Below are 60948 nucleotides of genomic sequence, written 5' to 3'. Positions count from 1 at the left end.
TGAGAACCTGTGTCATACGGCCTCTCAGCACCAGAAGTGCTGCTCTGTCAGCCCTCTGCCTGCCCATGACCAGGAACTGAAAACCACACAACAGTTAGAAAATGAGCCATCCTCCTGATGGATGCAGAAAAGCCATGGGAAGTTCACCCTGATTTCAACAGTGCATCAAGTACAATGATACAAACTTATCTTTTGACCAAGAAGATACCAATTGTTGAACTGTTGCTATATTCTGCCCTCAGATCTAGCTTAAAGGCCAAAGCCTACTATTCTTCAGAGCTTCTTGCAACTGAAAAATATAATGCTTCACAGAATTTGGCAACAGCTTGTTCATGATTAGCATTTATTTGACTTTAATACAAAATACTGTTAAAAACAAAGTAAAATTAAAAAATAGGTTTACACTACATCTTCTCATAAGTTAATTCATGGCCACATACAGTGCATGTCTTTTTATAAGTATCTTCATCAATGTTTTCTTCTGGTCCGTATTCATGTTCGTGGACACTGGCTTGTTTCTTCCACAAACTACTCCTCACAGCACGGCGGAGTTCTGGTAAAAAATACAAGAAAATGTTAAGATTTTAATAAATCTTAAACAGTGTTCAATTAAACTCAAGCTAACGAGCTTCCTGAGGCCTAGATATGACAATATGCTTGCCGCCCATCTTCCACAAGGTCTGAGAAAGAATCTGCTCTTGCAAGAACAAGCTCTGACTTGCCTTGCAATCCTCACCTTGTTTGCATATTTTAAAGGCCAAGAACTACACTGTCATAGGATCTCATAGGCAAAGATTTTCTATCTGGACTAAAGACGTGTTCCTTGCTGCCTTTTCACACAAAGCCATTCAAAGATATCCAAAAGGGGTCGGTGGAACGTAAAGGAAAAGTTTTTATAGAACACCTCATTTATATTACATGACCAAGAAAGAGTCATTTTCATTCAGGTCACAGTAAGCCTCCCAAATGACTTGGCATTCTCTAAGCTTTATGCCCAATAGCATGAGTTGCCTCTGCAGCATCCGCAGTGAAATCTGCGGGTTCTCTAGAGCGCACAAGCTGGCAGCAGGGCCCAAGATATTATCCGGATGTTGCAAGCGGGTGGCAAGAATACTGAACAGCAAAATGTGGTCACATTTTGAGCCAAGCCATTCAGGCTGCAAACTTTGTCACGTTAAGGCCTGTACTTGCACTGAACTCTGGCATCCTGGCTGCAGTCTGCTGCCAGTCCTTCTGTGCGCAAAACATCAATGGCCCAGACAGGGTTATTTGTGCAATCCCTAGTTCTGCCTCCTTCAGACAGCCCCAGTACAGCCAGCTTGAGCTGTCTGCCCTTGTAAACACCACCCCAAAGCAAAGCATGGATGCTATAGGAGGTACAAAAGGTTCCACCCATCAAATACTCCTCTAAATACTAACTTATCAGAGAAAAATATCTGTAGAGCAACTTGCAGTAAAGACAGCCGCTAGGAATACTGTGAACAATAGGAAAACTCATTTTCATTACAGTTGTTCCACCTGAAGGCTATCACAGAATTATAACACACTGCTACAAAAATCCCTGTCTTCCAGTAGTCTAAAGTATCAGAAGCAATCCACGGCACACTCTGCGTCATATCCAAAAATTTGAAAAACACTATAATGAACCATTGTAATTGATTTCTGTCACATCATGTCCACAGGGTAACAGGGGAATTCAAGTTGCAAGAGACCTCAAGCCCTGCAGTCCAATACTGCCCAAAATAGTCATCTGTGAGGTCACACCAGACTGCTCCAGGCTCACCCCCAGTCCTGAAAACCTCCATTTTACCACACTGAGTATTTTCTCAGCAATTTATTCAGATGCAGACACAGGTTTAAACAGAACTGTACTTCCCTTCAGGTACTGAAATATGTAATTTTAATGCTTTACCTTTAACTTTCTTGTCAAACTTCTTCTGTTTCATCTTCTCTCTGCTATCACGGCGGAGCTCCTTTGCTTCTTGTAATGCTTCTTCGCTACCCCAGACTTCAAGTGAACGCTTGATTACCTACAGGATGGACATAAATGCCTTTTTTTTTTTCCCTGAAACGATAAAAGTAAACTATTCTAACTTGCAAATTTAATTTTTCCCTACACACACACATAAACCAACCAATCTTGCTCTGCTTCCCACCTGTCTCTGCTCTTGACTCACAAAAGACTGCACCCCTTCCACAGGAAGAGACAACACTGGTCTTTAGTATCAGCTGGATGTAACTTAAGAAAACTTAAACCCAGCTCTAATTTTGCCCATATTTTACTGAAGCAGTATGATGCCTATGAAGTACCAAACAAGAAATGACAAGAGCCCTGGGAAATCCACTTGCCTTTCCTGCTGCCTCTGCAGGCAAAGCTGAGAACACAGCTACAAAGGGCCACACACAGCTGCAGCTGCCCCATGCACTCTAGAGTAAAACTGAAGGGCCATGTGCTTTGTGATTTGTAATTGTGCAACCCACTAAAGCTCTGCTCAACGAACATCTTTAAAATGCTCTCAAAACCAGACATTTTCACAACTTGGGACTGCAACCATTTAACTGTAACAAGCTACACATAACACACTTAACTTTAACAAAACCATTCAGGTACCAAGTGACAACCAAAGCTGTATGGTTAAAAAATATCTGAAACATAGTATGTTTCTGTACCTGTAGTTTTAAATAAAGTTTCATTTCACCCCATCGAGAATTATGAGGGTTTTTCTTCACAATGAATCTGAGCACTGGTTCCCTCTTGTCTAAGTCACAGTCTTTAAGCAGATACTCTTCTTTTGCTTCTGTCCTTGTTATGAGCTTATGTTTATCTTCAACATCTCTGCAACATGTAAAATAATGATGAGAAAGCTACACCCTAAAACCACAGGTTATTAACATCTAAGTCCCCATCCCTTCTAACATTCCTGAAATACAGGTAGCCCTAATACCCTCAGTTTTTTATGCATGCAAATAACTTTGGATTCCAACAGCCTAGCTAAACTCCAGACTTGATTTACTGAAATTAAGTGTTTAAAAATTCCCCCCATTTCAGCAAACAGAGTGAGAAGTCTGCTCTTCAAGAAAGACTTTTCTTCTATTTTCTTACAAGAGGAAATAACTGAAAATTAATATGAATAATTTCAGGTATTCACCTAACTCAGATGCAATCCAAGAGGACAGAAGCATGAGCTTCGCATGGTCAAGACAGAAAGAATGTGTAATGTGAGACAGGTCAGATCACCTGAGAATATACACACTCCATATGCTTCTAGATCTCAGAAACTGATTAGCACACAGAGCACTTCTTTCTATAATGCAAGACAGTAGGCAGGGAAGCCATAAAATAAAGGCTCTTTAAAGACTGTAGCCTTTACCAGATAGATAATGAAAAACTCTGTAACCACAGCAGCATTTATGAGTTAATGGAAAAAATTACATTTACGCAATCCTGACTGAAGTACAACTTGAATCGCTTGAGCCAAACAATCTGCCAAACACTAAGTGCTAACAACGGTCATCAAGGAAGTACTGCTGTAAATGTAGGTTTACTAGAATTCAAAGTTCACAGTTACAGCTAATGCACCAAGGACACTCCAGCCATCAGCTACAAGAGCTCAGATCCAAGGCTCCAGAGGCTCCAAGTCCTCTCCTAACATCCTTTTCCTACCCACTGCAACTTCTGAAACAGAACTTTGCCTCCAATATGACTGCGAATTGCCTACACCACGTGCACACCCCTAACCACTCCCTGCAGTAAATGGGCAGGCTCCCAGAATTCCTGCTTTTTTCATTCACCCAATTCATTCTTGCACACATGGGCAGCCGGCTGCTGCAGTTGGTTTCATTGCCCTGGTTATCTTGATGGCTTTTGGAGCGTTTTCTGTGTTAAAAGATAAGAGCTTGCTCTCCTCTCAAGGTCAAACTCCTGCTTACCTCGCAGGCCAACCAGTAACCTCCCATGGGGGCTCTGCCCTTTGGCTGCTGTGCTTCCAGCACGCCCATGCTGACCAAAGTACCAACTTCACCCGAGTTAAAACATTGGGACTGCAAACACTCTCCTAATCCCTGCTCCACTCCAGAGTGGATATTTGTGTTGCAGCAGGTTTTCAAGTGGCTCTAGTCTGCAGCCAGACATAAATTTTCACACTGACAAACACACCAACTGCTCTCATGACATCCCATTTCCATAATGTTGTATGAAAATCCACCGATGTCCCCTATCCTAAGGCAGGCTTATGAGACAATCTGTGATTCAATTCCATAACGGAACTTGCACAGGGTATCAGTCAAATTTCACTTACATTTTTTTCAAGTTACTGAAATATGTCTCTCTTGCTGACAGTCTCTTTAAATGACTAACTCATTGACTTATAGCCAGCAATCTTTATGCAAAATAGTGTTTCTCCTGATTATTTGTAATACCTGCAATTATCACATGTTGCCCAATCAAAGTGCTGCATAAGGTAGGAGTCCATGAATTCTTTGCCACAGTCTCCACAGATGAGATAGTCAAATTCTAGTACGGGTGCTAATGGAAAGAAATATTTTTAAAGGGACCACAATGATAAAAACAAGCATCTAGAATTGGTATTACAGGCAACTTTACTAGAATTCAGTAAGCATATTACAAACTAGTTTCACTCTAAGTTTTTCAGAACAATACAGTACAAATTCAAACCCATTACCACACAATTCCACGTCTGTTGGAATGTCTTCTCGTTGTAATACCAGCATTAAGTACTTAATTTTAACATTTAAATGAATATTTAACTTAGCCATTGTTAAAAAAATTTCTCCACACTTCTCCCACAAAGTGCTTCAAATCCTCTCCTGCCACTTCCTCTGTTCTGACCCTCCCAAAATATGCCCTGATTTAGAGGACATGCGGGCAGAAACGAGAGGAAGCAGAGAAGGGATTCACTTTGAAGAGGGTGGCTGGAGCAGGAAACTACAGGAGCTGCGCTGGCATCATAGTTCTCTCAGCTCTGCTCCAGTTTTTTCCCTAGCTCAGCCACACCTGCCTCTCCCTAAACGAGCTCAGTGGAAGCCCGGGGCAGTTGGCAAGGTTCTTGTCCGTTCCAGCTGGCAGACACGGAGGTGGATGGCCAGAGAGCTGCTAGGAGTGGAATGGGGATGGAGCTCCACTACAATCCTCTCCCCAAGCCCTCTCAGCACTGCTCCAAGCCCAGACTCATCTCAGCGCCAGCCACTGCTTCTGGCCGCATCCTCAACGGGCGGATCACCTCCAGCGTCATCACCATCTGCTTTTATGTTCCACAGGACACCAAGAAACACCGATCGGGGAATAACAGCTATAAGGAACATCCTTCAACACTAACATTGGAATTCTATCAGAAAATTAACATTTCTATACAGTTTTGAAATCTGAAAGCGAGGCAGTGCTGTGAAATTTTAGCAACACCTGAAGCAGAAGATAAATGGTTAACATGCAGCACCATATATTTTAATTGCGTTTGCATTTATAGCAGATCCGATCCAGCAAAGACGACATTTTATGTAAATTCAGTCCGACTAGCGACAGCCGGATGCTCAGTACTTCACAGTCATTTCATACTCTTACATCACATTCCATCATTTAAGGCAGCGCTCCCGAACACGAAGACATTTTATTAAGACAATGACGTTATGAATTACACAGCAAAAAAACCGCCCAGTGTAAAGGCATCCCAGATCTACTTTAATTTATTGTTAAACATTAGCCCATCAAAAGAAGCAGGGCTGCTAATTGTTTACACTGTTAATGAAATCTGCTGCTGATTTCTAACAAAGAGATACACTGCACCAACAGCCCCGCAGCTGATTCAAGCAGAACAAAGCAAGACAAAGACAATCCCAGAGAAGAAAGTCGATCTATTTTGGGACCCTTACTTCTCCATTTGCTTTTTTTGGGGGGAAGAATATCGCAAGGCAATGTGCTGAAATCCTCCACCAAACGATCAGTAACTTGGCGCCAGCACGTTTTATAACGATAAAAGCTGGCACTGCAGCAGCGCTCCGGTCTTGGCACAAACCACATAAATCCCAAAATTCCCACAACCGACGAAGCCGCGAAAATTTACCCTCATGTCGGTCTTAAAATTCAAATTCCCCGAAAGAAATAATGGAAATAACGTTTATGGGGGAGAAAAAAAAAATTAAAATGTGCTATACCCAAGGGCACAGGCTGTGTCCCACTTCCGCGGCTTAAAATTCTTCATTTTTAATTACCGCGCATTTGCTATAGCCGATTTAAATCTGAAAAGAATCGGACGCGCCACTAATCGAGCACATCCAGAAAAACGTGTGAAGGAGGAAAAGGGATGGCAGCAATTAAAAAAAAAAGAAAGAAAAAAAAAGAAAAAAAAAAGGGAAAAAAGAAAGAAAGAGACGGTAAGAAAGGAGGGTAAAAAAAGCCCGGGAAAAAAAAAAAGGCGCCCATCCATCCCGCCCCGCTGGCGCGGCCGGAGCCGGCTCACTGTCGCCCCCGCGCCTTCCTGCCCTCCCCCGCCAGCCCCGCGCACGCGGCGCCGCCTCCTCCCGCCGCCTCCCCGCCAAGCCCCCGCCGCTCCCTACAGGCTTTTTTCTTAATTACCGGGTGGGTGCACGATCTTCTCGGCGGCGCCGCGCTTTTCCTTCTCCTCGTCCTCCTCCTCCTCCAGGAAGAATCCCCCTCCCGTGTCCACGACCTTGGGGAGGGCCCGCGCCCGCGCGCCGCCGCCTGCAGGAGCACAAACGAGGCGCGCGCTGCGTTAAAGAAGGCGCCGCCGCCGCCGCCAGTCTTTCCCCTCTCGAAACCTCCCCCCCTAAAAAAGAGAAAAAAAGGGCGCGGGGACTCGCCCGTTCCGCCGCCGCCGCCATCCGACCTGCGGCAGGGTAGGGCCGGGCCGCCAGCCGCGCCTGCCGCAGTGCCAGCGCCCGCTGCCGGTTCCGCTCGATCTTCGCCAGCGCCGCCGCTGAGAGGTGCGGCCGCTCGCCCGCCGCGGCCGAAACCTCCTGTTCGTGGTCTTGCTCGCGGGCCGGGGCCGCGCCCGCCATGGCGGCGGCGGAGCGGCGGAGCCCCGTGGTCCCCCCCGCTCCGGCAGCCGCTCTCGCCCTTCCCCTCGCCGAGCCGCCGCGAGGGCCGGGGGGGGGCGGCGGGGCCGGGAGCGGGGCCGGGGAAGCGGGAGCGGCACCGCCGAGGGGACGGGCTGGGGGAGGGGAGCCGACGATGACCCTGCGCTTTCTGCACCGGCCCCCGCAAGGGGCCTGAGCGGCCCCGTGGAAAAAAAAAAAAAAAAAAAGAAAAAAAAAAAGCCATAAATCCCGCCCCGCCCGGCAGGAATTCCTCAGCAGCGTCACCCAGCAATGCCCCTTTTGTCCGCCCGGGCCGGCCCCGCCACAGCCCTGCGCGAGGCTGTGCTCGGCCGGAAACGGCCCCGGCCACGTTTTCTGCCCTGAAAACTGTGCTGGAGCACTCTCCCCGCTCCCTGCTGCTGCCGTGCCCGGCCCGCCGTGCTCCCTGCCTCGCTCGGGCTAAATCCCGTCCTGCCCTTAAACATTTCGCCTGTTCCATGCAAGGGAGGATAAATGGAGGCTGCAGCCTCCCTTACTGACGAGGGACGCGCAAATGGCTTTGTCATGCAAATGTGGCTCTAAGCCACTTTCATATAAAGCCACTTAATGCCGAGCAGCCAGTGATCCTCGCCCGCCCGTCAGGCAGTGCCTGCCCTGTCCTTGAAGGAACGGAAATGGAGGCACTGGCACAGAGGCGTGCTCCCTGCCTCCATGCTGAAACGGGATGACCTCAGCACAGGGAGAAGCCTTCCTTCCCTCCCATAACCGCCTCCCCCCCCCCAAAAAAAAAAGAAAAAAAAGAAAAGAAAAGCTCGCTCTCTTCCGTGAAACTAAACTAGTTTCCTGCCAACCCCTCCTTGCTGCTCCCAGAGTACGTCCCTTGTTCCTCTCCGTTCAAATGCCCGCGGTAATTACCTGCATGGACTGTGTTTCTCCTGTGTCCTAAAACATTTTATTTCTTTTTAGCTTGTCGTCCTCGCTTGGCATTAACTTTCGACAACAGCCAGCAGAGTGTGCTATGAACGCTGAGAAAAGAACATCCTGCTTCTGGGAAATTTATATATATCTCTCCATATATATATATATACATATATATATGTATACATATGTACAGAAATGCAGATGAAGACATTTTAAGTGGTTCTAATACTTGCATGAGTGGTAGGTAGCTCCTCCCGTCAATTAAAATACTTCTCTTGTCGCAGATCACAGAACCTCTTCCTTAAAAATTAATAACCAAGTCATACTAAACCGTCTGCTTTCAGCGAGATTGCTTTCCAGTCTTTGTATAAAGTTGGAAAAGTGCCACAGTGGAGATGTCCAAATACGTTTCACCGTCAGAGAGAAGGATCTAGAACACAAGGTATTTAATAGATGGAAATGCAAATCGTAACCCCAGCGTACAGGAAGGAGCTTATGCAATTATACAGTATGAGCATACGTTTCTCCAACCTCATTACTCCCTTGTTTGGACTGACTTACTGACAGTGGAGTTCCAAACAGAGTAATAAACCCAGTAAAAGCAAGTGAAATAAAAAAGATAGAGGAAAAATGTTTACTAGATGTCTTGGAAATGGAAATGTTTGCTTGAAAAGCAAACACACGTATGTTTGGATTCCTTATGCTATTTTGGTGTCTCTTCTTCCTTGTTTTGTAGGAGCAGACATTTAGGGAGGAGTGAACTGAGTTGTGCTTGTGGGGTAACAAATAGTTCTGTATCATTCATAAACCAAAACTGCCTTAAAGCAAAGCCAAGTTTGAGACCCTGTGTAAGGGTTTTAAGGGCAAAAGGACATTATTATTATTATGCAACCAAACTGGAATTAGGATTAAAAGGAAATCAGAATGCATAAACAAAAGCAAATTCAGAGGCAAGGCGTTCAAATAAAATTGCCTGTGGGCCGCAACTATCTATGGAAGTGTTAATTATTAAGTAAAACTTAATAATGTTTTAGAAATGTATGTTAGGGTTGTTTGGCTTTTTCTTTTTCTCATGGGGAGTCTGACAGGGCAATCAAAGCAGAATATTCTCCCCAGCTCTGCTTCTGACAAGAATTAATCAAATACAATATTCCTAATTTTCATGGCCAAGAGAAAGTAATAAAATTAATAGTTTTATATTGGCAAGGAGCTACAAATTATCTCATATGCATTGCTCTGGTCATGCAATAATATTTGTGCTTAATATTAAACACATGTGGCTTAATGTGTGGACATGAGATAATTATTATAATGGTATCTGTGTTTTAAACAGTTTTTCAGCTTCTGTATGCCAAGTAGTATCAAGTATTCCTTGGCTGCTGGTAGCCATGTATTAGAAAGTAGGCTGTCATTAATTGTCAAGCACAGATGTGCATTATTTCACTGCCACAGAGACCATCATCAGTGAAGAGTTGAGCGCAAGGAGGCAGCTGAGCAGTGCTTCACAATTCATCACTCCCATGGAGGAAACAGTGAGTGGCAAGATAAGAATGTTTGCTGACTGTGCAAAACCTTTCTAAGTTAGCAGGGGGTGAGGGTCATCTGTAAAGGATTTTGGGTGATTAGGCAGTAAAAAAGTAGATTAAATACAGAGTAGATAAATGCAAGGTGATGTCATAACTTTACGTAAAAGGAATACCTGAATTAGTTGCTGCCACTCAATAGTGAGACTTAATTGTGTATGCCCTACATGAACACCATCTTTATGTTTGGAAAAGCAAGGCTCATTTCAAGGAAAGGGACAGAGAACAAAACCAGGAACGCATTTATGGCACTCCAGAAATCTGTGGTGAATTTGCACCATGAGTACTGTTCCCTGTTGCGTTTCCTGCTTCTTAGAAAGAAAATGCTGGAACTAGAAAAGAATAACAAGGATGCTCGTCTGTCTGACTTTGTGTCCCTTGAAAGAGACAATTGAGGTTTGGAGTTCTCACCAAAGAGTGAGGATGCATGAGGCCTGTCACATCCTATGTAACTTGTAGAGGATGGATGCTAGCTGACTTTCTGAGTACAAACCATCAGATTTGCCCAAGTCTAAATAGGCAAGAGGAGATGGTTCTTCGTTCAGTGCGTTTCTGAATGGCATGCTGAGTACAGGCTGTTTCTCTAGGGTGCAGGGAAGATAGGCCAAGTATTTGGAAGAGGGCTGTGTTGAGAGTTAATGAATGAACACCCCCTCACGCTCAGGAAATTCCCTGAGCTGAAAGCAGTTGGTAGCTGTGGGAGTGTTGCAGAGAAGATATCATATATTTGCCTTGCTTTTCCTCTTCCTTTGACGTTTGCCTGTGGCCTGTGGTGGAAACAGGATGTTGGACTGAATGGGTTCTTCATCCGAGGCAGTACACCTCTTCCTCTGTATTCATGAGGATCACACTGAGTCACATGATAGCAAAAAGCCTGTGCAGTGGGGTCTTTCCAACCAAATTCACTGTTCATCTGCACCAGGAATTACTTACGGAGCAGCTGCTGGGCATGTATTTCTATTTTGCCTCATGATTTTCTTTCTCTGTGTCCTCAAAAATCTTAGTAGCAATGTGCATACAGCTGCATTGCAGTTGCTTACCTACAACCAAACCATCCTTTTGTCCTTCCTCAGTAGAAAATACTTGTTCCATGAGAAACAGACCTAAGTCTTACTCTTTTGATGAGTTTGTCTTTTGAAGGAGCAGCTGTGGACGAAAATCTCTTTACTCCTCTCCCCACCTCTCCCACCTATCCCTCAGCCTCTGTTTGAGGTTCATGTGGTAGCATCAATTTTAGCCACATTCGAATTCAGTAGCCAGAAGCTGGCTGGCCAATACACACGGGCTGTTGGGCTGCTGCCTCTGAGCATGACTAAGGTATTGGATTTTGTCCAGTGATTTCAAATGCTTTTTGAATTGGAGAGAACAGTTCAATTGCATCCTTAGGAATATAGGGCAAAAAATACCAAGCCCTTTGTGATGTTGTTTCCATCCTTTTTAGCTTGATACACCTATTTCTTATGTTACCTTTAATAAATAAATAGAGAAATATTGTTGACTTCTTGGTGAACAAGAAGCACATGACCTGTGAAAAGCAAAGTGAACTTGTTAAAACCAGATAGTGTACCTGCATGGATTTGTATGTTTTCTTTCTGAATTCACCTATGCCATAGCTCTTAGATCAGGGATACACAGGGAATCATCCTGTTGGACAGAATGGGACATGCAGAGTAAATTAGATTTGTCATCTCTCTGAGATTTTCTCCTTTGCTCACTACCTGTAGGAGAGGATTTTCATAGTAATGTGGCCTGTCTTCACGCTCCATTTATTGTACTCCAATTGATGTATGCAATCTTGGTTGAACAGATAGGTAATGGAGTAAACATATAACATGTTGAATGCCTAAGCAACACATCTGAGAGAAACAGGTAGGCAAGAATCAAAGTGCAATGTTTAGAGACAAAAATTGGCATTGTTCTCTGACAGGACATCTTTATGCAAGTTTGTTATCATTTTGTCATTAGAGGAAATGACAGAATTTGAAATTACAATGTAAATATCTTTTATTTGCTAGCATTATACAAGATTTTTCTGTTTTATTCCTGAATAGGCCTTTAATATGTTGGCTTTTAATATCAATAGAAAATGTTCATTTCATATCTCTGAACAGGAGAGTGTTGATGGCCACATGATGAAAAAATGCTGTTTACTGTTTCAGAGATTGCTACAAAGCTGACTGGACACTTTTGCTATTGATTGGCAATCCAGAAAGAGAAATCCTCTTCCAGTATTTTAGCAGAAAAAGCCATCTTTCTCTTTGATGCACATAAAGAGTAGGAAACCGCAGTAAAACAACAAACAAGTTCTGTAACTGTGGTATGGCAGCCTTTGCTGATTTGATATCTTCAATACAAAGGACAAAAAATACTGTAGGAAAACATATATTTTTACTAACTATCCAAGACACTAGGATATTTTTCTTGCCCCACCAGTGGCTGGCAGAGGAGATTTTATAGAAATGGGTTTGAGGACTGGTCTGAGCTGTTCTAAATTTGAGCTATTCAGGATTTCGGGCCTTTTTCCCAAGTGTGCAAGGAATAGTCACATATGATGTAAAAGGGATCTCTGTATTGACAGATTTATTCTCCCTCCTAGTATTTCTATATGGATAGTTATTTAATCCATGCAAGAACCTTTCCTGTAGCAACTTAGAAACGTCAAGAAACTTTGCTGAATGCTTTAGCACATTTTTGTTCTATTAAGAGCATCTTGGGCATTTCTGAGACAGAAAATAGGTACATCATGTACTATAACAGTCTCAAAGACATGAACTTTAGTTGTATTGATGGTGAAAGGCTGAGTGTTCTGGAGAGAAGTTCAAAATTCAGGCCTTGCTGACGTATTTAAGGAGGTGGGGAATGTAAGTATTTAAAATTCTTGAAATTTCCACCTTATATTGTGCAATGTATGACACCTTTTTTTTTTTCCTTTTTTTTTCTTTTCTTTTTTTTTTTTTTCCCAAGCCATTTTTACTATTGCTCCAAGTCAGCCTGACTTGGTCCTGTGTGCAGAGTACCTGGAATGGAAGACCATAACACAGCTGACAAATTCTGCTGTAGCAAGAAAAACATGTCCCAGTTACCAGGGTTTAGGCAAGATGTGTCTCTTCTGGTCCTTGCAAATTTCTGCCAAACATTTTAGTGCCATTGTCCACAGGTTTGATCAGATCTCTCTCTCCAGCTTGTTTTCCCAATGTTAGCTGCAAACACATGATAAGTTCATGTCATGGTGCTGTCCATATGTGCTCCTAGGCCCCAGTCCTGCTTTTCAGGACAGACACCACCAAAAGCTGTGACCATTTCAGCTCATTGAAGCATGAGAGGAGAAGGATAATGTGGAATTGATCTTAGTGACTGTGCGTTCTAGGTTCACACCAATCTACCTGTGAGAGAAATATGGAGCCAACACATAGCTTAAGCCCTCTAGGAGTGCAGGACTGGTGGGAGGGGCTTCTGAGGGACTGTGCCATCTTGAATTTGAATCTTGAACATAATCTGAATGTATCTTCTCAACATGATCAGAAAATACTTTCTCATCAGAGTCTTGCTGCCTGGATTACTTCAGCAGGCTGATTTTGTTGTCTTAGTTTTAATTGCTTTTTTCCTTCCTCAGTGTGAAGACTTGGCTTTGCCTTGCCAGAAAGAAGAGCAGTGACCATAGCAATTTAACACGTGATGATAACTGATTTCTGTCTTGGTACAGGGAAGAATGGATTCCAAAGGTTTTAGTACCTCTGATTAAATTGGAACTGTTTATGAGTGAAAGAATATAAAAAGAATTCATGATGCCACTCGGACCTTTCTTACAGGTTTGGCATATGCTACTTTCCTGTGTTACTTCCACTTCATCCAAGTGTTTCTGGCTAAGCTGTGCAAATCAAACTTTTCTAGAATTTGTTATCTTTGTAGCATAGGTACACTGAGCTTTGCCATTTACTGTAACCCTCTTTTTTATTTTCCTTGAAAGGCCATGATATGCCTAGAGCATTGGAAGTAATTTGTGACGAAAAATAAGAGAGGGGGAACAAAAGAGGTTCTCTCTCTTCCTGACTAGATCTGAAATCTAGTTAAGTTATTTTGGAATGTAGTTAATGATCTAGTGATGTGACACTTCTGTTACCAGAGACTGCACTTTCTTGATTTTTGCTCAGTGAGGGTTTTCTTTACAGCACTGGTGGCAGTTTCCACTTTTCAGCATCCTCTTTGAATTTGGAGGCAATGAAATTCTTCACTGGTGAGTGGAAGCATCCTCACCTGTCTAGGAAAGCATCCTGTCTAGCACCTGACTATTCCCTGACTGAAGACTTGACACACTCAGCTGCCAGCTACTGCAACTGATGTACCACTGGAATAGTCCCATGCCGGGAGGAATGTTACTTGCTCATGAGTCTGCAGGTACTCCAGGTCTCTCTGTGGTATGTCAGCCTGGTTAAACTCAACCAGCTTGGATTTTCATCTGTCAAGGTGTGGATCTTCCACATGTACCATTTTTTAACTTGTTTTACTGGTTTTGGGGTGCATTTTTTCTTCTGAGTGTTGCACGTTTTCTTAGTTTATGTTTGAGATATTTTTATTAGTTTCAACTTTTTTTTTGCTCCTTCACTTTTCTGATAAAGCAAGAAAAGCAGAGTTGATGAAGTCTCAGCAACATTTCACAGATTCATTAACTTTTACCTTGGTGTCTACCAAAATCTGAAAATGCGTGTACTTATCACCCCAGACATCCATGGTCTTGGACTGTTTGTCTGTGATAGCCACCCCATCTCTCCTCTGAGCAATGCAATTTCTCATGGTACATTCAAAAGTATTGGGATGCGCAATCCCAATGCCTTCATTTTCTGAGTGCATGCCTCCTGGTGTCCATAGAAGTGGTCTTCTTGGAAGAAAATGGAACATTTTAGTGCTGCGTAGCACAACCTCTGTTTCTTTTCTAATACACTGATAATTTCAATACTTTGCTTGTTTGTTTCATCATTCCATTAATGACTTAATACTGTGAAACTTGCTTCCTTGCTCTTTCTTACTTTCCCCAAAGTGATTGCTCAGAACTGCACACTGCAGTAATCTCCTATTACAACATGAAATTGTCTTAACTGAGGCAGAATCCTGGTTGCGAATTTCCTGATATGGTACATGAGTTCTCTTGACTCATGTGTTTATGTGGCAAATCCCAGAGGACTCACTCAGTAAATAGCATGCTGTCATGGTAGCAGGTAGCAAGAACTTTAGTTACTAACTGAATCATGCAACATAATGATTAAATGAAGACCAGTATGATACTGATATTGTACAGCAAATTCTTGAGGTGTAGTCCATGTCTAGGGGGTGTGCTTGGAAATTATATGCAGATGAAGCGTGCTTGCTGGCTACTTGGGATTCAAGATACTCTTCCTAATCTGCGTCCGTAAAGACTATTTCCATCTGTCCCTTACCTTTGACAATTTCTTATGCCATAGCTCTCATATAGTCTAACCAAAGCTAACTTGACTGGAGCTGCCATAATATGCTCAAATATTCCCACCTAGTACTTTCGTTCTGCCTGTGTTTTACGTTTAATGACTATCAGACATTAATTTCTTTATTCGAGTAAATTCCATACTTAGGCATCTTGAGAAAAGTTATGATTAAATGAAGTCTGCATGGTTGCTTCAGAGAACTGCAGTAGTTCTGTAAAGATCAATTAATCATTACTCACTTTCACAGTAGCCACATTGCTTCCTTCTCAATAGATTGTCTTCATGCAGCTGTACGTTAATTCCATCCTCTGTTATAGTTTTTGCTAAGTCCTCCAGAATGGAGACCAAACTTACTGCTCTATCATTTTTTGTATCTTTTCTGAGGGTTTCCTTGCCAATTTTGAAAATCGCAAATAAAGGAATTACTGTGCTCTAAGCTGTGTGAAATGTTAAAATGTTTTTTATTAAAAAGCATACAACTTTTGGTGAATAAACAAGATAAAACCTTGCAGTTGCAACTCTTGGGCAGATATAGAACAAATCATGTATAGTACATGCATGTGCATATTTTAATAAACTTTCTGGGTACCGTATTGGCATGAGAGAGCAGATACATTAGCAGCTTACCATAAAAGGTTTAATTAACATCCGTAATAATGACCACAAGAGGGTGCTCTTAATTACTGTTCCGTGAATGCTGTTGGACTTCAAATCTCAGAGCCAATTTTAACACTTAGAAAAATCAAGTGAATTAGTCATAAGTGGAATCTACCTGAATTACTTGAAACCAGCCATAATGCTTGGTCATATAATCTCCACCTAAATACACATTCCTCTAACTTGAAGCTAAACTAGAAGGATCCTAAGCTTCCCTTTCATGTGTGTGTTTTTGCATTAACACAGCTGTAAGAATAGCAAGAATTTTTGTTTACTTTAGTTACAAATCTCACACCTACAAAGTATATAGTAAAACGTTTTGAATTTGATACAAAAGTCAGTTTCAAAATGAAAAGATATTTTCGTGATGTCCAGTTGTTTTAAAAAAAAGAAAATAAATTTTCGTGTTTGGAACTGCAAGTACTTCAGCCAGATTCATGCACTAAACGACCTACTGAAAAAGTGCTTGATTTGGCTTTACATCTTGTTGGCAATTTAGTCATTAAAGGTGCACAATTAACTTGCTGCTCCGTCTTGAAAGGCACCTCGTTTTCCACTCCCAGAATATATCATTTTTTGTGAGCTTTATGCATCTGTTTCTGTGTGTGGGAAATTAGAGCGTATTCATCTCAGTTTTAAAATGCCACTTAAATTCCGGACAGAGAGTGGATGCGATGTTAGAGTGCCACTTCCGATGAAGTGGCGCTTCCCACTTGACGGCCAGTTAGTGGAGTACTTGTGTTAAACATCATTCAATACACAGGTAAGCACTGCGTTCCAAATGCGGCCATCAGACTGCTGTATTTACGCACACATCACTAATCTTTTGTGGCAGTTTATGCTGAGACTGTAACAACTTCCAAGCAGACCACCCACCTTGCCGTGCAGGAATGCATTTTGCACAATTGACAGACCTTTAGGTTGTTTCCTTTCTCTCTTTTTTTTTCCCCTTCCTTTCTTTCTTTCCTTTTTTTTTTTAACCTGTTCCTCTGAATCTGCCATTCAAAGAACAATAGATTCAAATAATGGCAGCAACGTTGAGTTTCCTGTCTGTTCGTGCTGCTGACAAAAGATCAAGACTAAAAGAAGAGATTTTTGCCTCTGTATAAGTTGAAACTGATGAGGCTTACTCCCGCTGTAAGTCACACTGTGCAGTTTTGAATGAGACAGCCAGCTTCTGGCTGGTTCTTTCCTCTATTTCTATCAAACTGAAAGGAAGCAGTCCTGAGAGAACAGCAACTGAGGTGAAAGCTGCTGCACTGCTGAATTAACCCAAACCATAGCTATGTCACTCTGGAGTCAGAAGTCCACGGCTTCTCTGCGCTTTAGAACTGCATGGCAATGCAGTGCAGGCTCTCTCCCATCCTTAGCTGGGGGCTTCCAGCAGCGTCAGGCTACCTGGGACCTGGGCTGGGACATATGCTGTACCTATGGCCGTGGCTGGGCTAGGGATAGTCAGCACAGAGTCACTCTGCCACAATAGAGACGGCTCTGCTGCCCTGATGCTACTCCAAAATGTCTATTCATTCATCCAGATCAGTACTTCATGTCTATTTTGGCTCTTGTTTGTTGAAGCATGTTTTCCAGACCTTCCTACTAACATTTAAAAAGGTAGGCAAACAGATGAGCAATATGCATCCTTTCTGTGTGTGCGTACACAGGGCAAACAATGTAATCTTTCTATAAAAAAAAAACAACAACTTTGTAAGGTGTATTCTTCTGTAACTTTGGCAGCACAGAAGACTAGCAGGAGTCATGGGCACATAATTTGATGTTCTCCAGCTGCCAGTGATATCACTTCAGTGACCTCTGTGTTGGGAGTGTCTGACACCACCAGTGAAGACAGCTGCTGGCAAGATGGTACAAGACCACATAAAAGGTTAGGGACACAGTTCCAGCAAAAATCTCTGGGTACCTGACAGAAGCAAGGGACCAATCAGTTAAACAGAGCCTCAACCGGGTGTCATCCTGCTGGCTCACAGGTCCCTAGAGCAGTTGGAATCCTTACATTAAAATCACAGAATGGGTCAGGTTGCAAGGGAGCAACCTTGACTCGTTCAGCATTTCTGCTCAGGCGGGGTCATCCCAAAACACATGGCACAGGATTGCATCCACACAGTTCTTGAGTATCCCTAGTGGGGGAGACACCACAACTTTCTATCATCTTCTATAGAAAGTGGCCCCATGGTGGATTGTCATGCATATTTTATCTCTCTTAATACAGCAGCTCAGTTGATTAGCAGTATGTAGTCCAGCTTATGAGGAGACAGACAACCACCTAGGATGAGTTTAATGTGAGTTAAAGTATAGCCTTTTTGGAGACCTCATTATATGGAGAGTGTAGAACCAGGATCCCTGATCAAGTCTCCTTTTCTCAGGCAGAATTTTTGTGCAGGCCAAAAACCAGAATTTGGGCTGTTTTTTCAAAAACCAGGACTTTGAGTGTCTGGTAGACTGTTGGAAGAGTAATGCAGTGTAATGCAGCAATAATCTCTGAAGGCACGGTGAATATGCATGCATCCTGAAAGGCAACCATGATGTGTGCAGACCTATTTTTTCTTGTACAACCAGTGAATCCAAAATGACCTAGAAGCTGCAAAACCTTGGTTCATGATTGCTGTGGGTCAGCTGCTTTTGCTCAGACAGTCCTGTATGTTCTAAAATCTTCCTGTATGTGTTCAGTAAGCCCAGGGTGTGTATGTAGTGCTCACTGCGTAACTGCTGCCCAACAAGAATGCGTTGAGACATCATCTGGTAGAAATACAGGAGCCATATAAAAAAGTGTTAGTGATTATTATGTTATTACTCCCAAGTGAGAGTCTGATTGAGGATGAAAAAATCCTGTGTCAGATTTCTGCTTGAGGCATTTTGTCTCCAGCCACAACCATGTAAAGAATCTTTCACAAGATAACAACATTTGACCACCATTGTGAGGCTGCAGTCTACACATTGCTAGATCAGTTTGAATTACTTCTGGGCCCTCCAGCTGCACAGGAAGAGCAAGTGATTTGAGCTTCTTTATTGCAAAAGGACACAGCAAATTTACCTTAGTGTGCCTGCTTGAGTAGTTACATCTGGCCCATCTCAGCACATTCATTGCTAAAGAATTGTGAATTTGTTTAGTAAATACCTGAGATGTGCCAGAAACTGGGGAAATAAGAAAGACAGAAAAAGACGTGCATGCTTTGAATTGCTTTCATGCTTACAGTTTTCAGTTGGTAAAGAAGCACGCGGATGGCATCTCCACATTCCTCAAAGCCCTGTCAGAGGTCTGTTCTACTTCCTAAGGTTTACTGGTAGTGACAGAAGATGCTGCTCAGGACTTGTCAGTGTTGCAATAATTTACACTTCCTTTCCCTTCCACCAAGAAGAGCAAATTACAGACAGAAGGGGGAGAAAGAGAGATGGAAAAGTAATATTGCTGTTATTACTGAGAAGGTAGAGGAGATTTTGTTAAGGGATTCAGCCAAACTGCACATCTGAGTGTCATGTGCATACCATACCTCTTCTGTTAGCTCCAAGTGTCTCTCTAAAGTGATTGATTTGCTCACTTCTTGCAGCCATGCAAAAATCCAGGCTTCTCATCAAAGCTGGTCTTTTAAACTGACCATGGGATTGTTACATAGAGTCCATGGGAGACTGCTACAAATTACTTGAATTTGTGTCTTAGAAAGGGCTGAATCGCAGGAGTTGCCTGTTTTTCTCCCTTAGGGGTAAACTGAGCCACTTTCCGCTGTCCACCTGATTCCATGTAGGACAGCAGGCAAATTGCCTGTTGTCTGGGCCACAGTTCCTCAGGGCAGTGGAAATGGTGCTGTACACCACAGTCTGGTGTACCAGTACCTGGCATAATGTGTCACTGAGCTTGGGGAGAATTGGTAGTGATGCTTTTGTTTAATTAGACACAAGAGAATGGCTTCTGTTTTCTTTAAAACTTTAAAATATTCCCCAGAGGCCACCACATGAAGGCTGCTACATGCAGTATCCCAAGGATGATTTTTGGTGGCTTCCTGCCCTTACCATGGACAAGGCAACACCTGTGACATTTGTGGGAATCACTGCTACACACAATTCAAAAATGAGACAGTCAGAAAAGTGTCTGAAGGTGCTTCAGGGTGTGTGCCAGGTACAGCTCCTCCCTTGTGCAGATCCTTTCCCGTACCACAGGGCAGGCAGCAGCACAGAGGTGCTGCGTGAGTCACGGAGCTGATGAACCACCCTGATGAAGTCTGTGAGCTGCTGTCACAGTCACACATGGAGGATGTTGTTCCCCTGTTAATAGCACTTATGTTTATGATTAAGCACAGATGATCAATTCTCTCTTGCAAGGCTAGTCATGCTGGATGGATTATGGTTCCCAAAATCTGACAGAGAGTTGTGTCAGGAGACATCTTCTGGAGGTGTTCAATACAAGCCTAAGTGCCCAGCCAGGCTCACTACAGGGCTTACACGAGGTCAGGGAGCTCAGGCCCTCATCTGCTTCAGTGCTTGGTACTTCAAGGACAGAGATTCCCACCACCTTTCTGTGGGTTGTTCCAGGGCTGTACTGCTCTCAAGGAAAGTTTTCTCCTCACATCCAAACCCTTTTGGAACTTGTGCCCCTTCTGCAGGGCCTTCTATGCTGTGACTGGTCACTTCTGAAGAGAGTCTGGATTTACCTTCTCTGTAATGCCCTACAGGCAATTGGAGGCTGTAACTAGGCCCCTCCTCAGATGTCTCCTTTCCATGCTAAGCAGAATATGTTTTGCAGAATGGACTGAGCTGACAACACCTCTTTAACACAATCAAGAGTAAGTTAGCCTCCAGTCAGGAGCTGTCAGCAGGTAATGTGAAGGCAGAGCACATTTTCCGTAGAAGGCACAAGGCAATGTGCTGATTGGAAGTCACCATTGCCAGTTTTCAGTGACAGCAGTAATTAATAATGCACAGGGATAAAGTGGGCCAACAAGAATAAAGAGTAACCAAATGAAGCTAGCAGACTAGCTAGATACACAGTCCAGCTGAGTGTAATTCTCAGTGAATGGTTCACCATGGCTGGCTGCTCCAGGACAGGGTCTCATGCTCTTCCTTACTGTTTTCTGGATCCTCCTTATCACAGCAATATTTGCTTTGGTGGATTTTGTCTTTTCCTGTTACTTTGTCCATTTCTTTCTGTGAATTTATCTTGTGGGTTTTAGATCCAGGCAAGACCACTGGGTCTACAATAACTAGCAATAATGGGTCACACAGCTGGATTGTGTGTGGTAAGAAGAAATTAATCCTCTGGCTGAATGTGAACCTGCTGTCTGCTGATTTCATTTGTTGCCTCTTTATTCTTGCACTGAGAGACACACGAGTACTTACTGCCTGTTGACCTTCTCCTTGCCTCTCAGTGCTGAGGGGATCTGCTTTCATGCTAGTCATCTCTTTTCTAGACCAGCATATAGTCTTGATATAATTGGCTATTTCTTACTTCTCATTATCCTCCCAATATATTTCTGTCCTTTTTGAGTTCTTCCATCTCCTTTCTGAGCCAGGGAGATAAAGGTTAAATATTACTCCATTGGCATTGTGAGAGGCATGTGAAAGAGGAGATTTAAAAGTGTATTTGGATATGTTTAGCAAGGACGAGAGAACTGGCTGTTTGCTGATCATTTATGTAATGTATTCCCTGGTTGTCTGAGGGCTTCTCAGTGATGTAGATAAACATGATGACCTGGAAAAGACTTTACCAGCACCACTGTCAGCTTCTGCTTTGTCCAGGCCACGGTCCTTTAGGCATCTTCAGTGAAGTTCCCAGGGGTGTTGTGACCATTTACATGTTGCCTGATTTTCTGCCTGCCGAGATGCACTTGGAAACAGAGACAGTCCCTCCCCCTGTCCCAAGGAGGAGAAATTGTATTATGAGAGCACTTTTGATGAAAAACTTCACCTTTTATTTATATTCCCTCTTTTCTTTCCTACAATGGTGAAGAGGTACTGCTGAAGGTAGCTTCTGAAAACTCACTGGAAGGGGAGAAGATTCAGGGCATTTCAGTGGTAGCCTCTGAGGGAGGGGCACCTATGAGAGCTACTCTACAGAGGGACTAGGAAGACTGGAGAGTAGACAAGCCTCTTTAGAGGTGATGTGACCCATGAAGTGAAGGCTGCTACAGAAACATCTGGCAGGAGAAGAGAGTTCTTGCGCAGCTTGCAATGGACCCTGGAGGCCCCACAGCAGGTAACAAACACTGGAGTCATTCCCCCTGCAAGCAGTTTCATGCATGAAGGTGACAGCAGAATCCTCAAGCTCTGAAAGCAATTCAGGTCAAGGTAATACCACAGTTATTAAAGCAGCTGAATCTGTCATTTTTACTGTTGGAAAATGGCTTCTCAGACATCCCTGAAAGAAATGGAGCTATTTTATTTTCTAAGTTGCCTTCTGCAAAGAAAATCACTGAGAGGGGACACAGTGTTTGGCAAAAAGAGTGTTAAAATTCAGCTCGGGCTGAAAAGCACTCAGCTTTTAGATGGGTGAAGGCTGGCAGGACTTTCTATCTACTTTCAGCATTTTTAAAATATTTGTAAATACACGGTTTTGGACTTGGTCTAGGAGTCAGGCCCCATTTTTGCTGGCACAGCCCAGAATTAAGAAGTTTATTGTGTGAGGCTTGTGGTACTCGAGGCAAGAGCTGCTCTTTGTGCCAACATGTCTGTCCTAAAGTAAGCCATGGGCACTCAGGGGGGCAGGAGGAGAACAGATGAAGCAGTAGTCTGTTTTTTTCTACTAGGAATGTTATGCTAGTAAGATGTCCTGTTCCTTTTACAGAATTATCCTCTCTTGCTGTTAGAATAATTTCTCCTTCAAAGTCATAAAATACTGCTGGCAAGGGAAAACTCTGCTTTAAGAATAGCCCAGAAAGCAGCAAAGGGCAAATTTTTATGTAAACCATTTTCTCAAACCATTTTCTCTTGTGTCTTTACCCAGGAGCTACCCCCACAATTCAAGGTACAGCCATTATGGTGACACTTTAGGTACACATGCAACAATAGGGCATGTCTGCAGTGAAGCGAGATATGCATCACCTTTGATAAGGGAAGACTTGCAGGTATGCAGCTTTGGCCTTAAATCCCCAGTACCCGTCCTTTCCCATCCCCCAGTTTTGCTTCATGGCACAAAACTTCACCTAAATAAAAGCTCTGTGCTTTCCTTTAACTTTCCCCCAGTTCTGCAGGGGATCCTCTACATATGCAGCTTCTTCCAGTGGCTGCATATCAAAGGAAGTGTTTTAACAAACACAAAGGATGGACAGAGGTTTTGTGCTCCTTTGTTATTCCTTGCAGCATATGCATGTGTGCTGGGGGAATCAAGTTGTTTTCTTGATCAAGGAGCCATTGGAGATTAACCTTCTCTCAAAGTAATGGCAGGACAAAGCTGCTTCTCCCGGCAGCAATCAAAACACATGCCATGAGATGAAACACTGGGGTAGGTGGCACCCAGACTCTCAGGGCTGGAGGAAAGCTGACTGGTGTAGGGAGAAACACTATTCATGCGACCTCTGCAACTGTGTGAGTATCTCTCTGAGCATGTGTGGTAGTAGCCACCTATTTTCAGTCTGTGGAGATTGCTGAGATGGAGGAAGGGACAATCAGCCCGACTTTGCAGAGTATGAGTGTTTTACAGTGTGGCAGGACCTGGTTTCTGGCCTGACTATACCACCACCATTGCTTCTGTGTGGTGTCCCTCCCTGTGCTTGTCACTGCTTTGGCTCAGACACTCCCAAACAATACCCAGGCCTGGGAGCACCTTTGGGAAACTCCCGGAACAATCCTCACCTATATCCCTTCAAAGTCAGACCCATTTCAATCACAGATAAGGTCCCAATCACACAGGTGTCCCACCAGACTACCTGAATTCCTAGCCCTTGCGTGCTGCCCTTCCTTCCAGTGACTGAACCCTGCCCCTAAGTAACAACTGTCAAAACATGTGGTCTGAGTGTCTGTACATATTTAGGTGAGAAGTTGTTAGGAGGGGTAACCCAAAGCCAGCATTGCACAGCAGCTAGGACACGTTCCTGCCAGGCTGTGGGGAACAGACCTGCACCAGTGTGTGGGTAACACTGGAACATCATGGCCTGCTGGGGTGCACCTTCCAGGGCTATACCCTGGAGCTGGCTGAGAGTCTATCCCTGCTACCTCCCAATCTGCTTTGCATCACAGGGGCTTTAGCCACCAAAGGGAAAGAAGTCTGGCGGCTTCATGCCCTTGCCCAGGTAAGGACAGCTGTGGTGCCTTCTGTAGATGTAAGACTTGCCATGCAAACGATCCAGATCCCAGCTGGCTTCAGCTCTTCTCTGTGCAGCCCATCTCTTGGGAACATGCAGGAAACCTAAAGTTATTGATAGTGAAAACAGGCCAGTCTATTGGCAGCCCCAACACCCTTTAGATTTAAGGAATGGCACTGTGCAGGACTGGTCCATGGTGGGCTGCTTGGGAAGGCACAGATCCTCTTTAGCTGTGTCCAGCAAAGAGAATGGAGCTGGAAACTAAAGAGAAAGGGAATTTGGGTCAGCAAGGAAGAAAAAGGGCAAAGGAGGGTGTTTATTTCTTTAATATTCTGCTCTTTACTCCTGGTGAGAAAAACATTCATGAGAGTCCTTCTGCCACACTGGTGCAGCCAGGTCTTCATCACAGCATCCATGAAGGAGGAGCAGACAGTTCCCAACCTGTTTGATTGCTGCTGTGGGCATGGTTTGTACTTGCTTCATTTTTGCCTGTCTCATTATTTCATGGTTCATTTGGCTGGACTCTTCATATGAAATAACATGTTAGACAGGCTCTGTACTGGGAGTATTGTGGGAAGGCAGTAGCTGTCTGTGCAAGGGATGGGCAAAGGGACTCTGCTTTTAGCATCCATACTGACTGCCTATGAAGCAATTGTGCATGTTTGCCTTGTCAACCCATTTACAGTACAATAATAATATTTCACATCAAAGAAACACACCTATGAAACCTAATCTTTCTGGCCAGTGGCTCTGCCCACAAGCTTTCTGCACTGTGTCCTACCAGCTCATTCCAACTCTTGCTTAGTGTTAAACAAGGAATAATGAGACTAGCACGTGCCTGATGTTTTAGTTGAAAAAATTTAGTTACAAACGAGTAGAAGAGATATTTCCCTTCCAACCTTTCATTTTTAGTCCCCTTTCAGCAGCGCTGTTAAGTGGGTTAACATATGTAACAAACCAAAATATGAGTGGCTTCTTCTTGAAAAGAGCACAGGCAGGTGCCTCAGCTACAATAGGACACTGAAATGTGTGGATGGGGTTGAGGGAATGGAAAGGGTAAGGCCTGTGTGGAGGTGTGGACCAAGAGATAAAGCAGAGATAAGGTCTCTGCAACTTTCCTCTCCAGGACACTGTTACTCCCTGGGCAGCCCAGTGGCTCCAAAGCTCCTCAGTTTATCAATATCTCCCATTTCTTGGGGAGCCTCTTTAGCTGCCCACTCACAGGGAGGGGAGCGTAGAGGGGCCAGGGGAGAATTGCACTGTCCCGCCCCACTGTGGTGCACCTCCATCCTGCCCTACTCCTGAACATCTGGGGCAGGGGACACTGGTGTAGAAGGCAGCACCAGGGTCTGCATCCCTGTCTCGCCGAGCCTGCTGCCAGAGAGGATCAGGACAGGCTCTTCTGGGTGTGTTGGCGGACCAAGATACAAAGGGCCACCACAGAAAGTAGGGACTGGAGCCAGCCAAAGAAAAGCAGAGAGCAAACAACTTAGTTTTTTTTAGTGCTATCAGTGGAAAAAGTGGGCTGGGGTCTTTTAAACTTGTATTTCATGTCCAAAATTTCATTAAGTTCTGTCTCTAAAAGCCTCACAGCAGACAGTGGTAGTGTCTGGGTTAGAGGATGCTCAGACCCCTGCCATGTTCAGACATGCAAAATAGGCCCTCTTTCCATTACTCCAAAGGCTGTGAAGCTCAGAAATGCTTTGTTCCCAAATCAAACAACTGTAAAATCCACACCTGAGGGTCGTAAAAAGAGTGGAAAAATTTAGATTAGAAGAGGATCATAATGAGGTGCCCTGTCCCACCCCCTGATCAAAGCATGACTCATTAAAGTGAGGTCAGGCTGCCTTGTCAACTCTAGAGTATCTCCCAGGACAGAGGTCCCATCACCTCATATCTGGGCCTTGTCTGCATCAATGATGCAAAGAATGTTTTGCTTATATCCAGCTAGAATTTCCTCTGTTGCAGCTCATGCCTGTTGTGTCACCATCTCCTCATGCACCTCAGAGAAGAGGTGCCCCTTGCTCAAGTAAGCAATGGCTGACTAAAAATTGTAGCCCACTGTAGGCTTTTCCTCAGGCTGAACATCAGTTTCGTCTACTTCTTCCCAAAATGTCCTGCACTCCCATCCCTGGGACATCTGTGTAATCCTGTGTTTGAGCTCCTTAGTTTATCAATAAATATTTTATCATTTCTTGGGGAACCCAAAGCTTTTCTTTGAAATTCCAGATGTGCTGAGCAGAGGAGCCCAGCCCGTCTCTGCAGGGTCTGGGTATGCTTTTTGCTGGGCAGTCTTTAAGGCATGTGCTGGCGTTGTCTTTTGCTGCTGGGTCTGGGAGCGGTGTGGGAAGTGCTGGCACATGTTCACAGTGTGTGCCTGCTGCTGCTGAAAGCTGGCTAGGGCACACAGGAACACTGGAGTATGCTCCCATACAGTGACAGGACACTGGCTCAGAGCTCTTGTTGTTTGCTGTATGAACTTTGAGAGGTCTCTACCAACCTCTAGCTGCATAGGGCTATATTTCTTGCCCAATTCATATATTCCGTCTTACACTCATGCATGAACTAATACTGTTTTTTAGAAGTCCTCTGTGCAAGTACAATGTGCCTGACACCACCATTCTCCCTGTGTTTAGAAACATTTCTTAAAGACTTTGTATTATTTGATATTTACATTGTTTCACTCTATGTTTTTGCATTTGCTAACTGGCATTTATTTACAGAATGGAATGCAAGTACTTTTGATAAGCACATTTAGTGACTGGTTTCAGAAAGATGGGGCAGGGCTCGTCTTACAGATAGTTTTAGACCTGTTTAGGAAAGGTTGTGGGGAACCAATAGCTGCACCTACATTTTTCTGTTCCCCACTGGTTTTATTTGCAGTTAAATTTGACTGATTCTTAATAGGCACAGTAGCACACTGGAGTCTGCTCCCAGCTTTCAGCTGGTCTTCCTCAGAGGAATACAGCTTGAGGCTGCATGAGGAGCAGCAGGAGCAGCGGTGTAGTCAGCCCTGTGTTAAAACAACAGATGCTGTACCAGAGTCCAGGATTTTGTTTACAGCACAGGTTTTACACCAGCATAGGTGCCTCTTAGGTGCCTCTTCAATTTATGTGCAGGAAAGATGATCTTTCTGCTTCATTCCATTGTGACAGCCAGGTTGTTGGAGAAGGTTACGACAGCTGACAGCCTTCAGATGGGAGACTTGCCTTCAGTTCACCTGAAATAAATAAATAAATATTTTTTAAAAAAAAAATATATATATATATACAGCTTTCAGTTCACCTGTTGCCTGTTTATACAGCAGTATCAGGCAAGGAAGAGACAAGGTTCCAGAAGATTCATCTGTCTCTGAGAAGTGAGATCTTCTTACCATGAGTGAAATAAAAAATAAACCCAAAAAGGATCAAGTCTCTTGCTTCTCTCCATCTACCATAAGATTTTTTTTTAATGCAGAAAAGAATTTATTTTCTAACAGAAATAACAAAGAGATTTCACTCATCACCCTAAAACCAGAAAATGCTCCTGTAAGCTGCTAGCTGACCAAATTCTGTACACTGCAAAGCAAGATTGCATTTCCCCAGTGCTGATTGGAAGTGATCTTGCTGAGTCCTTTAGTATTAAAGTTGATGCATATTTTCTTGCATCCAAGTTTTTTTCAGGATTGCACAAAGGAGACAGAGTTTAAGAGCAGCGGAAATCAATGACTTCTTGGTTAATTTCAAGCTTTTGAGTAGTCAGAATAGCAGATCACTCATCCATTCTCATTAAATGGATTTTCAGGAATGGCTGAAATCCCAGGACCTTATCTATTGAGGATATGCAACAAGTTGGTTCTTTTGCTTCCTTGTTCTTTGGCAGTGCCTTATATCTCTGAATGCCAGAAACACATCAGGTGCCCTGAAGATGGTCATGTCAAGCTGTGTTTGTGTGTTTGGGGTAGTTCATTCCTGTATAAGCAGGCTTCACAAATAAAGCAAAGGCAACTAGGGTGAACTCCACAAAAATGCAGCTTCCCAGAAGAGTGAGCACTTACATGTAATTGCTTGTAGTTAAATTATATGAGTGTCTTCACTTTGTAATGTAATACATGCACAGCCATATCTGATTGTGACATTATGCCCCATATTTCCTTCTGTGAAGCAGTAGCAAATTGAAAGGCAAGGTATTATCTTGTAACAGTGAATTTTTAATAAATAATCACAGAATCATAGAATGGTTTAGGTTGGAAGGGACTTTAAAGATCATCTAGTTCTAATCCCCCTGTCATGGTCAAGAACACCTTCCACTAAATCAAGTTGCTCAGAGCTACATGCAACCTGGTCTTGAACACTTCTAGGGATGAGGCACCCATAACTTCTCTGGGTAACCTGTTGCCTCACCACCATCATAGCAAAAGATTTCTTACTAAAAACTAATCTAATTATTTCTCTCAGTTTGAAGCCATTATCCCTTGTCCTGTCACTAGATGTCCTTGTATGAAAAGTCCCTCTCCAGCTCTCATGTAGGTTCTTTAGGTACTGGAAGGCTGCAATTAGGTCACTGCAAAGACTGTTCTTTTCTAGATGAATAAACTATTCTCTCAGTCATTCCTCTTAGGAGAGGTGCTACAGCTGATCATCTTGGTGGCCTGCTCTGGACTCACTCCAACAGGTCCATGTCCTCCCTGTGCTGGGTGCAGGTTCCAGGTGGGCTCTCAGCAGAGCAGAGCAGAGGGGCAGAATCCCCTCCCTCCCCTGCTGCCCACGCTGCTTTGGATGCAGCCCAGGACACGTTTGGCTTTCTGGGCTGGGAGTGCCCATGGCTGGGTCATGTCCAGCCTGTCACCCACAGCACCCCAAGTTCTTCTCTCAGGGCTGCTCTCCATCTGTTCATCCCCAGCCTGTGCTGGCACTGGGGGTTGCCCTGACCCAGGTGCAGCACCTTGAACTTGTTGATCCTCATGAGATTCCTATGGGCCCCTTCTTGAGCTTGAGCAGATCCCTCTGGATCACATCCTGTCATTCAGGAATGTCAGTTGCACCACTAATCTTAGTGTCATCTGCAAACTTGATGAGGAGGTACTTGACCCATTTGTCTGTGTCATTAATGAAGGTATTAAATAACGCTAGTCCCAGTACAGCCCCTTGAGGGACACTACCTGTCTCTGATGTCCATTCAGACTCTGAGGCCTTGGCTAATGCTCTCTGGGTATGACAGTCTAACCACTTTCTTAAGTGTCTAGCAGTCCACCCTTTAAATCCATCTCTCCCCAATTTAAAGAGAAGGAAGTTGCGGGGAACCATGTCAAAGGTTTTATAGAAGTCCTGATAAATGTTATCTCTAGCCCTTCCCTTGTCCACTCATAGAGTCAATGGAGTCACTCTATCATGGAATGCCACTAGGTGTTCAAAACAGAAGCTGAAGTTTAAATTCATTTTCGTCCAGATCTTTGGGCTCAAATGTCATGTTTTCCCTAGTACAAGTTAGAAGCTGGAATCCTTATGTACTCCTATGTCCATGGAGCCATGGCTTTTAGAAGAGTATAGAGTACTATAAGACTCAAAGAAATCCATCAGAGCTCATGGCAGCACACCCTGCACGTGCTGGCTTCCACAACACTGGAGCACATCTTGGGTGATGGATGCTTAATTGGACAAAGCCCCACTGAGAGCTACTCTGCTCAGGAAATGTGTACCAGCAGCATGCAGGGGGACATGCAGGAAGGCATGATTTGCAAGTGATCCTGACTGCAGTCAGGCTCCAGGTGTAAGCATCAAGGTCATCCCTGTTCTTCCTGACACACAGAAATCCCACTGGCGAGGGAGTGGAAATGCACTGATGATGACCCAGTGCAAAAGACTCACAAGTGTTCAGCAGAAAGGGGCTGACCTGCAACCCTGATCTCTTACTGTGAAAGGTGAAAGGGAGTAATGAATTGTCCTTTGGTACTTCTTGCTCTGACTTTTGCATATTGAATTCTGTACATCAAGGAAAACCTTGCTGCTGTTTGGATGGACTTTCCAGATCAACATCAAAAATCTGTAAGGCTTTTCTCTGAAGATTATGTCGGCCACACAGTCAAGAAATATCTTTTGTCATGCCTTTTTGCCATAGTTGTCTGATGATAATTAGGTGGACCTTGTGGGCTCTTCAGGACCTGAAGATGCCTTCCCAATCGGGAACATGCCTCTGTCTCTGGGGTATGACTTTTGTCTAGCAATATTGTAAGCATGTTCTAAGAAAATACTCTCTGTGGGTTTTGAATTAAAATTTGCCTGTATATAGAAAGGAATGTAATGCTTTTCTCCTGACTTTAACTATTCCATAATCACACGGTCTTTATGAATTTTTGTGTCTCAGCCTAATTTCATTGTTGTGAAAGTGCTCACATTTACATGCCTAAGGAGATAACTAGGCAGGCAAAACCCAAATTCCGTGTGTTTGGTTGCAACTCCTTTGCTCCTGGAGTTAAATTCAACTGGCTGTTTTGCATTGTGGTTACAAAATTGAGAAAGGATTGAATTCCCTGGTGCTTGAGATCCTCAGTGTGTATGTACCCAAAACAGACTTTCCAGAAGTGCTGAGCCTCAAAGCTATGAAGCAAGCCATTGTAAGTAATGGTCCACAATACCCTGAAATAAAATACTACTCTGGCAGAAAAAAAACCATGGAAAAGTAAAACTTCTGGGCTCACAAACCAGACTAACATATTGTCCTGAAGATGCTCAAGGGAAAATACCATTTTAGCTTGAACTTTGAAGTCTACAGAAAGAATGGGTGGGTTTAGGGACTCTAAGGTAATGTTGTGAGGTTTTTTCAATACATATCCAACTAAAGTATCTGTTGTTTTATGCATTTTTAGCTTTATAGGAGGATTGGGTTATATGAACACCAGAAAGGTACTAACACTTTTCCCATCAGTGTTAATCTGTTACACAGTAAAATGGGCTGTCTACCTGCTATGCTGGACTTGCCTGGAGTGCAGAGCAAATTCTAAGTGCCTTTCTAAGTAATCCTCTCCGCGCTGATAATGTGATTGATATGTTCTGGACTGTTTTGTTTATGAGACACATATAGTATCAGAAAAACAAAAGACTGTCAGAGGGAGTGGTAAAATTACCCTGGAATTACAGTCCTTCAAAATTCTAATAGTAAATGTGACTGCTCATTGCTTCGGAAATGGCTGGGCGTGATAAAGCTTTGTGTGAACATTTTAAGTGCACATAAAAGAATGAGGGGGAAAGGGTGCAGCTCCCTAATTTTTTGGCTTAGAGTGTCCAGGACATGATAGGGCATGTCCTGCTATTTTTTGTACTGATAGATGTGAACTTGAAACTTGGGTCTTCAAAATGAAAGGGAGGGTGGGGCGAGGGGAGGAGGAATGCTTCCAGAGATAAGCAGAAGACACATTTCCAGTGCAAGAATTAAACCTGTTGCATGTGATAAATTTAATGTAACCCCAAAAGTTATCTCAGTCCACGTGCAGACACCGATCTGGCCAATAACTGAACTAGTTGTTACATCCCTCCTCGGCCAGGAGATCGATGGTGTCCCTGTTGGAGGGAGCTTGCAGGGAGCCATGGTGAAGCAGACCGAGGCAGCCGCTGCCTCTCCCCCTTTACCCTCCCTCTTCTGCCTTTGCATGGCTCAGCACTGTCTCCAGGTACTGCCAGCAGCGCCAAGCTCTGCTGCAGTTGCCAAACACAGGCACAGGGATAATCTTGGGGGCCAGAACAGAGAAACAAGTAAACTTTAATCCAGACATGATACACGGGATGTTGGTTGGTTCCTGGAAGGCAGGGATAAAGCCTCTCTGCTTTGCAGCTGAGAGCTGCATTTGCAGCTGCAGCGCTCTCCAGGCAAAGGAGCCGTGTTTTTTATTCCTGAAGGGCTGAGTAGCATTGAGTAGCAGGGATTCTCTTTTCCTTCCCACTGCCCAACAGACTGCCGCCACAGCTTTGAGGTGGTGACACTGCTTTTCATCAGCAGGGCAGTTATCCCCTGGAGAAGCAGCATCACAGCCACTCCACAAGAACTCCACCTTAAATCACCCTGAAAGCTGAAGCTGGGGCGGGATATGGCAGCTCCGTGCTAAGCTGGGTATTTTCTGCATGCGCATGGCATGCTTCTGGTTTCAAGGTGGAGTTCCAAAGGTGGCTTCTGATCAGTAAATGCCCTGTTGTCACTGGTCTACTAAACAGGTATTCAACAGAAAAGTCTTTTGGTTTAGTAGGGGTAAGCCACTCAAGGTCTGTGTCTGCCGGTGACCCTCAGCTTTGCACCTCTCACACCTCCTGCAGCTGAACCAACAGGACTCAAATCTGTGACCCCAAACGCAGAATAAAAAATTGTAGTCCTGAGATGTGAGTTCACTAGGGAGGAAAGCAAGTCAGGGAGGCTCATCCTGATGGTGCATTGTTCCTGCCACATCCTTTTCACTGAAGTGTTTTGCACTGTGATAGCATGTATACTTGATTGATTTGGTAGCAAAAAGGACTCCATTTAAAATATGGGCCTGAACACTCTGGAAAGGCATCTCTTTCCACCTCTCCTACACAAAACAGTAAGTAAATGAGCCAAACAAATCCAGGTTCTGCCATTCCAAGCAGTGGAAGAAGCAGAGATCAAAAGTTGATTCAGCACTAAAATTACTTTTTTTTTCTTTCCTTCTGAGAGCAATTGCAGAAAAAACTTCCCTTTTGCTATCTGATGGGTTTGAAATCTATTGTGCCCATGCAGTGACTGAGACAATTGTTTCATTTGATTAATCTGTGAACACTTTTACAAAAATCTGCTTCCTTTCTCAGCTGCAAAACTGATAGGACAATACTGTGTGTAAGGTGACATAACTAAGAAAGTTATCACAGACAAGTGCTTGTTTTCGTTGATTGGTTTGCAATTGAGTAATTCTAGATACAATTAGATGTGTTTGTCTTTTTAAAATAGGTGAAGTCCACAGCCTTTATTTACTAGCAGAGATTCCAGGCTATTCAGGTAGATCACACAGTGCTCACAGCTAGTTAAGGAAATAAAGGTGATTGAAGTGAAAAGCAGATAGAAAAAGCCTAGCTGGACGACCCTTTTAGGAGGAAGGTGATCCTGGGTGTTTTCAGGAACTTCTGTAAAGGATTCTTTGAAATACTGGTTGAGAGAGTAAGTACTGCTTCCTGCTAAATGAGCACCAGTATGAACGCAATAATGACTTACAAAAAAGACCAAATACAGAGGTCTGTATCTTCTCTTAACTTTTATTGTGGCGTAAAAACAATTCCAGATATATTTCCTGGAAAGTAAAAATAAAATTTTTCATATATCTAGTTTGGAAAAGGGGTTTATTGGTTCAGATCTAATAACAGTGTTCACTAGTTATATGAGCTATTCACAGTGTTTGTAGGATTTGTCAGTTAAATACTTTTTTTTTCTATAAAAATAGGTATAGGGAAGCATGCAGAGAAACAATGTCTAAGCTTCTCATGTAATACTTCATCATAGCAAAACAAACGTTGAAATGCACGGAGGTAGGGGGTCATCCTGAGAAAGGTAAGTTTTAGTTCTGAAACAGTGAGTTGCAAGTGTTCTGGGAGCTTAATCATGTTACTTTCCATTACCAGAAAGCTTTAGCAGTGGTGTGTTTTTCTCTGTGTGTGGGAGCTCCACACCTGTGGTAATCTGAAAGGAAGCACCGTCTCCTCCCTACTGTAGCAAACAGATGCATCAGGCGGTGTGGTGCCCGAGGGATTAGCGTCCTGCTATTCATTTGGGCCTTTTCTGAGTGACAGGTAGACTCTGTGCTTTGGCACTAGAGCTTTGGCAGACATGCTGTAGGTATTACTCACCGTACAGCATTGTCAGGATGTCAGATTAAAGCACACCCAACCTGCAGATAAAGCCATGTTTCTTTGTTGCCTATAACTCCTTCCAGTAGCTCACATTCTGTCCCAAGATAATAAAAGCATCAATGCTGCTTTTTTTCCTAATTAGTAAAACTATGTTTACAGGGCTCTGTCAGTCTCTTTCCTTCATGATAACTATTTTATTGTCTGATCAATAATGCATGAACTTTCTAACTCTAGGAGTTTACAAAAGATGGATTTCCCTGCTAGTTTTCACATATGAAAAACCCCTTTTGCTGGTGCCAGTATTAAATGATGATGGGTGTAGTTTATCACAATAATAGGGTGTTCAGATGGTACACACAAAACCAACGTGCTGATCCCTAGGCTGGGCCAGCGCCAAAGGATCAAAATTACAAAAACAAAGTTTCTGTCTGCACATGATGTTTCAGGAAGGGAAATCTTCTGGCATAAGTTATTTTGGAGTTTTTGGTCATTACTTTTGAAGTTAAACCGATGGAATTATGGATTTCATAGGTGAACTGTTCAATGGGTGAAAAGCTGGATGAGCTGTCAGGCTCAAGGACAGGGGTCCATCAGTAAGAGTAGCTGGCAGACAGCTACATGTACCATTTCTCAGGGTTTAATACCAGGCCAATATTTTTAACATCTTTAGCAACAACACAAAAGAGGGGATGTAGGGCACTTGGGATAGTTTCACACTGAGGAGCAGCTGGAGGGGAACACAGCCTTCAGAGGGGCCTCAACAGGCTGCAGAAATGGGGTGCCATGAACCTCCTGGAGCACAGCCTGAGCACAGGAGACGTCCTGCCCATGGCTGTGAGAAGCTCAGCAGTGAATGAGGCCCTTGGTCTGGCCAGAAGGGCTGCAATCCTGCTGGAGAGCAAGGCATGTCAGCTGTGGACTTGGTGGCTGAGCAGGGCCTGGGTGTCCTTGGAAGCCAGGGGACAGGAGTGCCTCTTCACTGCTTGATGGCTCTGATCAGGCAGCATCCCGAATTAGATTGAATCCAAGAGAAATTTTGATAAAACAGAGATGAAATCATCACACATCATCGTCCAGTTCTTGGACGTGGTCCAGGGAGATGGTGGGATCTCCATCATCGGAGATAACCTGATCTAGCTTTGTGGTCAGCCATGCTTGGAGCACACTGTTAGAACAAGGACCTCCAAAGACGCCATCCAATCTGAATTTTTCTGAGCTCCTTTAATTGCATTTCGCAGGAATGCAATTAAATATAGCGGGCCTAAAGGTGAAATGGAGAATTTGTTTTGACTGAATGCAGTTTCTTGTGCCATGCCCAGGAGGCCTGTGCTGAGATGAGGTGGTGACTTACAAACAAGAGACCGTATGCCCTGACACCAGGAGGGTGGCAACCAGGGCCCAGAACACACTTTTGTCTTGCCTCTTTCTGGTACTTCATGAAACCCAAACCAAAGAGGAATGATGCTGAAAGAAAACAGAGTGCTGAGGCAAGACTGTCTGTCCCCTGTAGCAACATCTGTATCCTAGAGGGTGTGCAAGACCTGCCCAAAAACCAACTTACCAAGAGGTATCTCCAATAGGGGCTGCAGGAGACTCAATGAAAAACTTTATACCTTGTGTCCCTCATCCACTGTGCCAACCCAAGTGATCCTGAACAGATTGCCTGGGCCTAGAGCTCTGCGTGCCTGTGAACACCTGTGTGAAAGTGGGTAAGGGAAAATCTGTGAATGCATAAGAATGAGAAAACTAGCTTGCTTAAAATTAAAGTGGCTTTTCTGGTCCATAAAAGCGAAGGCAGATAAACTGGTTGCAGGTGTGCTGAGAAGACCCAGTCCCAAGGAATCACTAAGCACCAATGAAGGTGAACTAGGGATTCCCGTCTGTGCATACAAACATTTTGATAATAGAGATCAACAGGGAGTCAATGATATAAAACTTGATTTGTAGCACTTCTCTAACCTGACATGAAACAAACCTGAAACACAGTAAAAGTAAACCTGACCTTCCTTTCTACTAGGAACACATGGAAAATTCTTCTATGTAGCTACACAATGTTGCAGAAAATGCTGTATCAGAGCAGCATCTGAAAGGAATGAATGGAAAGCACACATGCCAATTTGACAGACACTGCTGCAGACTGAGTAATCCCATTGGGCTGCTGATGTATATTTAGCTCTTCAATTAAGAGCAAGTCCTACACTTGGTGCTCACATAAGTGAGCCCCAGGGTCAAGTAAATAATCCTCAGGATTACTCAGAAATTATTTTTTAAGGCATGATTAACACATGGCTGGGAGCTGCAGGCTGTGCACATAGAATCATGGAAACATTCAGGTGGGGAGGCACATCTGAAGGTCTTTATTCTCATTTCCCTTTCCAAGGTCAACTGCCTTCAAAACAAAGTCAGCTTGGTCAGCACCTTGACCAGCTAAATTTTGAACATGTCCAGCAGTGGACATCCCACCACCTCTTTTGGCCCTGTCCCAGGGCTGCAGCACTGTTGTTTCACTCCTAATGTGCAAACAGAATTTCCCATGCTGTAGTGTGTCTCTCTTTGTCCTTTATGACAAGGGTCAAAACAAGACTTTTTAAAACAAGACATCCCTGTGAACTCCTGAGAGAAGGTTGGTAACTGTCTGTAAGTCAGTGGACACCTGCAACTGGGGCTTCCCTGAGACATCCCTTCTCCATGCCAACAAAGCCTGATTCCTTCCATCCCTCCTCTCTCCATCAGTTGCACCAGACCCACCCACCATCTCCATGGCCTTGCACTGATCTCTCTTCAGTCTGCCAACAAATGATGTCTGCTTCCACCCCTGATGTGTACACAGGAATTGTGGCCACCCTGAGAACACAAAGGCTTTTCTGATGATGCTCTAATGCTTCTGTGGCTGTATGCACTGGTGTGTTCATGCAGACTAGAACTGGTCCCTCAATGATTGCTCGTGTGCTCTCTCATGTGGAAGAGGGAACAGCAGGAGCCCACATGGGAAGGAGGTGCTGTGTGCCATGCAAGGCATTAAGCAGCAGAAGTGTGGGTGGGCACTAGTGACGGACATCTGGACTCTGTACAGGTTAGAGAATGATACTTGGGCAGGATTTCATCCTGGCAGTTTGGCAGCAGGAGCCCACATGGGAAGGAGGTGCTGTTTGCCATGCAAGGCATTAAGCAGCAGAAGTGTGGGTGGGCACTAGTGACGGACATCTGGACTCTACAGGTTAGAGAATGATACTTAGGCAGGATTTCATCCTGGCAGTTTGGCAGACCTTTGTCTGACCCCCCCTCCCTGTCAGTACTGAACAAATGTGTAAATAAAGCATGTTACTTCTCTCTTACGTGTCCCACTCTCTCCTTTTTTACTTTGGCTTAATCTGTCTCCATCCCCAGCCGCCCAACCCCATCCTTTATTTTCTTTTTACAGACAAAATGCTCTTGCATGCATTTCTTCAATAGCCATTGACCATGGAAGTCATGATGCTGTGGCTCCAAGCACTAATCAGCTGCACAGAAACCTGTCTGGCTTAGGCAAATGACTATTTGCTTGCAATATTGCCATTGCTTACCAGTATAGGTACAAGCTGCAGATGTTAACTGTTGAGCAATGCTGCAAAATCTGTAGGCCAGATCTTTCCCAAGAACTACTCCAGCCAGCCAACAGCACAGTAATTACATCAGGTATGAATTCACATTATCATCTGAGAAAAAGTATACACAGGCTTTCTCTGTGATGTTCTGAAATACATCAATACAACTTAATATCTGAGGAATGGAATACACTGACTTCCTGAGAGAGAAAAACAATTTAATTTCACTTTTTGAGATTTCTCTGAAACTGTTAACACGCAGCACACTCACTGCTCACAAGTTCACTAGTTGTGGTGTGGGTGGTTTCAGCCTATTGCACTGATTTCAGGTTCATTCAATATTTTAAATATTCTCATCACACTGCAGTCATGTCCTCCACCCAGCACAATGCAAAGTTATTTATTCCTGCTGAATGCAGCATCTTTCAGCCTGTTATGCTCGGGGTATTGTGACCAGACTTCTGTGGAACACTGTGGGGTTGTGCTCCTTCCTGTGAAGCTGGTCCTGACAGGACCAGTCCAGGCTGCAGCACAAATGGCTTGCTCTCCATGGCCACCTTTGCAACTTCCAGCTTAGTCCATGGCCTCTCAGAGACAGGCAGCTCAAGTTCAAGACCTAAAATGCCTGCTTCCCTAGGCAGGGCAGCCCACAGTTTGACCTTGGGTTAAAAAGTAGTTTTTTGCAGATGTCAGCTGTACTTCATGTGAGAGAACAAGCCTGAAGCAAGGTGTAGGAGTAAGGTCAAGTGCACATAAAAAATATACATTTACAAGCATTTCTGATATCTCTGTGTGGTGGCGAGGAACATGCAGGTATTGCTGGTTAACCTGGAGTTTACAGGAATCATAGAGAAATGAATGTCAGAAACCCAGGGCTAGCCTGGCTGAACCCCCAGGAATGCTCCAGCATTTGTTCCTCGGCTGTACTTGTTTAGGCAAACCAGACAAAAAGTACCTGATTTAGTCTGAAGAGGGAAGCTGGAGTACAAGGTAAACATGTATGGGCAGCACTCCGGAGCAGCTTGACTTTCAAGTTTTCTGAGAGCAGTCATGCCCACAGAGCCAGTAATGAGAAGGAATTTGTTTGCTGAAAGATCTCTGAAGCTCTGTAACTCTTTTCCAGGTGGGGGCATTCAGACGATGAATGAAGCATTTTCTGTCTGGGACAGTAAATATTTAACTGGAAAGTTTAGAAAGATCCGTGTTTCTGAGTTTTCAAGACCTTCTCAAAGAAAGTTTCTTTCCTGAGGTTACAAAATGAAAAAAAAAGCCACAGAAATGATGACGGAGCCTAGGAGCCAGAAGAGCTTTGTCCCTCTGTAATGCATTGGAGTCCTGCATTACCTTCTCTGCAGCATGTGCAAGAAACCTGCAGCAACTGCCTCTGACATCCACAACACACTGCAGAGCATGTCTGCCTCCCTATTCAATTTTATTCAAGCACCCCCAAATCCCATTTTTCACATTAGATCTACTCACTGAATGTTCTGTGCTTTTCCTTCTTTGGACAATCAAGCAACACAAAATGTGGCCTGCATAAAAAAGTGATGAGAGAGGCAAGATTTTTACATGAAAATGTCTTTCTCAGTTTTTTTCACTGATTTGTCTGGCAGCTTTTGGACATGAGACTGGTATCAGCAACTACCTGGAATTTTTTGGCATGCAGTCTTTAGCAGTCTGGTATCTAGGCTGCTAAGATACATCAGGATAATTTGTTATAGCATCTTAGCATGAAAAACCATGACATTTGGAGCCCTGATCTATGTGGCAGTGAGGGTTCCCAGTGATTTCAGCAGAAATTAGTTACTCTCAAGCACTGAAACCAGCTAAATCCTCCTGTTCACTAACTAGGGCATACTTCATGGCTCATCCTGGAGAAGAGCTGCAGATAAACAGTCTTAACAGTCCTTCTGTGGTTCAGGAAAGGCTGTGTCTTACATTATACCTACAGTGTCACAGAAAAAAGCTGTGTGTGACTAAGGCCACAGCACATTTCGTAGTCAAGCACAGTGGAAAAGAGAAGTCCCGGAGGTCTGCATGTTCCCCCACTCCAGTCGACTCAAGGGCCTTCACCTCTCCAGCAGGATGCACCCCGTGTCGCCAGTGAAATGCCTGCCTAGCCAGCTATGACAAGGAGGCTTGAATCCACACTTAACCACTCAACAGCTCACACAAGTGGAGACTGGAGAGAGGATCTCCTGGAGACAGAGTGTTCTTAGGATGGTAATGCGGCCTGCTGCCCAGAGAGCAGTGTGTCTCTTCAGAGCTAAGCACCACAAAGAAGAGTTTGAGAAGGACAGAAGTAAAAGACCAAAGAGATCTACAGGGAGTTTAAGTGGACTTTTTTCAGGGGATTACCACTTCTCTGCAGCATATTTCCATTGATCTTGATGGTGGGATATTGGCTGGCTGTCTGGGCTGCTTCTTCAGGGTGGTTCACTTTCTTGTTGAAAGTGGTTGGAAGCAATCCTTTTTGCACTTGAGTGACCCATGATGGAAGAGAAGGGTGCTGGGCTTGTTCATCCTGAAGGGGAGAAGGCAAGAGGGTACTAAGCTGTTGTCATCCAATCCACAGTCCCACAGGGTTACATGGGAGAGAGAGACGTAGACTATTGTTAAGGTCCATGGGGAAAAGACAAGAGATGAGAGGCACATGTTGCAACAGGGAAAATTCTTGTTGGACATATGGAAAAAAACTCTTTTTATGGGAGTAGAGCAGGTATGGGATAGACACCAGAGAGGTGGTGAGATCCCTGTCTTCAGAGATTCCCCAGACAGGCAGGGTAAGGGCAACATGGCCTAGCTTTTGTCAGCACTGCTTTGATCAGGTAGTTGGGCTTAAGACTACCAGATGTAAACTTTTCTGCAATTCTTCAAGGACCCACACAGCAATCCTTCTAAGGCGTCTCTCCATCCTGTGAGCAGCAGCAATATGTGGCACAGGATCCTCTAAGAGGATAGGGGCTGGACCTTGGGGAGATGTAGTGATGTAGGTATGCACATGCCTCCTGCTAGAGAAGGGAAGTGCCACACACTCCTCCTTTGCTGTCCTTCCTGTCATCCCCCTGATGACTGTTACAAAGTCCTCAGAAACCAAAGCTAAACCTTTCACCACAGGTGCCCGATGGCTGTATGTTAAAAATTTATGTCATGCATGCTAGTGGTGTTTGATTTCTATATAGCAAAGCCTGTCACATCACTGATCTTTGGAGGAACAGCCATGATGCAGCAGCCAAAACAGCCTTAGATCTCAGCTGCTGGTGATTTCTCTATGCTCTGTGCAGGTGAGAAGAGCCATGAAGAACACAGAGAAACAAGGGCTTCTGCAGAGCAGAAAAGGCAGCAGTGAAGTTGCTGAGCACGGCTCAGTTGGAAGTTTCCATTGACTTGGAAATGATCCGCTGAGCTTGCAGCAGGATGCTGCACTACGGGCTGCATATGGAATGAAAATCAGGGAACCTAGGCAGGTTTTCTCTGCTGCAGAGAGCACAGGTAGAGGCTGTTGTCAAAACTAACTGGCTGAATGAGAAGCCTTGTGGTAGGCATGTGCTTCTGTTCCTCTACTACTTGATAAGGCCTTGAGCCCACAGACTGCTTCAGAGCAGAGATGGCCTCCTCCTGGGCTTATGCGGTGTGAGAGGCACTAGCAGAGGGGCCTGGCTTTCCTTGCCTCCTCAAGAAGGAGCTGGGTACAATCCTTTTGCCTGGAAGGGAAACCCAGATGGGAAAACGATACGGTTTTAGCCAGTGATGGCATTGCTGTACACCTCTGGAAGGATGGAGGTGAACAGACAAGTGAGACATAAGGCAAGGCTGGGATAATCAAGGTAGGCTCTGGAGCCTTACAGACATGTTCTGGAGGTAAAGAGGGCTGTCACTGGCAGCATATTTCTCAATTTTGTCTTTCATGCCTGTGAGTCACCAGCAAGCTGGAGGAACAGCTCAGGCAAGGATCCCCCCACGCAGAATTGTGTGTGAGCCATCCAGTGAAACTGCAGAGCACAGCACCATTGGGACGTCATCTGGCAATACGTAGTTGCAGCTAGCTCAATCCACTGGGAAGTGGCTCTCCATGAGTGTGGAAGGCTGAATTTGAGCTTCACTGGAAGACCTCTTTTTATTTTAATTAGTCTTTAAACATTTGTTTTTCAACTGTAAATGTTTTTTAACAAATTATGCACAAAACTCAACTATTTTTAACAAAAAACCCACACCTGTAGCCAACAGGATTTTAACACATGATTTGCTGTTTTTGAGAGGAACTTCCCTCTCAGCAAAGTGATGGATTGCTCCCCCTCTGCCTGAGCCTTTCCTAGACCTCTCTAAATCTGTTCTACACCTTTTCCTTGGGAGGGAAGCCAGCAAAGTTGCAGGATGTTAAGTTGAAACATGTTCTAATCTCAGCCCCATGAGACCGAAACTGGAGGGAAGGAGTTTGAGGATCATTTTGTGGTTTCCTGGAGGCAGCAGACATAGGTGATACAACACTGGAGGAGAATGGGCATCTGAAGAACTTGCCAGGGAGGCTCACAACATGCTCTCTTGCAGCAGAGTTCTGTCTTACCCCAGTGCCTTGCTAGGGTGTCTGGAGCACTCAGCAGCTGGCATCTCTTGCTTGCAACAACACCGACAAAAATAAAATTTTAGGACTGTCGTTGTCATGCTGGCTTCAGTCTCAGGGATATTAAACTCAAAAGTCTTTACAGCCCACAAGAGACAAAGGAAGTGAACAGAGAGACAGGACACAATGAGTAACAAGTCCTCTCCTGAAGTGTAGTAATTCCAAGCTCTCCTCACCTGTGTTCCCAGAGTCTTCGGGGCTGGATGATGTCTTATCCCAGGCTGCTGCTCTGGCTGGTCACCACAGATTTGCTGCCAGTTTCTTTTTGTCAGCTCTCCCGGCACAGTGGCACACACACACAGAGTAATCCTTGCTGCTACAAAATGCGTATCAAACAGATGGTTTCACTTTTTCAGATTTTTAAATTTAGGGAGTTTGCACCCACGACATATTTAGGGGTGATGACCCACCTACAGTACATTAGCTGTCTTTCACTTTTGTCTGGTATCACAAGAACAAGCTGCCTTCCGCTCCCCAGGATTTCTCCCCTCACAACCAAAATGCATCAGAAATTATGATGACAAGCTAAATACACTGCATGTGTTTGAGGCCTGCCCACAAACTCCTTTCTCTTCTCTGCAGCAAATGTCATCCGAGCTTTTGGGCCTTCTCTTTCTAGAGCCCAGAGAGCCTTTGCCAACCATCCTTATGTAAATGGAAAATTTATGCACACACCCCCATGCATGTGCAGTCATCCCTTCTGCTTGCTGATATACTCTCTGTCAGACATCTCAGTTTTTCCACTCAAGGCCTCTGTTTCCAAATGCAAACTTTTCTGGACAAATTTTGAGGACTCTTGTGCCTATCAAATCCAGGGCTAACAAAGTGGAGCAGTGGCACCAGTCTTGTGCCATTCTCCTAAGCGCCATAAGCCCACTGATTTTAGGACCTCCCTCTCAAATGGAACTCCCTGCTCACCCTTAGGGCAGCAGCATAGGGTCTGCCGTGGCACCAGTCTTGTGCCATTCTCCTAAGCGCCATAAGCCCACTGATTTTAGGACCTCCCTCTCAAATGGAACTCCCATTACTGCTCACCCTTAGGACAGCAGCATAGGGTCTGCTATGTCCATGCACTGCAACCCAATCTGCTTTCAAACAAAACTGTCTTAGCATTAAAGAAACTATAAGCTATAATTACGTTTCAGTATGGCACTTTTCATCTCATCCCCTGACATTATTCTCAAGGTGGGCTAACTCTGTTAAGAAGTTAAGATTTGATATCTCTTCCATCACAATGCATGGCATTTTACTCACATAAACTGAGCCAAGCAACTGCTCTCTGAGCTTATCCCCCACAGCATACTCCTCAGAGGTGTTCTCTTTTAAAAAGAAACTGCAGGAACCACAGATAGTGCAGTGAAGGTGGCCAGGAGATCACATATGAAGTCCTACAACAACCCAAATGACATATAGACTGCCCCAAAAGTGCTGAAACGTCCTGGCTGTGTAAGACGCCCTGGGCTGGAGGAAGCAACACTAAGTTTAATCTCCTTTCCACTTGGCTCCCCTCTGAAATCTGTAGCAGCCACGCAGAAATCAGGGAAATATGACTAACACTAACTTACACCCTTGAGTGATCCTGGTTTCTCATCAGTCCTGCCCAAACTTCAGCTAAAGGCGCAATGTAAACAGGAGGATGATAATTATAGCAGCCAAATGGCTTTGCCAGTTCACTTAATCTCATTTTAGGTGCCTAATAAGTATCCCTTGAATATCTGTGATCTACTTGTCACATGGATTAAAAAGCAAGCAACTGATAAAAAATAACTCTGTGGAAAGTTCTTTTTCTGACTATTCCTGACACAGATCCAGCAGACATCTGTTCTTGATGCATTGCTCTGAAGTAAAGTAGCCAAAGATCTAGGTAGGAGAAGATGCTGTTTCTTGTAAAGTTTTCAGCTGATGGAAGCACAAGTGGACTGGTACCTACGCAAACACACTGTGTTGTGCCACACTTCCCACACATGGAGGATGCACTACTGTCAGCATTTTTTGGAGAGTGGGGACTCACTGAAATGCATAAGAAGGATTCAGGTAAACCACTTCAGCTCACAGGCGAGCCATGGGAGTGGGTGTTCCTCTCTGAGCAGCTCTCAATTGCCATGGAGGGGGTCTTCATTACAGATAGACCAGCCCACTTGTTACAACAGTACAATGGTGCTGGGATTATGATCGGAAACTGCATCCCTCCACACTTTGAAGGAATTGGCAACTAAACAGTTTTTAAAGAACAATTTTTAGAACATCCTGCCTGAGAAATGGTGCACCCATCTCACTCTGCTTCTCCTGAACTCTCTTCTCCCTGTGAACACTGATTTTCAGCATGCAAATGTCTAGGGAGGGCAAATTTCTGACTGTGCATGGCAGCAAGTGAGCCAGACTATTTATTTCACTTCACCTAGACCATAAGGAAACCTTCCTCTTCCTTTCAGAGGGTTGTGGGTTTTTTTCACTAATTAAAAAAAAAGAAGAAGAAAAATAAAAAAGAAAACAGCTCAGGGTCAGTTTCAAATTGAAAGCTTCTCGTGAAAGAAGAAAGCGAAGAAATTCCTTTGGAAAATGTCAAAATGTGTTGTTTCCACTTTCAGGAACTTTTACTCCCCTCTTTTCAATTGAAACTGTTTGTCAGTTTGGATCAAATTTAAGAAATAATTTAGTTTGCCACGGAAGCATACCTTTACAGTCTGAAGTGTGCATCTAGCAGCAGTGTGGACCCTGCTTGTCTGGCATCATGGTGCTCCTGTGTGCAGCGAGGGGGCTGGTTTTGAGTATCACTCTACGTGGAGCTAAATGGACCAGTTTCAACTGTGGTACAGGATTACCAAACCCACCTGCTTCAGCTAGAGCATAGCTCTCAAAAAGAGGGAGTCTGAATCTTAAGGCTACATAATTAAATTACTGGTGAACTAGTAACCAAGATCCATAGTCTGAGTGCTTGCTGACAGACTTCTGTTTCAAAAATGTAAGAAATCCCTAAGTAAACAGTGCAGAGCTGTTATCAGATCTGGAGATGTGTAACTTTGAAATTTAGGAGGAATTGTTTTGTTTGTGTGCAAAGGCTGTACTTAAGCCTCAAGTGCCAGACCCAAATCTGGGTAGCCTTTACCAGCAAAGTGAAGGTCCCACCAACACTGGCATTTTTTGACATGGTAACTTCCCTCCAAATATTCCAGGCTGTGGACCCCCCACCCACCTCACAAGACAGGATGTGAGGACACTAGAAGCATGCACCGTGCCTGCCCAGTGGTTCCTAGGCAGGGACTGCACAGGAGCCCAGCCAGGTCCCAGGGCTGGCTCTGACACCCATTTATTGTGGTTTCCAGGGCTTGTGCTCACCATGGGCACATGAAATTAAAAATCTCTGTCTTCAGGATCCTTTATCAAGTGTGTTGAGCTGCGAGCATGGATTCCAATAGCTGGGCATCCCCTATGTGCATCATTTCCCTTGTGCTCACGGACCTGGAGAGATGCTCTGTTCCAGTGAGCACTATTTAATATGAATACCAGACTCATTACTATGATTTTCTCCATTCCCAGACAAAAAAAAAAAAAAACATCTATTTTCTCTTGATGGTAGAATCACAGGCATACTATGGGTTCCTAGGCAGGGACTGCACAGGAGCCCAGCCAGGTCCCAGGGCTGGCTCTGACACCCATTTGTTGTGGTTTCCAGGGCTTGTGCTCACCATGGGCACATGAAATTAAAAATCTCTGTCTTCGGGATTCTTTATGAAGCGTGTTGAGCTGCGAGCATGGATTCCAATAGCTGGGCATCCCCTATGTGCATCATTTCCCTTGTGCTCACGGACCTGGAGAGATGCTCTGTTCCAGTGAGCACTATTTAATATGAATACCAGACTCATTACTACGATTTTCTCCATTCCCAGACAAAAAAAAAAACAAACAAAAAACATCTATTTTCCCTTGATGGTAGAATCACAGGCATACTATTAACAACCTCCAACAACTTCCAATGAGTATTGCTGGAATTAAAAAAGAGGATAAGTAGAAAGAACATGACAACCAGTAGCTTTTTGAAATAAAACAGGTGGAAGGAACAACCCTCTTTCCCTGCTAAGGCCTTGTTTAACTTTTAATTTGGTATATTCAGCTCCTGTATAGATATATTGACAATACTAATGACGCTTGTGATTAATTATTAATACAACCCTTAAGAGGCTGAGCTGTGAGAGGAGACACACTATCCAGGGTGCAAACACAGAACATAAATGTGGGGCAAGCACAGAGGACAAGGAGCTGGAAAGAGAGGAGCAAGACAGCTTTGGTAAGTCTAAATAATTGTATGCTGGTTTTCACAGGTACTTCAGAAAGGAAAGCTTTAAAGAGAAAATTTGGGAGAAATTTAAAGGAGAAAATTGAGAAACACAGTGATAACCTGTGAATAAGGCATTGAGAAAGGGAAACTATGTTTAACCAGTGGAATGGATGGAGATATCGAAAATGTTTGTTTCTTCTTATCAAATGCAACTCTTAACAGGAAAACTTATTTCAGGTTAATGCAGTCAGACATTTTAAGAGTCGGTACAGGAAAACTACGTTCACAGTTATGGGCATGTCTGTGGGAAGATCCTGCAAGGTTGGGCTCGTTGCTTTTAAGGGGTAGGACTTTAATTTTATACCTTGCAAAAATCACGAAGTTGATTGAAGCCAAAATTCACAGATGGGAGGGAAAGAGACAGCAGTCTGCTCTTGAGGGAGGATTATTCTGTCACACAGGACACAATAGAGACCTCTTCTTTACTACTTTAACAAGTTTTGCTTCATGCTGGCATTCCTGCTTCAGAAAGGCACTGTCATGGGAAACGGATTCTGCCTGGAGACCAGACATTGTTCAGGATATCCCTTCCACCTCCGCGTGCTATTCAGCATTAACACAGCCGTAAGCAAAGCCCTGAGACTATTGAAATTTCTTTCTTCATCTCCCCCTTTCTCTTTGACAAATGTGTGACAAGGATGCAATTGTTTGAAAGCCCAGTGATGGAGAAAACAGAGAGCGAAGCCTTCAGACGTGCCTCAGTGATTTAGAAGCCTTCCCCCAAGACTTGTGAAAAAGGTCACGGGAGGTCTTCCATAGGGTTCAGCTTCCCAGCGGGGCTCTAGATGCCAATGTAAAGGAACTTAAATTCCTTTAACAGCTGACCCCTTTGTGGATGTTCCCACCTAGGATTATCCTGGCTCTTGGGCTGAAGAATAGCCCTCAGCCAACTAATGGATCACAGGATCACATCCCTTTGAATGTCTGCAGTTTGTGTTGGGTAATCGCCCATCCAGCCAGCAGGAAGTTGTTCCTTCATTTAAATGACAAAAGCTTTTGAACGATCAAGATAAGAGTTCTTCTGATGAATCATGGGCAGGGCTGGTTTGGGAAATATTGTTTCATGCTACCCAGAAGTTACTCAGCAGCTTGCTGGTAATGTAGCCTGAACACAGGGGATGAAGCTCAGGCGTTGATCTGTGCAAACATTCCCCTGCCAAAGCCCAGCCCAGCCCCAAACCAGGCATTTTCCCCTGCAGCTGCTGGGGCACATGGTGCCTGAGGGACTCTTGGTGTGAGCAGACACGTGGACCCAGCTTCTGCTGGGCAATGGAGAACTCAGAAATATGTCTGCAGTGGAAATTTCACATACACCAACCCCAGGGTACTCCTGCTCCTCCTCCCAAAGGGTGAGCACTCTCCCTCCTAAACCCAGCACTCCTAAACTGCATGGACTGGGCCCCCCATGCCAGTTCCTTCTCTGCCCATGGACAACCCTTTCCACCTTCCCCCTTTTACAGAGCAATTCTTGCTCCTCCAGGCTACATGTTGCCCTCTTAGTGGGAGGGCATAAGAAGGTGGTGTCAGACCCTTCCATTAAGGCTAAGCTATTTAAAGATCAGTGGGCCAGAAAGAGGGACCAAGGGTCAGCATCACTGCTCAGAGGAGTATTTACATATTTCATGCACTGGCGGTTTCATTTACAGAACTCCAGAAGTCCTTTGAGCAAGCCAGGCACAATGGATCTCTTCTGGCAGGGGCAGCTGTGGCTGCCAGGTGACCCCCCCAGAGCCCTGTGCTGTTCTGGCTGTGACTGAAGGTCCTGCCAGAAAGAGGCAGGAGCTCCTCCAGACCCAGAGCAGCACACAGCACAGCCCGCGGTGGGGTCCCAGCCACCTACAAGGCCAGAAGCCCTGGCAGCTCAGGTGTCTTCCTGTCCTCCTTCCTGCCAGTGGTGGGGGAGACACCTGTGGGCTGCAGGGGCTAGGCACCCCAGTGAACCTGCTCTGAGCACTGGGAGCAGGTGCTCTTTCCCAGCCCAGCCCCAGGATTTCAAATAGTGGTAATGTGCTTTGCATCTGCCCAGGAGCTGCTCTGCACCATGGTACAGGGTACAGCTGCCTCGGAGAAGTGATGTGCCTACAAGCTTCATGTGCTTCCATTATTGGACCAAGAGAGTAATTTGAGCAGCAGACATATATCCCAAGTCCCTCCATAAAACTTCTGCACCAAACCTCCTACTCTGACTCAGAAGAAAACCAGAAAGAAATGTCTGCCTTTCTGTGGCCTCTTTCCCTAAGTGACCTCTCCTGAAAGCCCTCTAGGCTTCCAAAACAAATGAAGGGGAAAAAAAATCAAAGAAATGGAATATGATGAAAACCAAAAAAAAAAAAAACAGAGAAGAACCTCAGGCACCTTTTAGGAAAGTACTGTGTCTTCCTCCGGCACTGTGCCATCTTATGCTTAATGCCTAGAAGGCTGGGAAAGGTTCTGGGAGAAAAGTCCGCTGTGCGGGAACATTTTTAGGGCCTGAGTGGTAATGAGTCAGTGTGAGGTTTGGATGCAGGTGTTTCCTACCTAGTACCTGCCCAGTGTGCCAGACCTTCTTGGGGAAAGACAAGGGAAGCCATTATCACTGGTTCACAGAAAGGAAACAGGAGCTGAACAGAAGGAATATGTGCTCAGGATAATGCCAGGAATTGGCTGGGGGTCTTGGGTGAAAACTGCAGGTTTCAGGCTCTTTGGGACATAAGACGCAAGAGATGGAAAACTGTTCATTGCAATCCCACAGCCATTGCTGCTCTGTTCGTTTGCAAGGGAGGGAAGACAGGATGAAAAGGGAAGGTGATGCCTTGCTTTTGATGCCATGCTTTTGATGCAGATCATTTTATTAACAGTAAAGGAAAGAGGGCAGAGCAAAAGAACAATGATCTGCCCTGGAAGACCTGTCCGAGGCCTCTGGGGGCCATCCCCTTCTATTGCTTCAGGCTCTCTGCAGCTGTGCCCCCAGCCCCATCAGGCTTTGTTCTGCTCATCACTATGAGCCAGCCTCCACTTCTCCTTGGCAGTGCTTGGCGTGCCTGGGGCCACGGATGTAAGGGGGCAGCTCAGTCCAGCTGCTCCAGTCACCAGCAGGTCCCAGGGCCACCTGTGCTGGTTGGTACTCCAAATTCACAGAGTCTCAGATGGGTTGGAAGTCACATGGTCCAACCTCACCGCTCAAGGGGCAGGGTCATCCCAGAGCACACAGCCATGTGCAACAACTTTTGTCTGTATTTCAAGGAAGGGAGAACTGCACTGTTCCTTCTATCTACCATGACAGAAATGGCACTCCCTGAGTCTGCTGTGGATCTTCTGTGGTGCCCTCAAAGCTTCCTTCCTTCTTTGCCTTCCTACCTGCTTCTGCAGGTTTACCTGCCCCCAGGTCTTTGTAGTGCAAAAGGTCTGCAGGTGGGCTCACAAAAATCATGAGCCAACAGTGCAACTTTCTATATCCAGGGTCTCTGATCCAGGGTCTCTAAACTATTAGCTGGGCTTTTGCCTTGGTTGGCTTGGTTTGGCTTCCCAGACAAGAGCTGGGCAGCTGAGAGATCTCATATGGCTACATCAAACAGGACTACAAGGAAGCTCTGAGCTTTAGGGTCCCAGCATATTTAATGCTGGACTAGTTCCTAAGTCTCTGCTTCATGCAGCAGGACGAACTATCTGCTGGGTTAGCCACAGGAAAAGCTGGGTGCTGCCAGGAATGTGCCCATAAGGGAAGAGGATCCCCAGTCATCGCATAGGGGTCTGGCAGCCCCTCCAGATAAGGAGAAGGAAAAACCCCAAAGCAGCAGCTGCCAGAAAAGATATTGCTGTGTAGCTGCATGAGGCCAAATGCCTTCACCTAGTGCGCACAGCTCCTGCCCCTACAAGGAGTTTGAGCAATAACCTGGCAGGAATTTGATCAGGAGTTAAGTCCCAGTTACCAAACACAGGTTGCATGGGGCCAGCATGTGGGTGCAAACCCTCTTTACGCTCCGTTTGCCCCTGTTCTGGCACTGACCCTGCCATGAGCTCATTGGAAAACAGCTTTGTGCACAGCAGCCGCACGAGATATGATATATCCACACCCAGCCCTGGCCCTGGAGACTCGTGCAGTGCTGAAACACCCCTCGCTCGCTTGGCAGAGAGGTGAGGCAGCACCATCTGACTGCTGTGCAAGCTGTGTGACACCTGGTGCTAGAGGAAGGCTGGGGACCAGAAAAACAACTGTGGTCTGTCTCTGAAGCAAGCAATGTGGGAAGAGGCTGAGCTCTGTGAAGGAATCAGTTGAGATGAGCATCATATGTGGACTGAGTTTTATTTTGGATTTGCCAGATGGCCTTAGAAGAGCAACATGATCTAACATGGCTTTCCTGGCCACAGTTACACCCTCTTTGCCCAAGGGGTGTTGTAGAAAAGAGCACACAGCAGCACACACCTCTTGGTGCCACATTGACAAGAGCACTGGTGGCTCCAGAGCTGGGTCAGCGTCTACACTGACAGCTGTGCCAAGCAGCTGGGCTAAGAGGGAGGGGAAAGAACCCTCAAGCCCCAGAGTGTTGAAGAAAAAACACCCCAATTCCCCATAACCACTGCCCAGCTCGCTCTGTAGGGGCAGAGGACCTTGGTGCCACAGAAAGTGGCAGAATGTACTGGGAGACTGGCAGAATGTACTGAACAGTGCCCTCACCTGAGGTCCTTTGCTCCTGGGGGATGCTGCTTCCACCCCAGCCATGGAGCATTCAAGGCCACTGCTCCAGTCCGGTTCCGACCCCAGAAAGCATTTCCCATGACCCGCAGCCTCGGAGCCAGGGGTCAGGGCGCTGCCACAACCCACCCTGTTTTTCAGGCTGTGTCAGACCGAGGGTTTCAGGTTGCACCGGGAGGACATTCCTCCAGCCCCACATTCCTCGCAGGGCTAATCCTCGGGAGAATGCAGCGGCATGCACAGCAGCCCGGCCGGAGGCACAGCCCAGCCTGCACTGGCCCCAGCCCCACCGGGCCCTGGGTGGGCTCGCAGCTCCAGCAAGCCCTGTCCCTTGTTTGCTGCTTCCAGAGACCCTTTTGCAGCTGAGGCCTGCCCACGGCGAAGTCTGAAGGGCAGCGAGACACAAGCTGTTGCTGCCCAAGCCGTGGCACAGCCACTCCGGCATTTCACTGCCTGCCAGGCACAAGCACCCAGAGGCCCGGCAGGCCTCGGCTGGTCTGTCCACAAAGGACAGCGGGTTTGTCCCACCCTGGCTTGTAGAACAGGACCTCCATCCACTGAAAGGCCGCCACACTTCTGCCAATGTTCTGGGCATTTTAGAAACATCTTCCTTGAAAACTTAGTCTTTATCCTCACCTAAGTACGCCTCTCCTGCAAGTGTCACATCGCTACTAACGAGTGGGAGAGGCAGGGATGGAAAATTGTCCTCTGTGACTCCCCGATGCTTTAGCTTTTTTTGCTGTAACCACACTAACATTTTTATTTTACAAGGTGAAATGTTTTACAATAATGAAAAAATTGCTTTCTCTAATCCACGCTCTGGAGGTGTGCTCTCTTGAGCTACTGGTCTGCAATCTGGTGGATGTGTCTGCAAAGATAGCAGGTGAAGAAAGCAAGCTAAAGTAGTTAAAAGACTTGTGAAAGGACTCAGGGGAAAATTATTCCTATGTCTACTATACCTTCTAGAAATCCAGCCTTCTTTTCCTGGGCCCAGATATTTAGGCTAGGCTTGTGCTTTCACTCCAGCTACTCTACTGTCCTTGCTAGAGATATCTGGTTAAAAATTACCTTAAACCTTTGTCAGAATTCCAGTGCTTCTCTGTTTGGACTTGGCCAGGGTAATCCTGGCTAAAAAAATGCAGAAAATATTTCAAAGTCCAACTTTAAAAGGACAGCCATTGCTTTATTTGTGTTTAATTAAAAATAATGATGAAATAATAGTAATTGTTTTCCAGACCCATGGTAATTAGCAATCCGACTTACAGGTCCCATGGGAAAGAGCTTCAGTTTCTGCAACTAGCGTGCTTGAATATTGACTTGCTCCAGACATTGCCAAGGTTTTGAGTTCAGCAATTTGTTGGGAGGGGGTTTCCAACTTTGACTTCGTAGCAGTTTAACTGTCGTGCTCCAAACCACAGAGTTTTACTACAGACTCCATTTCCCTTTGTTTTACCTGAACTTCTCATCTTGCTCTGCAAATCCTATGCCAGAATGAGTCATTCCTGCAGGATTAGCTCTGATTTTTTCAACTCCTCTCTCAGTGTTGCCCAGACTAGTTCTGAGGAGAAAAAACTGACACGCCCCATTCAGGATGTGTAAGAGGCGAATGAAAGAAATTACCTTTGGTGCTCAGCTATTTGCAGTGAACCAGCAAGAGCCACCCCATCTCTCCACCACAGCTGAGCCCCCAGCATGGCACAGCGTCGCTGACAGCACTGGGCTGGCAGCTCCAGCCAAGGGATGCACCAAAGCTCCCCTTCTTTGGCTTGCTCCCCCTCGCTGCCATGGTCCATTGCTCCACACCCCAGAGTGGGGTGTCCCCTGAATGACCAGCGAGGCCCCAGGAAGGAATGGGGGCGCGGGCACCATGTGCTGCACTGGTGCACTGCCCCGTTTTTTCTCTCTGAGCACCAGGGAGGCCGCACCGAGCTCGGCTGTGATCTCCTGCCTTTAGGGCGGAGGTACTTCTGGAGGCCCCCTGTTTCTGCTGACTGCAGAGGTCAGGCCTGTACCTCCTGTGTTCAGCGCCTTGTCCAGACCAGAAAGTCTTCTCCTCGCTTACTGGAAGCAGATCTTAGCCTGTCCCAGACCTTTTATTGTGTTCGCATCTAAATAAACACTTCTTGCAGGAAGACGGTATTGAAAAAAAATTATTTTCACATTTAAATGTCCACCGCTCCCTTGTTCTCTGTGTTTTAAAACTCTCTTGTGGTTTAACCCCAGCCAGCAATGGAGTCCCCCGCAGCTGCTCGCTCACTCCCCCCGGTGGGATAGGAGGGAGAACTGGAAGAGCAAAACCAAGAAAACTGAGATAGAGACTGTTTAATAGGTAAGGCAAAAGCCACACACACAAGCAAAGCAAAACAATGAATTAATTCACCGTTTCCCACGGGCAGGCAGGTGTTCGGCCATCTCCAGGAAGCAGGGCCCCGTCGCGCCTGGCGGTGACTTGGGCAGACAAACGCCATGGCTCCGAACCTCCCCCCGCCTCCTCCTTCTTCCCCCAGCTTTTCACGCTGAGCATGACACCATATGCTGTGGGATATCCCTTGGGTCAGCCGGGATCAGATATCCAGGCTACATCCCCTCCCAACTCCGTGCGCACCCCCAGCCCCCTCTCTCGTCCGGTGGGTGAGAAGCAGCAAAGGCTTGGGCTCTGCTTAAGCCCTGCTCAGCAGCGACAAAAACATTCCTGTGTTACCAGCACTTATTTCAGCACAAATCCAAAACATAGCCCCATACTAGCCACCGCTGAAGAAATTAACTCGATCCCAGCCACTCTCACATAGCAAGTACCGCATTGTCTCACAGCAGAGTAAAGGGAAGGGAATCCTAAAAGTCTCAAAATGATGCCACTCTGCTTCCCCTTCCAGATCCAATACATGAAATGATCCTGGAAGTGATTGTTAAATCACTTGTAAGATCTGTTTTCTGATAATGGTCCAGCACGGTCGGCAAATCTGTGATTTGCATATGAATACCCAAACTGCATAAGCAAAATTGTCAGAGCCAGCCGGAAGAAAGAAAACCTGAGCACCTGGCATTCTGAGAAGTCCTTTGCTTGTGTTCTCAAATCACTTTCCTGTATCATTGAAGGGACTTGAGCTGATTTGACAGAAACTCCTGGAAATCGTGGCTTTACCACATGAACTGCAGAAATGACAAAGTTTATTCTCCAACAAAAACTTAAAGCATGGTTATACCCCAAGTTAGATCAACTTGTTCAGGGCCATGACCAAGTAAAATTTTAAAAAGTCCGACAGACAGAAATCCCACCATCTCTTTGGGAAACCTGTCCCGTGGCACAGGCCTCACAAGAGAAATACGGACTGGCCACAGAACAAGTAAGACCAGACTGTCCGAAATCACAAAGAGATTTCTGAAACTTTTTGCTGTCCCCGGAAATGCATGCAGTGCACTGCCTATTTTTATTAGCAGCGCAAAACTTAAAAACACTTCTTTCTCTCCAGATTACCACGACCTACACACTTTTGGTTAGAGGTATTGCCGCAGGCAAACGCTGGCCAGATGCTTATCTTGTGTAAATCCCCACAAATCTGTTAACTTCAGCAGGATGCCAGCTATTCACTGCCTTTTCAGTCTTGCCTAAAAAAAAAAAAAAAAAAAAAAAAAAAAAAGCTTGAATTTGAGAAAGAACCCTTTTTTTTTTTTCTCATCTGGGGGGAGACATTTTTTGTTACAGCCTCAAGCAAAACTCCAGCAGATTTCCGAAGGTACTTGTAAATAGGGCATTACTTGGTAATTACCATGGTGATTGCTAAAGGGTCAGAGAGTGGCAATGAGAACAAAGGGGCCTAGGGGAAAAAAACAGGGGCTCTTTGTAAAAGTATTCAGATTTTATCTGCCAGCGCCAATAAACTCAAACTATCCCCACTTTACACTTTGTTTTTTAAATAAAGACTATTTACATGCCTCAGGCATGGAATTACAGCGGGGTAGCGCTGGATCCTGCGGATCCCCGCTCAGCACACCCCCCGGCAGCGGAGTGCATGGGCGGCAGCGGCGGAGCCCGGCTCGGCCCGGTTCGGCTCGGCTCGGCTCGGCTCGGCTCGGCTCGGCCCGGCTCGGCTCGGCACCCGGCGGTGCTCAGCTCTGCGCGGCTCGGGCAATCGCTCGCACACAACGCTGCAGCGCTTTTGCCTTTTTCAGTACAACTTTTCTTTCCTCGATCAGTGCCTGACACACGCTCGCCGGCCTGGGCATCCGCCTGGCTGTGCCCAAGGCCAGGAAAGAGCCCAGAGAGGCTACTCAGCGTTAACTGGGAGCTATTTCCAAGCTGGGGGATTTGCTTCCAGCCGCAGGGCCACGCCGTGGCTGTGCCTTTGTCTCTGGCTGCAATCCCTGCTGCAGGCTCTGACCCCAAGTCTTTGCTCCCCAGCTCTGCCTCTGACCTGTTTTGTCGCTAAGGGCTTCCCCAGAAAGCCCCGAAGATGAGTCACAAACTGGGCACACAAAAGGGCTGGGCGCCTGAACCGACCTACTGAAACAGCTTATTTTTGTTATCGAGTGGAGTCACGCAAAGCGTGCTAAAAGCTGCAGTTTCCAGGGAAGGGCAACAAGTGTTTTGTTTAATAATGCTCAGTAATACAGTTTATTCAGTGATTTACTTTGGTTTAAAGAAAAAAAAAAGGCGCCTTTTCGTTGTCTGTATAGACCAGTCCAAGAAAGCTCTGACATTGCTTTTCATGGTGGTTTTTTTTTTTTTTTTTTTTTTTTTTGTTTTTTTTTTTTTTTCCAAAAGGGNNNNCGTCCCAAAAAGCTCTTAAATTTTTTTTTAATGGGGTTTTTTTTTTTTTTTTTTTGTTTGTTTGGTTTTTTTTGCTTGTACCAAAGTGATGCTGCGAATATTTGATTCCAGACCAAGACCTAGAGGAACCAAAACTTAGAGGAGCTTTTTTTCCATCTACTCGTACAAGATTCTCTCCATCTACTCGTACAAGATTCTCTCCACAAAAACAAACCTCCCAACTAGTGTTTCAGCAAAGGCTCTTCATATTCTTCCAGCTCCACCCCCAACCCTTCCTCTCCACATTCCTTGCTTTTCCACGGTACTTCTCCTTCTCTTTCCCCTCCTTCATGTGCTCCCAGTCTTACACCACTGCTCCCATCTACTAGCTCCCAAGGCCTTTGCTCCCCTTTTTCTCCCTCCTTGGCTGATGCAGTGTCTGTGACCACAAGCAAGTGCTCTGCAAGAGCCACAGTGCACAGCACGTCTTGGGACGGGGAACTGGTTAGTAAATTACAGGGCATTGCCACTGCAATTTGTTAGAGTTTTAAATATCCATATTTGGGTGAAACAACACGAAGAACGCTGCCAACAAAGAACACCAAGAAATTTCCCTAACCTGCACTGGGAAATTTACCTCTTAACTCTACAGTCTGGCCAAAATGACCTGTCCCCTCTCCGTCCCACCTGAGAGTTAGAAAAAGCCAGTGTCCAGGACAATGTGGTTCTGGAAAAAAAAAAAAAAAAAAAAGAAAGAATACTTATTTCCACATAGCTTATTGAAGTAAACCAGGATATTTGCTAATGGATTTTGCTCACAATATGGCAATTAATTAAATAATTACACTTAAATAGTTAATTCCCAGCTTCCAAAGCAAGCAATTAATAATTCCCTCTAAACTGCTGTATTCTATAATTTTCTATCAAGCATCAGGTTTCACAAGTAACTGTGAAGAGGGCCGAATTACTACTCAGGCAAATAGTAATTTGTCCTAAAAAAAATCGTCATCAGGTAACACTTCCTGTGCACAAGCCTCAGGGTCTTTCTGATCCTGTGGGCCCTCAGCAGGAGCTTCTGCCAGGTGCCAGTGCCATCTATTGTGAGCCAGCAGAGCAGACCAGGTCCCAGCAGGGTACCTGGGAAATACTGAGTAGGAGATGTTCACCCTGCCAGAGATTCAGCCTCTCAAAACTGTTGAATGACTGCCCAAATAGGGCATTTGATAGGCAAAATAGAACTTATTTCCATGCCAACGGGTGTCTGACAGCTATTCAAAGATACCCAGGCTATTCAAGGATACCCATCCGGAAGATTTTCATGAGGTGCTGAAATTCACAGGCTTCAGGGGAGCAAGAGCCATGCAGACTTCCTAACACCTGCACACCAGAAAAAAAAACAAAAACCCAACACCAAAAAACAAAAACAAAACAAAACAAAACAAAACAAAACAAAAAACAAAAAACAAAAACAAAAACAAACCAAAAAAACAAAAAACCAACCCCAAAACAAAACAAAAAAAACCCACAAAAAACCAACCAACCCAAACAAAAAAACAAGAAACCACCCACCCAAAAAGCATAGCAAGTGATTTTCAGCTTATAGAAGAGCCTGACTCTGATTTGCATGTTTCCAGAAAAAGCCAGCTCCTCCTTTTTGAAGCATCTGACTGATCTGCACTAGTCCCAGTGTTATCTTGGTGATGCAAAGGCAAGAATGGGCAGCTTATTCTCTTGGAAACCAGCTCTAAATTCTCCTTCAGCAGGAGAACAAACGAATGTGTCATGTCCCATCCAGCCCAGGCTGCATCCACACCGCTTCCAAACTCCGGCACTGGTTTTTTGTGGGGGTTTTTTTTTTTTTTTTTGTTTGTTTGGTTTTTTTTGCTTGTACCAAAGTGATGCTGCGAATATTTGATTCCAAACCTCCCAAACTAGTGTTTCAGCAAAGGCTCTTCATATTCTTCCAGCTCCACCCCCAACCCTTCCTCTCCACATTCCTTGCTTTTCCACGGTACTTCTCCTTCTCTTTCCCCTCCTTCATGTGCTCCCAGTCTTACACCACTGCTCCCATCTACTAGCTCCCAAGGCCTTTGCTCCCCTTTTTCTCCCTCCTTGGCTGATGCAGTGTCTGTGACCACAAGCAAGTGCTCTGCAAGAGCCACAGTGCACAGCACGTCTTGGGACGGGGAACTGGTTAGTAAATTACAGGGCATTGCCACTGCAATTTGTTAGAGTTTTAAATATCCATATTTGGGTGAAACAACACGAAGAACGCTGCCAACAAAGAACACCAAGAAATTTCCCTAACCTGCACTGGGAAATTTACCTCTTAACTCTACAGTCTGGCCAAAATGACCTGTCCCCTCTCCGTCCCACCTGAGAGTTAGAAAAAGCCAGTGTCCAGGACAATGTGGTTCTGGAAAAAAAAAAAAAAAAAAAGAAAGAATACTTATTTCCACATAGCTTATTGAAGTAAACCAGGATATTTGCTAATGGATTTTGCTCACAATATGGCAATTAATTAAATAATTACACTTAAATAGTTAATTCCCAGCTTCCAAAGCAAGCAATTAATAATTCCCTCTAAACTGCTGTATTCTATAATTTTCTATCAAGCATCAGGTTTCACAAGTAACTGTGAAGAGGGCCGAATTACTACTCAGGCAAATAGTAATTTGTCCTAAAAAAAATCGTCATCAGGTAACACTTCCTGTGCACAAGCCTCAGGGTCTTTCTGATCCTGTGGGCCCTCAGCAGGAGCTTCTGCCAGGTGCCAGTGCCATCTATTGTGAGCCAGCAGAGCAGACCAGGTCCCAGCAGGGTACCTGGGAAATACTGAGTAGGAGATGTTCACCCTGCCAGAGATTCAGCCTCTCAAAACTGTTGAATGACTGCCCAAATAGGGCATTTGATAGGCAAAATAGAACTTATTTCCATGCCAACGGGTGTCTGACAGCTATTCAAAGATACCCAGGCTATTCAAGGATACCCATCCGGAAGATTTTCATGAGGTGCTGAAATTCACAGGCTTCAGGGGAGCAAGAGCCATGCAGACTTCCTAACACCTGCACACCAGAAAAAAAAACAAAAACCCAACACCAAAAAACAAAAACAAAACAAAACAAAACAAAACAAAACAAAAAACAAAAAACAAAAACAAAAACAAACCAAAAAAACAAAAAACCAACCCCAAAACAAAACAAAAAAAACCCACAAAAAACCAACCAACCCAAACAAAAAAACAAGAAACCACCCACCCAAAAAGCATAGCAAGTGATTTTCAGCTTATAGAAGAGCCTGACTCTGATTTGCATGTTTCCAGAAAAAGCCAGCTCCTCCTTTTTGAAGCATCTGACTGATCTGCACTAGTCCCAGTGTTATCTTGGTGATGCAAAGGCAAGAATGGGCAGCTTATTCTCTTGGAAACCAGCTCTAAATTCTCCTTCAGCAGGAGAACAAACGAATGTGTCATGTCCCATCCAGCCCAGGCTGCATCCACACCGCTTCCACCAAGAAGGTGCCTGCTCCTTGCTGCCCACATCACATGTGGTGTTTTCTATTGCTTCATTTTGTGGCGCCATGTCTTAGCTAAACGAGGCCCTCACTGCCAGTGTGCACAGCAAGTTTCCACGTGTAACTGTTCAGGAGTGCTGGCACAGACCTGAGTTTGCCTGACAGGCTGTGCTCCTCAGGAAACCCAGTACGGAGTGTGGCTCACTTGCCGCAGGAGTCACTGCTGGCCGGAGCCCAGCCCCATGCACAGCATTCCTCATTCCCTGGAGTCTCTGCAGCCGGGCCCCAGCTGGGATCAGCACACAGGCACTGCTGCAGTCCCATGCTCCCCTTTGTGGTGGTCCCTCTAGGCTGGGGCCTTGTGTCAGCCACTCCCTCTAGTTCAGCGCTACCGTCACCCCAGAGCACCAATCCTGCACATCTCCCATGCTGGATGGCCAATCCTATTTCCATTATGCTGCTCGCACCAAATTCCTGAGTGGGGCAGTGAGTGGGCAGCATTCTGAGGGAATGCCCAGAGGTGTTCTGCTCTGAGGCAGGCTGCCCTGCCCACCTGCACCTCCCCTGTGGCACCTCACCTGCTGCAGGTCCTGCTCCCCCCAGGAGCCAGGGGAGCTGCTGGGCTGTCAGGCAAGCATGCTTGGTGCCCTGCCTAGGTGGAACCATGCTGGATGGAGACTAAGACTGCCCACGGCTCTTGCCCCAGTTTCTGGCTTGAGACATGGCCTATTTTAAAGCCACCGTGATGTTTTGGTTCTTTCTACAGAATAATGACCACAACTGCTAACTCAAGTCTCCCACATGAAGGGATCACATGGATATAGCCACATCCTGGCTATATCCGTGTGATCCTCTCAGCAAGCAATTCTTTCCCTGCTGCAGCCACAAGTTCCCATAGAAGACTCAACAAAGGGATGAGAAGCTGCAGAAATTTGGAAAAACAGCAGCAATACTAAACAACCAGGCCACTGATGGAGAGTGAAACTGCCCCCACTAGACAAGGCAAGTGAACAGCTGTAGAAAAGATGCAGTATCCTTGTAGAATGTTGTTTTCCAGCCTCTCTTCTGCCACGTGGTCATACTCCATGTCCAGCTGCACATCAGTTCTCCCTCAGAGGTTTCACCTTAGTCCCCACACCACAATCTATCCACAAAGTATTTCCAAAATCCATGCAATCACCTCCCTCTTTTTGTCTCCCACGAATGAACTCCACTTAGATGCAAAATATCTTAAGCACAGTCACTCTGGATACTTTGTGGAACGTGCTCTGAAAGTGCATGAATAATGCCATGCCATCACTTGTCTTATTCCAAAAGGCTCAGGTTTATGGTCCCCTCTCAGATCTTACCCATAAACTGCAGGTAGGGCTAAGCACCTTGTCACAAAATATCATGAGGTGTCTGGCTGTGATGCTCTCCACATTTCTACAAGGTCCTGGCACCAATACACAGCCAGTAAAAACCCCAAACTTGCCATTCCGTGACAGGTATAGCTGAGCTTGGAGTGGTGGCTGTGCCATGGGTATGTGCTCTCACTTCATTTGCATTCAGCCAATATGATCTGGGATTTTGATTTTGCCAGACCTTTAACTTGGAACACATTAAATGCAACCCTGTAGTTCCTGGGACACAGAGGCAAAATTTTCCTCACCTCAGAGATGAATTCTGACATAGAAACAAAACTATTAATGTGCTGCACATGAAGGGGCTGATCACACATTTAGTGTCCACTTCCCTTTGTCTG

General features: G+C 45.1%; 1 protein-coding gene and 1 long non-coding RNA gene across 3 annotated transcripts; one reads left to right on the top strand and one right to left on the bottom strand.

Moving 5' to 3' along the window:
• Positions 1–324: 324 nt before the first annotated feature.
• Positions 325–7106, bottom strand: XPA (XPA, DNA damage recognition and repair factor). The gene is made up of 6 exons (XM_039733154.1): positions 6861–7106; positions 6590–6715; positions 4420–4525; positions 2671–2836; positions 1913–2030; positions 325–553 (listed from the first exon to the last, which is right to left on the bottom strand). Exons 1-6 carry the CDS (start codon positions 7030–7032, stop codon positions 405–407), a joined length of 837 nt encoding a protein of 278 aa, XP_039589088.1. The 5' UTR covers positions 7033–7106; the 3' UTR covers positions 325–404.
• A 1209-nt stretch (positions 7107–8315) lies between these two features.
• LOC120513587 lies at positions 8316–36847 on the top strand. Of its 2 annotated transcripts, XR_005630300.1 has the most exons (4): positions 8316–8413; positions 9424–9503; positions 13258–13363; positions 13724–14505. It is a non-coding gene; the product is annotated as an uncharacterized LOC120513587 (long non-coding RNA). The 2 variants fall into 2 exon arrangements; XR_005630299.1 differs by lacking the exons at positions 13258–13363; positions 13724–14505 and adding an exon at positions 36465–36847.
• Positions 36848–60948: the final 24101 nt, after the last annotated feature.

This window comes from Passer montanus, unplaced genomic scaffold, assembly GCF_014805655.1.
Source record: "Passer montanus isolate IOZ18808 unplaced genomic scaffold, ASM1480565v1 scaffold84, whole genome shotgun sequence".
Classification (NCBI taxonomy): Eukaryota; Metazoa; Chordata; class Aves; order Passeriformes; family Passeridae; genus Passer; species Passer montanus.
The sequence above is the reverse complement of the archived record's forward strand: the minus strand, read 5'-3'. Positions and strand labels throughout refer to the sequence as shown.

Bases quoted from the DNA above. Each gene is read 5' to 3' on its own strand.
- XPA (XM_039733154.1), bottom strand. From the start codon at position 7,032: ATGGCGGGCGCGGCCCCGGCCCGCGAGCAAGACCACGAACAGGAGGTT. The intron at 6,716-6,860 runs GTCGGATGGCGG...GTGCTCCTGCAG, and splicing joins CCGGCCCTACCCTGCCGCAG to GCGGCGGCGCGCGGGCGCGG. The intron at 2,837-4,419 runs GTATTACAAATA...TACATGTTGCAG, and splicing joins GCAACATGTGATAATTGCAG to AGATGTTGAAGATAAACATA.